Genomic DNA, 71,615 nt, shown 5'->3' on the forward strand with positions numbered 1-71,615 from the left:
ACTTGAAGAAGCATAAGTACTAGTGTTACGAGCGCTTACCTTCTTTTCCCTTGCCATGAGGCAAGTGTGATGCTCGTTGGGGAAGAGGAATGACTTGTTGAAGGCAGTGGCGGCGAGTCCTTCGTTGTCGGAGTCGGACGACGAACAATCCGAGTCCCACTCCTTGCTAAGATGTGCCTCGCCTTTTGCCTTCTTATAGTTCTTCTTCTTCTCCCTCTTGTTCCCTTGTTCCTGGTCACTATCATTGTCGGGACAATTAGCAATAAAATGACCAACCTTACCACATTTGAAGCATGAGCGCTTCCCCTTTGTCTTGGTCTTGCTTGGCTGCCCCTTGCGACCCTTTAGCGCTGTCTTGAAGCGCTTGATGATGAGGGCCATCTCTTCATCATTGAGACCGGCTGCCTCAACTTGCGCCACCTTGCTAGGTAGCGCCTCCTTGCTCCTCGTTGCTTTGAGAGCAATGGGTTGAGGCTCATGGATTGGACCGTTCAACGCGTCGTCGACATATCTCGCCTCCTTGATCATCATTCGCCCGCTTACGAATTTCCCAAGAACTTCTTCGGGCGACATCTTGGTGTACCTAGGATTTTCACGGATATTGTTCACCAAATGTGGATCAAGTACAGTGAAGGACCTTAGTATTAGACGAACGACGTCGTGGTCCGTCCATCGTGTGCTTCCGTAGCTCCTTATCTTGTTGATGAGGGTCTTGAGCCGATTGTATGTTTGGGTTGGCTCCTCTCCCCTGATCATTGCGAATCTTCCAAGCTCGCCCTCCACCAACTCCATTTTAGTGAGCAAGGTGACATCGTTCCCCTCGTGTGAGATCCTGAGGGTGTCCCAGATCTGCTTGGCATTGTCCAAGCCGCTCACCTTATGATACTCGTCCCTGCACAAAGAGGCTAACAACACAGTAGTAGCTTGTGCATTTCTATGAATCTGTTCATTGATAAACATAGGACTATCCGAGCTATCAAATTTCATTCCACTCTCCACAATCTCCCATATGCTCGGATGGAGAGAGAACAGGTGACTACGCATTTTGTGGCTGCAAAATCCGTAGTCCTCTCCATCAAAGTGAGAAGGTTTGCCAAGTGGAATGGAGAGCAAATGAGCATTTGTACTTTGCGGAATACGAGAGTAGTCAAAAGAAAAGTTCAAATTAACCGGTTTCCTTCTCTCGTAGTCGTTGTCGTCGTTGTCCTTTTGGGAAGAAGTGGACTCATCGCTGTCGTCGTAGTAGACGATCTCCTTGATGCGCCTTGTCTTCTTCTTCTTCCCATCCTTTCGTTTGTGGCCCGAGCCCGAGTCGGTAGGCTTGTCATCTTTGGGCTCGTTGACGAAGGGCTCCTTATCATTGATCACAATCCCCTTGCCCTTAGGATCCATCTCTTCGGGCGGTTAGTCCCTTTCTTGAAGAGAATGGCTCCGATACCAATTGAGAGCACCTAGAGGGGGGGTGAATAGGTGATCCTGTGAAACTTGAAACTTAATCCACAGAAACTTGATTAGGCGTTAGCACAATAATGCCAAGTGGCTTAGAGAGGAGTCTCAACAAAACACAATAACCACAAGAGATCAATCACAGAGATGGCATAGTGGTTTATCCCGTGGTTCGGCCAAGACCAACGCTTGCCTACTCCACGTTGTGGCGTCCCAACGGACGAGGGTTGCAATCAACCCCTCTCAAGCGGTCCAAAGACCCACTTGAATACCACGATGTTTTGCTTGCTTTACTATATCCCGTTTGCGAGGAATCTCCACACTTTGGAGTCTCTCGCCCTTACAAAGATGTTCACAAAGAAGCACGGAGAAAGAGAGGGATTAGCAACTCACACAAGACACAAAGATCACAGCAAATACGCACACACAAGACCCAGACTTAAGCTCAAGAGACTAGCACACTAGAACGGAGCTCAAATCACTAGAATGTCGAACAAGTGCGCAAGAATGGAGTGTGAGTGATCAAGATTGCTCAAGGAATGCTTGGTATGCTCATCCATGCGCCTAGGGGTCCCTTTTATAGCCCCAAGGCAGCTAGGAGCCGTTGAGAGCAATCCGGGAAGGCAATTCTTGCCTTCTGTCGCCTGGCGCACCGGACAGTCCGGTGCACCACCGGACACTGTCCGGTGCGGATTTCCTTCCTTATTTGGCGAAGCCGACTATTGGCAGCCTTGGAGCCGTTGGCGCACCGGACACTGTCCGGTGCACACCGGACAGTCCGGTGCCCCCTCCCGACCGTTGGCTCGGCCACGTGTCTAGCGCGGATCGCGCGGCCGACCGTTGGCTCACCGGACACTGTCCGGTGCACACCAGACAGTCCGGTGAATTATAGCCGTACGCCGTTAACTTCTTCCCGAGAGCAGCAAGTTCGCATGAGCCAGCCTGGGGCACCGGACACTGTCCGGTGCACCACCGAACAGTCCGGTGCACCAAGACAGAGCTGACTTTGGCTGAACAAAGCCATCTCTCTTCCAACTTTATTTTTCCTGTTTCTAGCACTTAGACATAATACATTAGTCCATAAAACAATGTACTAAGTCTAGAAACATACCTTTTGACTTGATTTGCACTTTGTCCATCACTTTGCATAGATTAACACTTAAGTACTTGAGTTGGCACTCAATCACCAAAATACTTAGAAATGGCCCAAGGGCACATTTCCCTTTCAGAGGGAACTCACAAGGTGTTCCTCATGGCATTGCCAACAACAACTATAATCATCGTCACATCATCCACAATGATTCATCCAATGGCTAGTCTCGTCCATGATGTCAAGTCTATTTCAAGGAAAGTCACACTGCCAACATATGTTGGTACAATTGATGAAGATTTTGTTCTTGTTTTATGAATGTCCATGTATGCACCAACCAGTTCAACCCAAAAGTTTAAGCTGATAGGAAGAAGTAGGCCATTCACTTATATTACATTCTAACATTCTCCCCCACATTGAGACTCTCTTGGGTCTCTGACGTGGAATCGGAGCGAGCAACAATTATTTAATTTTAATTGTGCTAACCATAATTCAAACTCATGACCTCTGGTTTCGACACCATATTAAGTTGCATACACCAACCAATTCAATCCAAAAGCCTAAGCTGATAGAAAGAGTTAGACAATTCACTTATATTATATTCCAACACTAGATTTATTCTAACGGTACTATTCGATATGTTCACCTTCCTGTGTCTACATAGGAGTCCCGTAATTTGCAATTTGCATTTTTTTGATCCTATGTGGAAAGCTAATATGGAATCTGAGTTCTCTGTCCTTGTTCGTAATAAAACATGGCACCTTGTTCCTCCTGTGAAAAATCGAAATTTGATTGACAAGTGGGTTTACAAGATTAAATGCAAAGCGGATGAGTCTTTTGACAAATACAAAGCATGTCTTGCTGCTAAAGGGTTTAAACAACACTATGGCCTCGACTATGATGACACTTCCAGCCCAGTTGTGAAGTTTGCTACTATCTGCCTGGTATTGTCTATTGTTGTCTTTCGTGACTGGAGTCTTCGTGAATTGTATGTTTAGAACACGTTTCTCCATGGTGTTCTAGAGGAAAATGTTTTCACGAGGCAACCTCCTGGGTCTCAAGATTCATCTCACCCTTCATATCACTGTAAGTTGGATAAGACATTATATGGACTTAAACAGGCTCCTCATGCTTGGTATTCCCGCCTTAGCCTCAAGCTGCAGACTCTTGGTTTTATTCCTTCAAAATCGGATGTATCTTCATTTGTCCACATTCGACACCCAGTTACCATTTACCTATCGGTATATGTCAACAATATTGTAGTGACTAGTTCATCTTCTAAAGCTATTGATGCACTCCTTTCCGATATCAAGGTTGAATTCCCTATGAAAGATCTTGGTGACCTCCACTTCTTCTTAGGGATTTAAGTCGCTTGTGTGGCAGATGGTCTACATCTTTCTCAAACAAAGTATGTTGCAGATCTGCTTTGGAAAGTAGGAATGCTTGCCTGTAAATGAGTGGATACACTGTTTTTTACCTTTGAGGAGTTGTCAACTCATGATGAGGGGGTCCCACTCGACTCCGATGATATCACTAAATACCACAACATTGTAGGAGGTCTCCAATACCTCTCCCTTACTCGTCCAGACCTCTCTTTTGTCATCAATAAAGTCTGATAGTATTTGCACAGGCCAACAAATTATCACTGGACTACTGTAAAATGCATTCTACGGTACATTTAAGGAACTTTGAAGCATGGTCTTCATATACGACAATCTTCTTCAACTCTTTTGAGTTCACTGTTTGATACCGACTGGGTCAGATATTCTGATGCCGCAAGTCTACCGGTGGATTTGCTGTTTTCTTTGGCTCTAATTTGATTTCATGGTGTGCCAAAAAGTAGCTTACAGTGTCTCGCTCCAGTACCTAGGTCGAGTACAAGGCAATAGCAAATGATACTGCCGAACTTATGTGGCTTAAGGCTCTTCTACGAGAATTGTGTGTCACTCCTCCTGGTGCTCGACTCTGGTGTGATAATATAGGTGCTAAATATCTTTCCTCTAGTTTGGTCTTTCACAATCGCATGAAGCACATCGAAGTTGACTACCACTTTATCCGCGATCAAATTATTAAGCGCTTGTAAGCTTGTTGGATGTTCAGTTCATTTATACACATGATCAACTTGTAGATGGATTTAACAAAGCTCTATCCCTATAGCAACCGGTAGCTTTTCGATCCAATCTCAACTTAGATAAGTTGTGATTGACAGATGTGTTTGATATATTACTGGTTGTTACGATACTTGTGCAAGCTTATCATCTTATCCCTTGATAGTTAGTTGAAAATTGATCTCATAGATAAACTATATGTGGGATAAGTTTAGACCTTGTTTGATTATTCTTACACCATATAGATTAAATGAGTTTAAAAAAACTAATAGAGATTTTAACTTGATATAGATTTAAATTCACCCAATCCTATTCAATCTATGGATTGAGATGAAAGCTAACCCTTGGCCATCCCATCCAATAGGGCTATATAAACACGCATCCGTGGTCATCAAGGTTGATACGAACGCTTCACCATCTAGCTTTACCGTGGCACCGAGACTCCTCCAGCAGGTCCTTTAAAGGATCCTATACTTTAAAATTTAGAGGACGTTGTTGTCATCTACTCCCTCCAACTGTGTCCCCTAAATGGTCATTTAAACTTAGAGTACTGAGAGCACCTAGAGGGGGGGTGAATAGGTGATCCTGTAACACTTAAAACTTAGGCCACAAAAACTTGGTTAAGTGTTAGCACAATAACCGCCAAGTGGCTAGAGAGGAATCTTCAACAAAACACAATAACCAACAAGATCAATCACAGAGATGGCACGGTGGTTATCCCGTGGTTCGGCCAAGACTAACGCTTGCCTACTCCACGTTGGGGCGTCCCAATGGACGAGGGTTGCAATCAACCCCTCTCAAGCGGTCCAAAGACCCACTTGAATATCACGATGTTTTGCTTGCTTTTCTCAATCCCGTTTGCGAGGAATCTCCACAACTTGGAGCCTCTCGCCCTTACACTTGAAGTTCACAAAGAAGCACAGAGCAAGGGAGGGATAAGCAACACACTCAAGACAAGAAATCACAACAACACCACGCACACAAGTCGCAACGAGAGCTCACAACACAACTCAATGAGTTCACCACTCAACTAGAGCTCTAATTGCTATCGCAAAGAATCAAAGGCGCGGAATCGATGTCTTGGTGCTTAGGAATGTTGTAGGAATGCTTGGTGTACTCCTCCATGTGCCTAGGGGTCCCTTTTATAGCCCCAAGGCAGCTAGGAGCCGTTGAGAGCAATCTAGGAAGGCTGATCTTGCCTTCTGTCGACTGGCGCACCGGACAGTCCGGTGCACACCGGACACTGTCCGGTGCCCGATTTCCTTCCATAAATGGCGCAGTCGACCGTTGGCAGCCTGAGAGCCGTTGGCGCACCGGACATGTCCGGTGCACACCGGACAGTCCGGTGCCCCCTTCTAGCCGTTGGCTCGGCCACGTGTCTCGTGCAGATCGCGCGGTCGACCGTTGGCCCTGCCGACCGTTGACTCACCGGAGAGTCCGGTGCACACCGGACAGTCCGGTGAATTATAGCCGTACGTCGCCATCGAATTCCCGAGAGCGGCCACTTCGCTCGAGCCAGCCTGGCGCACCGGACACTGTCCGGTGTACCACCGGACACTGTCCGGTGCACCACCGGACAGTCCAGTGCTCCCAGACTCAGCAGAGTCTTGGCTACTCGAGCCAAGACATTTCCAATTGGATTTTTCTTGTTTCCAGCACTTAGACACAATACATTAGTCCATAAACAATGTACTAAGTCTAAGAAACATACCTTTATCCTTGATTTGTACTTTGTCCACCTCTTTTACACTTAGGAACTTGTGTTGGACACTAAATCACCAAAATACTTAGAAATGGCCCAAGGGCACATTTCCCTTTCAATCTCCCCCTTTTTGGTGATTTATGCCAACACAACATAAAGCAAGTAGAACAAGTACACAATCAATTCAAATAAGAACTCAAAATTGTTTTGATTCAATTTTGACATATATGGATCACTCTATGCCACCACTTGGTTTGTTTTTGCAAATCAACCTCAAATTCCTATCTCTAAGTCAAATCCACTTGTAGAGACATAAAGAGAGGTATTCCAAAGAAATTTGATCAAGGATTTCAAAAACTCCCCCTTTTTTCCATAATCAACACTTCTCCCCACAAGAGGCCAACTTTTGACATAAGAGACAATAAAAGAGTTTTGACAAACCAAAAGCTCTAATCTACTATTTTCAGAATTTCTCAAGTGGTAGCTGATCCATCTATTGCTTTGGCCTTTATTTTCTCCCCCTTTGGCATCAAGCACCAAAACGGGATCAATCTTGGCCCCTTTAACCCCATTGCCTCACCAAAATCTTCAAATAAGAACACAAAGGCAATAAGAGCACATGAGATGAACTTGGAATAGGTTACTCTCTCATCGGAGTGCAGTGGAAGTCTTTCATGGTCCAAGTCCACCTTTTCCCTTTCAAACCTCCTTTGAGACTAAAACAAGCAAACTCAAGCATATGGTTAGTCTCAAAGAGTCAAGTTGTAGCACAGCTCCCCCTAAATATGTGCATCACTTGCAAAAAGGACTTGTGAGGTCCAGGGAGTGTTTGTACAACTTGAGCACCACAATAAGCAACAAAATGCAGAATGAACATGATCAAAAGCATAAACATATGTATGATACAATTCAATCCAAGTTCCGCGAATCTAAGACATTTAGCTCACTACGTAGCCTGCAAAAGGTCTTCTCATCTAGAGGCTTGGTAAAGATATCGGCTAGCTGGTTCTCGGTGCTAACATGAAACACTTCGATATCTCCCTTTTGCTGGTGGTCTCTCAAAAAGTGATGCCGGATGTCAATGTGCTTTGTGCAGCTGTGCTCAACAGGATTTTCCGCTATTCGGATAGCACTCTCATTATCACATAGGAGTGGGACTTTGCTCAGATTGTAGCCAAAGTCCCTGAGGGTTTGCCTCATCCAAAGTAGTTGTGCGCAACACTGTCCTGCGGCAACATACTCGGCCTCAGCGGTGGATAGGGCAACGGAAGTTTGTTTCTTAGAATTCCATGACACCAGGGACCTTCCTAAGAATTGGCACGTCCCCGATGTACTCTTCCTATCGACCTTACATCCAGCATAGTCGGAATCTGAGTACCCAATCAAGTCAAAGTTAGACCCCTTCGGATACCAGATCCTGAAACAAGGTGTAGCGACTAAATATCGAAGAATTCGCTTCACAGCCACTAAGTGACACTCCTTAGGATTGGATTGAAATCTAGCACACATGCATACGCTAAGCATAATATCTGGTCTACTAGCACATAAATAAAGCAAAGAACCTATCATGGACCGGTATGCTTTTTGATCAACGGACTTACCTCCTTTGTTGAGGTCGGTGTGTCCGTCAGTTCCCATCGGCGTCTTTGCGGGCTTGGCGTCCTTCATCCCAAACCGCTTTAGCAAGTCTTGCGTGTACTTTGTTTGGGAGATGAAAGTGTCGTCCTTGAGTTGCTTCACTTGGAACCCAAGGAAGTAGTTCAACTCGCCCATCATCGACATCTCGAATTTTTGCGTCATAACCCTACTAAACTCTTCACAAGACTTTTGATTAGTAGAACCAAATATTATGTCATCGACATAAATTTGGCACACAAAAAGATCACCATCGCACGTCTTAGTGAAAAGAGTTGGATCGGCTTTCCCAACCCTGAAAGCATTAGCAATTAAAAAGTCTCTAAGGCATTCATACCATGCTCTTGGGGCTTGCTTAAGTCCATAGAGCGCCTTAGAGAGCTTACACACGTGGTCGGGGTACCGTTCATCCTCGAAGCCAGGGGGTTGCTCCACGTACACCTCCTCCTTGATCGGCCCGTTGAGGAAAGCGCTCTTTACATCCATTTGGTACAACCTGAAAGAATGGTGAGCGGCATATGCTAGCAAGATACGAATTGATTCTAGCCTAGCCACAGGAGCAAAAGTCTCCTCAAAGTCCAAACCTGCGACTTGGGCATAACCTTTTGCCACAAGTCGAGCCTTGTTCCTCGTCACCACCCTGTGGTCGTCCTGTTTGTTGCGGAACACCCACTTGGTTCCCACAACATTTTGCTTGGGACGAGGCACCAGTGTCCAAACTTCATTGCGCTTGAAGTTGTTGAGTTCCTCCTGCATGGCCAACACCCAGTCCGGATCTAGCAAGGCCTCTTCTACCCTGAAAGGCTCAATAGAAGAGACAAAGGAGTAATGCTCACAGAAATTAACTAATCTTGAACGAGTAGTTACTCCCTTGCTAATGTCACCCAATATTTGGTCGACGGGATGATCCCTTTGGATCGTCGCTCGAACTTGGGTTGGAGGTGCCTGAGGTGCTTCTTCCTCTTCAACTTGATCATCCTGTGCTCCCCCTTGATCATGCGCTTCCACTTGAGGTACCTGTTCGTCATCTTGGGTTGGGGGATGCACCATAGTTGAGGAAGACGGTTGATCTTGCTCCAATTGTTCCTGAGGTCGTACATCTCCAATCGCCATGGTGCGTATCGCGGCAGTTGGAACGTCTTCTTCATCTACATCATCAAGATCAACAACTTGCTCTCTTGGAGAGCCATTAGTCTCATCAAATACAACGTCGCTAGAGACTTCAACCAAACCCGATGATTTGTTGAAGACCCTATACGCCTTTGTATTTGAATCATAACCTAATAAAAACCCTTCTACAACTTTGGGAGCAAATTTAGAGGTTCTACCTTTCTTCACAAGAATATAACACTTGCTCCCAAATACACGAAAATAAGACACATTGGGTTTGTTACCAGTCAGCAGCTCATATGAAGTCTTCTTGAGGAGGCGGTGAAGGTAGACCCTGTTGATGGCGTGGCAAGCCGTGTTCACGGCTTCCGACCAAAAGCGCTCGGGGGTCTTGAACTCTCCAAGCATAGTCCTCGCCATATCTATGAGCGTCTTGTTCTTCCTCTCTACCACACCATTTTGCTGAGGTGTGTAGGGAGCGGAGAACTCGTGCTTGATCCCCTCCTCCTCAAGGAATTCCTCCACTTGAAGATTCTTGAATTCGGACCCATTGTCGCTCCTTATCTTCTTCACCTTGAGCTCAAACTCATTTTGAGCTCTCTTGAGGAAGCGCTTGAGGGTCCCTTGGGTTTCAGACTTATCCTGCAAAAAGAACACCCAAGTGAAGCGGGAAAAGTCATCAACAATAACTAGACCATACTTACTTCCTCCTATGCTCATATAGGCGACGGGTCCGAAGAGGTCCATATGCATCAGCTCCAGAGGTCTTGAAGTGGGCATCACATTCTTGCTGTGATGAGCTCCTCCCACCTGTTTACCTGCTTGACAAGCTGCACAAGGTCTATCTTTTTTGAAATGTACATTGGTTAGACCTATCACGTGTTCTCCCTTTAGAAGCTTGTGGAGGTTCTTCATCCCCACATGTGCTAAGCGGCGATGCCACAACCAGCCCATGCAAGTCTTAGCCATTAAGCATGCATCTAGACCGACCTCTTCTTTTGCAAAATCAACTAAATAAAGTTTGTCGTCTAGTACTCCCTTAAAAGCTAGTGAACCATCACATCTTCTAAAGACAGACACATCTACATTTGTAAATAGACAATTATATCCCATATTACATAATTGACTGACAGATAGTAAATTATATCCAAGAGACTCAACTAAAAACACATTAGAGATAGAGTGCTCATTTGATATTGCAATCTTGCCTAAACTTTTCACCTTGCCTTGGTTCCCATCACCGAATATGATTGAATCTTGGGAATCCTTATTCTTGACGTAGGAGGTGAACATCTTCTTCTCCCCCGTCATATGGTTTGTGCATCCGCTGTCGATAATCCAGCTTGAACCCCCGGATGCATAAACCTGCAAGGCAAATTTAGGCTTGGGTCTTAGGTACCCAACTCTTGTTGGGTCCTACAAGGTTAGTCACAATTTCCTTAGGGACCCAAATGCAAGTTTTATCACCCTTGCATTTTGCCCCTAATTTCCTAGCAACTATCTTCCTATCCTTTCTACAAATAGCAAAGGAAGCATTTAAAGCATGATAAATTGTAGAGGGACCATTCATAACTTTTCTAGGAATATGAACAACATTCTTTCTAGGCACATGATGAATATTTTTCCTAGGCATATCTCTACCATGCATATAGGAAGAACTGGAAGTATACATAGCATAAGAATCATATGCATGTGAATCAAAAGCATTGCAACTCCTATGAGATTGTCTTCTATCATTGTACATAAAAGCATGGTTCTTTTTAGTACTACTTGCCATAGGGGCCTTCCCTTTCTCCTTGGTGGAGATGGGAGCCTTATGGCTTGTTAAGTTCTTGGCTTCCCTCTTGAAGCCAAGCCCATCCTTAATTGAGGGGTGTCTACCAATCGTGTAGGCATCCCTAGCAAATTTTAGTTTATCAAAATCACTTTTGCTAGCCTTAAGTTGGGCATTAAGACTAGCCATTTCATCATTTAATTTTGCAATAGAAGCTATGTGTTCACTACAAACATCAATATCAAAATCTTTACATCTATTGCAAATAACAACATTTTCTACACAAGTTGTAGATTTACTAGCTATTTCTAACTTAGCATTTAAATCATCATTAATGCTCCTTAAGCTAGAAATTGTCTCATGGCAAGAAGATAATTCACAAGAAAGCATTTCATTTCTCTTAACTTCTAAGGCATGAGATTTTTGTGTTTCTACAAATTTGTCATGTTCTTCATACAACAAGTCCTCTTGTTTTTCTAAAAGCCTACTCTTATCATTCAAGGCATCAATCAATTCATTAATTTTATCTACCTTGGTTCTATCTAGGCCCTTAAATAAACATGAATAATCTATTTCATCCTCATCACTCGATTCATCCTCACTTGAAGAAGCATAAGTAGAGTCTCGAGTACATACCTTCTTCTCCCTTGCCATAAGGCATGTGTGACGCTCGTTGGGGAAGAGGGATGACTTGTTGAAGGCGGTGGCGGCGAGTCCTTCATTGTCAGAGTCGGACGAGGAGCAATCCGAATCCCACTCCTTGCCAAGATGTGCCTCGCCCTTTGCCTTCTTATAGTTCTTCTTCTTCTCCCTCTTGTTCCCTTGATCCTGGTCACTATCATTGTCGGGACAGTTAGCAATAAAATGACCAAGCTTACCACATTTGAAGCATGAGCGCTTCCCCTTTGTCTTGGTCTTGCTTGGCTGCCCCTTGCGACCCTTTAGCGCCGTCTTGAATCTTTTGATGATGAGGGCCATTTCTTCATCATTAAGTTCGGCCGCCTCAATTTGTGCCACCTTGCTAGGTAGCGCCTCCTTGCTTCTTGTTGCCTTGAGAGCAAGGGGTTGAGGCTCGGTGATTGGACCATTCAATGTGTCGTCCACGTACCTTGCCTCCTTGATCATCATTCGCCCGCTTACGAATTTTCCAAGGACTTCTTCGGGCGACATTTTGGTGTACCTGGGATTCTCACGAATATTATTCACCAAATGAGGTTCAAGAACGGTAAAGGACCTTAGCATCAATCGGACGACGTCGTGGTCCGTCCATCGCGTGCTTCCGTAGCTCCTTATTTTGTTGATAAGGGTCTTGAGCCGGTTGTATGTTTGTGTCGGCTCCTCGCCCCTTATCATCGCGAATCGTCCAAGCTCGCCCTCCACCAACTCCATCTTGGTGAGCAAGGTGACGTCGTTTCCCTCATGTGAAATCTTGAGGGTGTCCCAGATCTGTTTGGCGTTATCCAAGCCGCTCACTTTGTGGTATTCATCCCTGCATAATGAAGCTAGAAGAACAGTTGTAGCTTGTGCATTCTTATGAATTTGCTCATTAATGAACATGGGACTATCCGAACTATCAAAGTGCATTCCACTCTCTACAATCTCCCATATACTAGGATGGAGAGAGAACAAGTGACTATGCATTTTGTGACTCCAAAATCTGTAGTCCTCTCCATCAAAATGAGGAGGTTTACCAAGTGGAATAGACAATAAATGAGCATTTGTACTTTGAGGAATACGAGAGTAATCAAAAGAAAAGTTCGAATTGACTGGTTTCCTTCTCTCGTAGTCGTTGTGGTCGTCGACCTTTTGGGAAGAAGTAGACTCATCGCTGTCGTCGTAGTAGACGATATCCTTGATGCGCCTCGTCTTCTTTTTCTTCCCATCTTTCCGTTTATGGCCCGAGCCCGAGTCGGTAGGCTTGTCATCCTTCGGCTCGTTGACGAAAGATTCCTTCTCTTTATCGTTGATCACGATACCCTTCCCCTTAGGATCCATCTCTTCGGGCGGTTAGTCCCTTTGTGAAGAGAACGGCTCTGATACCAATTGAGAGCACCTAGAGGGGGGGTGAATAGGTGATCCTGTAACACTTAAAACTTAGGCCACAAAAACTTGGTTAAGTGTTAGCACAATAACCGCCAAGTGGCTAGAGAGGAATCTTCAACAAAACACAATAACCAACAAGATCAATCACAGAGATGGCACGATGGTTATCCCGTGGTTCGGCCAAGACTAACGCTTGCCTACTCCACGTTGGGGCGTCCCAATGGATGAGGGTTGCAATCAACCCCTCTCAAGCGGTCTAAAGACCCACTTGAATAACACGGTGTTTTGCTTGCTTTTCTCAATCCCGTTTGCTAGGAATCTCCACAACTTGGAGCCTCTCGCCCTTACACTTGAAGTTCACAAAGAAGCACAAAGCAAGGGAGGGATAAGCAACACACTCAAGACAAGAAATCACAACAACACCACGCACACAAGTCGCAACGAGAGCTCACAACACAACTCAATGAGTTCACCACTCAACTAGAGCTCTAATTGCTATCGCAAAGAATCAAAGGCGCGGAATCGATGTCTTGGTGCTTAGGAATGTTGTAGGAATGCTTGGTGTACTCCTCCATGTGCCTAGGGGAGTAGGGGTCCCTTTTATAGCCCCAAGGCAGCTAGGAGCCGTTGAGAGCAATCTAGGAAGGCTGATCTTGCCTTCTGTCGACTGGCGCACCGGACAGTCCGGTGCACACCGGACACTGTCCGGTGCCCGATTTCCTTCCATAAATGGCGCAGTCGACCGTTGGCAGCCTGAGAGCCGTTGGCGCACCGGACATGTCCGGTGCACACCGGACAGTCCGGTGCCCCCTTCTAGCCGTTGGCTCGGCCACGTGTCCCGCGCAGATCGCGCGGCCGACCGTTGACTCACCGAACAGTCCGGTGCACACCGGACAGTCCGGTGAATTATAGCCGTACGTCGCCATTGAATTCCCGAGAGCGGCCACTTCGCTCGAGCCAGCCTGGCGCACCGAACACTGTCCGGTGTACCACCGGACAGTCCGGTGCTCCCAGACTCAGCAGAGTCTTGGCTACTCGAGCCAAGACATTTCCAATTGGATTTTTCCTGTTTCCAGCACTTAGACACAATACATTAGTCCATAAACAATGTACTAAGTCTGAGAAACATACCTTTATCTTTGATTTGTACTTTGTCCACCTCTTTTACACTTAGGAACTTGTGTTGGACACTAAATCACCAAAATACTTAGAAATGGCCCAAGGGCACATTTCCCTTTCAAGTACGTTGTTGGATCCTCTCCTTTAGCCATTTGAATACTTTAAACACCCAGTTTAACAAAACTAAAATAGGTAGAATACATTTAAGAGTATTATAAATATGTGTATACAAAAATAAAAAAATATGACTAATATAGGTATTTACGCGTAGAGAATATGATTTAAAGGATGTTGTTGGAGAGGAACAAGATATAGAAGATATAATCATTTAAAGGAGACTATAAATAACATATCTTTACTTCTTTACTACTCTATTAAGAAGGGAGTGTCAGCGTCCACAGCTAAGGTGCCCCCGCCTCCCCCGCGCGTGCCCCCGCCTCCCCCCAGTCCGCCCACGCCGCGAGCCCCCGCCTCCCCCCGCGCGTGCCCCCGCCTCCCCCCAGTCTGCCCACGCCGCGAGGCCCCGCGCCACCGTGATTCCCTCCCCACGCTCGCGCCGCGTCCGCAGTGACCGTACCCCTCTCCCCCCTCCGCGACCGCGACCGCCGTCGCCCCCATGCATGACCGTGCCCCGCCGCCCCCGCGCGTCTTCCTCCCTGCATGCCGCACGCGCCCGCCATCGCCCGCGAGCCCCCGCCCTCGAGCTCGCCCGCGCACCAATCTCGCCGCCGGGTATCCCGCCCGCCACCAAACCGCGCCCCCTGCCCTCGCCCTCGCCCTCGACGGCGCTGCCCTTTGTGATGGCGGGATCCGCGGACGCGCCGCCACCAATCCCGCCCCGCCAGATTAGGGTTCACGCAGTGATCCTGCCCCCGCCAACGGCGTCACAGAGCCCGCCTACACCAAACTGTGCCCCCTGCCCTCGCCCTCGCAAAGGGCAGCGACCGGTGGAGGTGGCGCGCGCGGTGGCCGTCCGAGGTGAGCGAGTCGTTGCAACGCACGAGAGGAATCGCGGGGGCCGGAGGAGCAGCGGCCGGTGGAGGTGGCCATCCGAGGTGAGCGCTCCGCTTCCCCACGACCGGGCTCGCTTGCTCGCTGGGAATCGGGTTTCAGATCCGCGGATGGGGGCTCTAGATGCGGTCGCTGTTCGATCCGGGTTGCGCGGATTTCCCGCTGAATTAGTTGGCACCCGGATCAGACACGTGTTTCATCTGCTGTGTGGTTGCAGCCGTGGAGAATTGTTGCGATTGGGTCTCATTGTTGCGATTGGTACATGTGTGATGTCCCTAACTGAGGGGAGTGAGGATCTGCGTAAGTAACTGGTTCCGAATTTATCGACAGTGGGCTCGCTGGCGTCGGCCCGTCCAGGAGGAGCACGACGGCGATGGAGTCCTCCTTGGGGAAGTCGAGGAGGTCGTCGATGTGGTGAGCCGTTGTTCTTGGCCCCCGCCCAGCCACGCAACCCTCTCCCCCCGCGAGATCAGCCCCTAACCCGTTTCAACAGATCTGTCCCTCAGTCACGCACCTCACCGCCAACTCGGTGTCCTCTCCCCTCTGTGTCCGGCATGGCGCAGCTCACCTCCATATAGTGCCTCCGCCCACGTGCTGTCATCCTCTCTAGAAAGCTCCACTCAGTCCACGCCCCAGGGCGCCCTCCTCCCTCGAGGGATTCCTGGGCTTCGCAGCTGCTGCGGGCGCTCAAGTGTCTCGCGCAGTCCCTTGGCAGTGGCGTCGTACACTTTCTCGTGTAGTCCCTCAGCTGCAGGGGCGGCTGCGTGCAGTCCCTTGGTGGCGACGGCATGCCTGGGAGTGTCGTTTCAGATGAGGTATAGCATGGCACAACCGACCAAGCTGGGCACTGCAGTGCATCCATCGATCTGATCCAGTCTTGCCGCGCCCACCTAAATCCTATCTGATTTGCACACCCGCCTCTCTACTCTACAAGACCTGGAAGACGAGCCCAGCGTGACAAGTAGTTCGATGGCGCGGAGCGCCAAGCGCAGCCGCACCACCGAGGTGATCAACCTGTCAAAGTTTGTGTTCAGGTGGTCTCTGTTCTTGTTCATTAGTAGTAGTTACTTCAAATCAAGGTTCTGAACATTGTTTTGCTCTCTGTTCAAAACAACCTTCTGAATAGATTACACATTCAAATGTCTACATTCTAGGACATTTTCTACCGGATAAAATACAGTTAGATTTTCCAGTAACATTAACTAGGACTGTGATTTTTTTGAACTGATCGAATCTTGTCGTGCCCATTTTTTGAACCTCAATCTCCATGGGGTTTTAATACATTTCCGTAGAACCAACGGTTAGAATTGAGAATGTTAGTACCATGTTTTTAAGTTTCATTAAGTAGGACCTTACTCTCCTATCGGTATTCTGTCAAAGAGAAGTACACTTATTGGATTTTAAGATACAAAGAGAAGTATGTGTTAGTCTATGCTAATTTATTTTGCTTATCATAATCTTCTTTTCTACTTAACGAATTCACACATCCTAATAGTTTAATTATTAGCTAAAACTAATTTGGGATCTAACTTCATTTGTTTTCTTGGCAATTTTTCAAACTGGGTGGACATGATGATAAGAAGGTGATGATTCCTACTGTAATAACTTTGCGAGACATGTTTACTCATGCTGAGTTGAGAGAAAGTAGTTGAACTATGCTTGATGTTGCCTTTAATATGCACTCTTTTGATCCCAGAGACTGGGCATACTTGTACTTGTTTGCACATTAGATTATTTCAGATTGCTCTCACGAGGCTCATGTTTCATAGCAACTTTTTTCATTGTGTATGCTAATTTATATGAACATCACTTTCATTCTCATACTAGAATAGTTTCTGAAATCAATGTTATAAAATCAATTTAGTCTGTGTTTCCTGTGTGTGTCCATTGAAAATAACACAATACCTGTGATTCTTACACAACTGTCTCATGATTCTTTTGACAGATTACTGCAGGCAAGCGATTGCCAGATCTGGATTTGTGGAGCCAACACCTATCTGTTAAAATTTCTGGATTTCACAAATCACAAGAGAGTTGTAGAGAGTTCGAGCTGAGCAGAGATCCCGGTACTGCTGGCCAGTGGCCACACAGGTAATATATTCAATCCCTTCCCATTGAAACTACAATATTTTTTACTGCATTAGTTAAGAAAGCATACATGTACAATAGATATGCAATATGCAGCAATAGATATAACAAAATATCTAACAAGTATGGAAACAAACTAAATAAGCATGCCTCAATATAGTAATAGCACAGTTGAGCACCACTTGCTCATAGACATAACACAATGCATATATATGATATAAAATCGATAAAAACATGTAATGGGGCCATCCAATCAGGAGACTTTCAAAAACACTAGGACAGTCAAGTGAGTTGGAGAAAACATTAAATATATATAACAAGTTTCCCAAGCCACATTGGTTGCCTTGCATTAGATGTTATTTTCCAATTTGAAGTCGGTGCATTTTTGTTGACAATTCTTTCTCTTTTTATTTCATTTTTCTATATTATTGTGAATTACTAAACCTTGGTGATAGGCCAGAGCAACTTATTGTGACAGAGATTGCAGTGCCACCTGTTTCTATATGGCCTTCTGTTGTTGTTGGTAATAGTAGAACAGGGTTTGCTTTCTGTTTCTTAAGAGCTATTGTGCTTATCCTCATTTTTGTTTGGTGATTCAGAATAGCAGAATAACCTTGTGATCATGAATTGCAGTGCCACCTGAGCTCGCCCACGCTATGCATGGAAGGAGCGGTCGCAAAGCTCGCCCCAAATCTGCTTTGCCCCCGCCCCAGCTCTCAATCCCGCCATCCTCCAATCCGCCGATACCAGCACCCTTCAACCGGCCAATCAGCCCAAATCGACACCGCTCCATGGATACTGAGAAAGTTTTCCATCGACGGCATGACCTATTTGATAACATGTCAAGCTGGACACCACACCAAACCCCATCCTTCTCTACTCTCACCTAGGAAGACTACAGTCAGGTACGATGATGCAGTGTATGTAGTTGACAAGCCAGTGTATGTATTTGAAACTTCTACTGTGTGCTACTGGTATCCTAGGTTTTTTTATCAGTTGCATTTTTAAACGATGTAAGATTAAGCAACCGATAATTAGAGGTACACGTGAGCATATGTTTTTTACCAAATAATTAGAGGTACACTTTAGCAACCTATTTGATAATACACAGTTAAATGTGAAACTTATACCGTTATTGCAAATTTTTGTTTTTTCAATTTAATCATGTGCTTCTATATCATAAGTTTTTTTCCACTATATAGATTGCTCTTATCAGTTGCTTAATCTTGTGCTTCTGAATCATTGACACTGGCCTGTTATGCTACTCCTAAGTGTAAGTGAAGATGTACAGTCTCTACCCTCTTTAAATACTGCCAAGACATGCGCATTTCTCACTGATTCACTAGCATTTGCAGGAAATGATTGACCAGAAAGAACCATCATGCTTGCTGCTGCAAGTTTGTGGCCTCCAATCCCTCCTTTATGTTCTTGGCTGGTACCATTGCTGGTCGGACAAGATAATTCATTCTTCACACATGGTTCCTTTAGCTGTGAGAGATTTTCTGATTTTATCTGTTCTGTCAAAGGGCGCAGATTATTTGCCTCCAGACTTATTTTTGTAAATTCATACCTGGGCAACCTAAATCTAGTGTCTTATCTTCATTCTTTTTCTGTTCAGTGCTAATAGAAGAAGGAATCAATGGTACTATTGATGCCTGTGACATGTAGGAACGTCTTGGGCCATCCGTTAATCTGCGAACAGTCTTGGAATCTTGGACCTTTTCCCGTTTGACACAGGAGCTGAAACTTAATCCAAGATCAGAGACACCCCATCTGTGAATGGCACTTAGCTTTCCCCCTAATCACGGTAGAGCAAACTGTAATAGCTCTTCAGTTGGTATATATTATGTTTAACTGTATCATGCTTGACTATTACTTTCGATGATGACAGCTCCTGAAAGGTTGCCATGCCACTTCGAAGTATCTAAAAACTAAGTGCCTCCCTGACATGATGTTGAATGGTTAAATAATTCAAGGTGAAATCGAATCTGTAGGTGTTGATTTCCCCCATTTTTCACTCCAATATTGCATATTCCATTAGCCTGTGCAACCGATTGAAACATGTTTTCAAGAAATCCTTTTTATGAGTGCAGGTGCAGTACAATGTGGCATTCGGCAATTCCTTCCCTTCAATGCTACCGAAGTCTATCTGTTTTTGCTTATTAAACCTACTATTGGTTCAGTAATGGATTGCATATACTAAAGTAGTCCTGAAACATCACGCCATTGTCTCTGCACCTCTACATAATTATATTATGCTTAAAGTCTACCACATTTGTTATTTCAACATGAACCACAGGTTGCCCTGAATACTTATTTTTGTTGCATTTTTATTGACCTTACTGCTAGATGTTGGACTTGGGTCCTAATACAGACCAACAGTAACTAGAGTAGTAGTAGATGGACAACCGTTGATTTGATTACTGTATCTGCCTGCCTCCATTGATTCAAAAAAGAAAAAAATCATGCTGATTGCTTGATGTTGTCCTATTCTCCCAGGTTTCACTAAACAACATGTTTATAATTGTAAATCCATGTGTGTACTCTGATATGGATACTGGTCACATTTCACAACACACACTTTTCGTTAAATTGGTACATGATACTGTACCCTGCTTGAATATCCCATTGAATTTTATTTCTGTAATTCTTGCAGTGTGATCTATTTTACATTTTGATTATGTGGGGTAGACATCTCATGTCGCGATTAGATCACGTCCCATATCCCATATGAACAGTTAAAATAGATCAAACATGGGGATTGGATGAGCAAGAAGATGGTACCAGAACTGTCGGACGAAGATGGGTAGGAGGAACACCATAGGGAGTAGCAGGAGAGCTGCAAAAGGTTGGATTTGAGTTATAGCATGGGCCAGTAATGAGCAAGAAGATGGTACCAGAACTGTCGGACGAAGATGGGTAGGAGGAACACCATAGGGAGTAGCAGGAGAGTTGCAAAAGGTTGGATTTGAGTTATAGCATGGGTCAGTAATAATAAAGCTGGTAGGCAGGTAGGTGAAGATGGAGAAACAAGAGAAGGGGTCTTTAACCTCATGTAGTGTTTTTCTTTGCTTGCAAATATAAAAATAGAAAGTAATGACCGGGTTAAAGCAGTGTCAAATCAGAATTTTGATCTTCAGTGGCAAATTTGAATTTGGTTTTTAAGGGCAAGTTTGCAGTTGGCGTGTGTGGAAACAGAGGTAAATATGCAACTTTTCTGGGCTATGATGATGCTGTTTATCATGCCTAAGTGCCTAACAACTTAATATGTATATTGTATACTTGTATATTGACATTTTAGTCTCATATTGTTGTCACTTGATACAGGGATTCACAACATATGCTGAGAGGAGGATTGTTGAGGTTGTGCAAGGGGAGGAGCGGGCAACCTTAAACATGGGGATTGGATGGAGGGGGTTGAACAGGATGATGGAGAGGTTTAAGGATAACATGGAGTTCACCAAGTTGAAGCCGAAGATGGCAGGGATTGACCCTGATGATGTTTACTCTGAAGTGCCCTATGAGAAAGGTTTCCAGTTCCTTTGGAGAATTGAGCGTGAGGTGGGTGGAAGTATGGAACATGGCAACTCTTCTACTCTTCCTTGCAACATTCTTTCAGTAAAATTACTTCAGTATTGGACTAATTTCTAACGTGATGTCTTATGCATGTTGCTTGTATCAGATTGGCAGACCTGCTTTCGACGAGTTTTTAAAGAAGTACATTGCAACCTTCAAGTTCCAATCAATAGATACAGAGACATTTCTTGAATTCCTCAAAACCAATGTACCTGGGATAGAAAACAAAATTGACCTTCACCTGTGGGTTGAGGGGACTGGTATCCCTCCTGATGCCATGGAACCAGATTCAGCTACTTACAAAAAGATCTGCTCCTTAGCTGCAGAATTCAAATCTGGAAAACTTCCAAGTGAAGATGAGGTGGCAAAGTGGAGTGGGCAAGAATGGGAACTTTACATAGAAAATCTACCAGCAGATGTTGAAGCCTCACAGGTATGGGCTCTTATCAAATACCAATGTTATCTCTCATTTATTGGTGTCTGAGAGTTACCCTGGTGCTTATGATGATTCTATTCAGAATATGATGAGTCCCATAGCACGACACTCTTGTTTTTGTAGTTTACGCTGTATAAATGAACCTTGAATCCTGGTCATGTATTTTAGAAGTTTCCTTTGCTATTTATTCTTTCTGAACATCTTATGAACAGTCGTAATAGGCTAGAGCTAAGCATGTCTTTTACAGTTTTCCTCTGTGTTAGAATTATAGGGGAAATCACTGTGACTTTGGTTATCCATACGCGAGATATTTCTCTAGATACAATGGATTTTTATTTGTGGCAAATCCTAATGTTCAATTACTTTTCCAGTTTGATAGATACAATTTCCAAGCTTGGGTTGCAGATATCATCTGTCCTACTTCATATGACTATTGTGATTGATAAAATCTTAGAGAAAGGTACCGTTGAGTACTTAATAGTGCACACGACCATATTGGAGTACTTTACAATTGCAGATAAGGTAATCGGATTGTATCCTGTGTTGTGCAATGTTTATTTTACCTGCCCTCTGCTGTGAACTAAGTATTCAATTTATCACATTGTAACCTATGTCTTTGGTAGACCTCAGCCTCGGATGCTATTTGTCAACTTATCCCCCTTCTTACTCAAGGGGCATTAATCATAGATGGAGATGAACCTACAAACGCTCCAGAACTACCAAAGAAAGCAAAAGCTAAGAAGAAAAGGTCGAAAGAGCCACTTATTGTTCGGATCATGCAGACAAGGGAAGGATTAAAACTAGGAATTAGTTGCCTCAAGTATGGCAGTGCAAAGGTATATCTGCACAAGTTATTATATTTTAACTTCAGGTCAAACACTTTCTCCGCTACTATCCACTGGTGTTTTATTCAGTGTTGCTTTAGTTTTGTAAATTTTTGTGGTGCTTGTATATCTTTGCAAATTGAATTATGCACTACAACGTACCAAGTCCATCTTTACTGCTCAAGAGGTTACTGTCGGTGGCCATGGGATGTTTTCCTCCCTCCATGATCTCTGAAATGTCTCCCGTATTTATAGATTAGCTTTGGAAGATACACGATTGGCCAAGCTTGAGCATGGATGAAAATTCCCAGATGATCGCAAAGATTGTTGTGGTTTGTAATGATGCAATCATTGGCCACTCTGAGCATCAATATGTTGCTACAGGGATGCCCACAAAAGTTGCTCTGGAGGTATAATTTCTTCATGTGATAAAATTTCCTTTCATTTGGGGTGCTGTTATAGTTAAGGTGTTTTTTTACTGTGAAATTATCTTCCATGTAGCTTTGGAGCAGGAAATGTATATCTGCAAAAGGTTAATAGCAATTTATACAACAAAAGAAAATATGATTTGCCCTCATGTTTCAGCACAATGCTTCCATCAGCGCGGCCGTAGAGGCGGAAGCAAGGGGTTGGGCTTCTGTCGGTGTTGGACAGCGCGATGCCAAACGTGCCAGCCACTCTTGCTGCCGTCCGCCTCCCTCTTCCACGATAGGTTCGCCCGCACCGAGCCTAGACGCAGATAGCTCTCGACCGCTGTCGAAGGTGAATCTTATTCTCTTCTGCTCACAGGTTGCGAGGCTTGGGCTGAGAAGTTAATTTAGCTGCTCTTTTGACGTGATGGTACAGTTCAGAGACGGTAATGGAGGAGGCCTCGCCCGAGACGGTGGAGGAGCCACTGCTGGTGAGCGCAACCAGAGGGAAAAAGGTTGAGAGGGCACCAATCTGGCTCATGAGGCAAGCCGAGAGGTACATGAACGCAAGTCCACTTCCATTTTGTGACAGTCTTCTATGTTGGTCTGCTAAGCATTTCTGTAATTAACATTCCAGTGCGTATCTCGAAGGAATGAACTAAATTGTTTAGTAGTATTATATAGTAGTAGTCTCCAAAACCGATTGATAAAGTATTTTAGAAATAGAGGAATTAACCAATATTCTTCATAGCAGTGAACATAAATGCTAAATGTTTGTCGAGTGCTGTGATATGTGTCACTTCATGATCTGTTATATAACGTGCTTTCGAACTGGGCCTTATTGCTTAGGAATATGTCCCATATGGTATTCACTACAAGTTTTAATATTAGATTACAGATATCATACTGTACCCAGAAGTTGCCTTCACATGAGATACAAAGTCTGATTTTATTCTTGACCCAAGAAATGCAAACGCCTTGAGACCAAAGAAGGTTGTCATAAGGTCAAGGAACTAGAAAAGTTATATGTTTTTGTGACAGTATGACCTGAGTTGTCTCTCATAGCTACAATAACTTTTAGGATTAGCATCTCTGATGAGTGATAAAATGTGTCAGTGGTCATTGGTGCTTAACTGAGTTACTGCCTAACATTTTATATATGTATATGCTTTGTGATAGCATTGGACTTTTTTTCCTTATTGGCACAATCGTTTTTGACTTGTTCTGATTTTCTTTTTTTTCTACCGGCTTGCAGTGCCTCAAGATTCTGAAGGTTTCTGTCAACCTGACATGCACCATGGAATGGAGGTTCGCCTTGGTTTGTCCAAGGGACCTATCTGCCCTAGCTTCAGTTGAGGCAGTGAATGTAGTTCTGCGGTTCTGCCGCACGTTGATGCACCTTAGTACAGTACACTCGGGTCAATAAAAGACCACATTAGGATGGTGAAACGATGAAAACTGATGGCTTGCATATGTTCAGAGTGTTATGTTGTAATGAACGCATACTGCGAAGTATCACAGTTGAGCTTTAGGATCTCTGCAGCTGTAGGTGGCTTCTTTCGTACTCGAATTAGAGTTAGCTGTAAATTGCAATTCTTTTGTTATTTTTCTCTAACTTGTACGAGGAAAGCAATCCATAGGAATTTTTAAATATGCAAACAAAATCCATAGGAATATTTGGTGCATGGCTGATTTTTTTCACTAATTATCTAGATCAACTCACTTGTTATTATTGTTGAGTTGATTCTTGATAGCATCACTAAACAATAATATATCCGTGTATAAGTATCCTCCGTTGCAACGCACGGTCATATACCTAGTATAAAAGATAAATATAGATGATGTTGCTCGACATAGTGCCGACCTCCTACGCCCGACGGCGAAGCGGCGAACGCTCCCAAACAGCCGAAGCAAAGGGAGTAGGCGAATCGCAGGGCCACGCCCGGCACGGCACGCTTCCCACCCCCCACCACGGCCCCACTCCCCCACGCACCGCGCGCCCGCCGCTGCGCCCCCACGCCTTTTAGCCGTCGGTCCACAGCACCGCGCCCGCCTTTTCACCCCGCTCGATCGATCGGCACCCGCGCATCGCGTCGGCATTCTCTCCAGCCGCTACTCCCTCCCTGCCTCTCCACGATCTCGCGAACCCTGCTAGATCCTTGACTCGCCATGTCCAACCCCTGGGGCGGCATCGTTGGTGCCGGCGCGTGGGCGCTGGACGCGGAGCGCGCTGAGGAGGAGGAGCGCGACGCAGCCGCGGCCCCCGTCCCCGCCCCCGCCCCCGCCGCGGGCTTCCCCAGCCTCCGCGAGGCCACAGCGGGCGCCGCCGGCAAGTCCAAGAAGAAGAACAAAGGAACAACGCTCTCGCTCTCGGAGTTCGCCGGGTTCGGCCCGGGGCGGCGGCAAGCGCCGGCGCCGCCGGAGCCCAGGGGCCTCACCACGGCGGAGATGATGATGCTGCCCACGGCCCCCAGGGAGCGGTCCGCGGACGAGCTCGACCGGCCCCGCGGCCTGGGCGGCGGCTTCCGCTCCTACGGCTCCGGAGACCGTGGCGGCGGGTTTGACGACGACGGCCGCCGGGGGCCGCCCGGCAGGGGCTCGGATCTCGACATGCCCTCCCGCGCCGACGAGGACCGCGACTGGTCCATGAGCAAGAAGTCGTTCACGCCCTCTCCCGCCGACTCCGGCTCGCGGAGCCGGTACGGTGGCCTCGGGAGTGGCGCGCCCGCGTCCGTCGGCCGCGCTGACGACGATGGCGACTGGTCGCGCGGGAAGAAGCCGCTGCCATCAGGCCCGTCGCGCTACCCGAGCCTCGGCTCCGCGGGCGGCGGCTTCCGCGACTCGCCCGTCTCGACCGACTCCTCCGACCGCTGGTCCCGTGCCGCGCCGAGCAATGACGAGCGTGAGAGGCCTCGCATCGTGCTTGATCCGCCCAAACGTGACGCCTCGGCCACCCCTACCCCTCCTGCTGAGGCAGGACGCAGCCGGCCGAGCCCATTTGGAGCCGCGAGGCCACGGGAGGACGTGCTGGCCGATAAGGGGCTGGACTGGAAAAAGATGGAAACTGAGATTGATCAGAAGAGGACTAGCCGACCCACTAGCTCGCAGTCGAGTAGGACAGAGAGTGCTCAACCATCACGTCCTGGGAGCCCCGGGTCACAGATATCAGCCACCGGTAGTGAAGCCGCACCCACGGCGCGGCCGAAGGTTAATCCTTTTGGTGAAGCAAAGCCAAGGGAGGTGATTCTGCAAGAGAAAGGGAAGGACTGGAGGAAGATTGACCAAGAGCTGGAGCATCGCCAGATTGATAGGTATGCCATGTATTGATCTGAACCGACTCTCACAAAGCATGCACCATTAGTATTCGCCTGTGGATTCAATACCGAAATAAAGACTAGTAATGTTGCATGTTCGAATATTTGGTTTCATTTTGTGGTATTTAGCTAGGACATTTTTCTAGCGCTGCTAGTACCCATCTTGTTGCTTCAAAACACAAGTTATTTTACTATATTATTCATTTTTCTTTCAAAAATTATGTCTGTTTGTCCGTCAAAATCGCTCTACAATGTCCTAGTAGGAGAGTAGGAATGCGTTAAGTTTTTTTGCTTGTACAACTGCTTATTTCTAGTGCGTAAAAATATGGAGCAATGATAGATGATGGAGCAGATTTCCTGGATTGACTGAGAAATGGCATAGTGCTGTGGGCTTCCATAACTGTGATGCGGTTATTATAATAGCTGTATATACTCCTTTTGAAGATATTGTATTGTGACGCTGGCATTTGTTACATATTTCTCCTTGAGCTTCTAATGTTAATTAGACACCCAACCAGTATCGGTTGGGGCTGAATGTTCATTTCTTCTTTTCAGCCAATAAAATATGTAGCAAACCTGCCAGCATATGTTAAGTATTGCTGCTAGCTGAATTTGATCTATTTTGTCTTTTAGTGTCATTTTTGTTTTCATGATGGCTTAATCTGAATGAATATGCGCATATACTAAATACTGCAGCATTAGGGTTTCATTTTGTTTAACACCATTTTACTCGACTGTTCTGTTTTCCCTTTAATAATGCTTTACCAGTCACTTGTTAAGTTGGCAGTACATATATCATCTTTCTATTTTTAGGTTTAGCAATCCCATGAATTTTGCTGGTGAGATAATAAATACTGTAAACTTCATTTTTCAGTCCTATGTTGTAAGGTTACTGTGTTTCCCATATAATGTTCCGATTTTAACACGAACTCATACTGAAATGTGTTTTATCTTCTGTTGAACCTGAGTTAGGCTTTGCTTGGATGTAACCCATCCAGTTGCTATAGCTGATATTTGGTCTTATAATGATAAGACTGGGGCTATGCCCTTTTGCTCTAACACATCCTGTTTGAAAATTGTATCATGTAGTAACAAAAACTTTAGGATAGACAAACACTGAATCACAAATGTTTTACTATGGAAGTTCTCAAGTCTACTTTATTCATTCACTAAAAAGGCATCAGAATGTATTTACCTTGTCATTTCTGCTTTTTATCTTTTGGAGAACACATTGCTCCCCTGGCACTGCCTGTGTCCTGAGTTCCAGACCTTATTAAGATTGGCGTTATGAGGGTCTTGAGTAATTTCTACATTCCTTAAAAAAAAACTAAACATCAACTGCAGTATGCACTAATGAATCATGAGAGCTGTACTAAAGATAATATTTCCCTTCATGGCTTCATTTAGATACTAAGGTCCATTGCTTTTCTTTTGGACAGCTATGCATATTTTCACTTCCGTTGTTTGAATAATCTATCAATTGGTTGCAAAGTCCGATGCTTCGGTGCTGGGAAGAATCAATAACTCAATCTGTGCATAGCCTGTCACAAGGGTGAACTGATTTTGTTATGAGGTTACGTTGTCTAAAAACATGGAATTTGCTCAACTCATATTAAGCAGTCCTTCAAAGAACTCAGCCTAGTTAGTTGTCTATTTTTGGCCGATCCACTTATTTCATTGTTGTAGCATGCTTTGCTGAATTACGAATCTGTTATTTTTTATTTAAATTACATATATGCTTATCTGACAACCATTTACATTTTTTGCTATATCATATGAATAATTTCCAACTGAGCGTGACATGGAAATTGGTATTTCAGACCAAAGACAAATGAAGAGAACGTGTTGAAAGAAGAGATTAACCTACTTAAGGTGGAACTAGACGAAAGTGAAGGCAAGATAAGTGATGAGGATGCAAAAGCCATGTCTGAGAAAATAACTCAAATGGAAGAGCAGCTGGAACTTCTTAGAACTGCGATGGATGACAAGATCAGATTTTTGCAAAGACCTGGTTCTGGAGCAGGCAGGGTTATAGCATCGCCACCTACTAATTTTGTAGATGAACCCCAAATAAAAGAGTCCATGGAAAGGCCACGAGCACACAGCAGCACAGAGCAATATACAAAACCAACTGAAGAAAGATGGGGGTTTCAGGGGAGCAGAGATAGAGGCTCTTTTGGTGGCAACAGAATTTCAGAGAGGTATGCTAATTTCTTGTGCTTGTTTTGTTATGAGTTTTTGGTTCGAACCGAAACAAACTGAAGTTTACTATGGTTCTCGCAAACTTTAGACATGAACATAGATTTAATTGGGTAGTCCTTGATTTTGATTGTTTGTTAATTGTGATTATCATTTAATACCGTAACCTTAGCACACGTTCTTCCCCACGTTATGTCCTTCTAGGATTTTGAGGTGTGAGGTTACCGCTCATTGTAGTATTGTACCCATACATTTTGTTATTTACATCCCTTACTGAACTTGGCCATGGGAATGCTGTTGTTTGTATATAAAGTATGATATCTCCATTTGCAGGTCGTCCGCAGGACAGAGGTGGTGAGACTATAGGGGTCAGATTTTTTTTTGCCATCGTTTCTTCGAAACTGCAGAAGAATAAGTTATGTTCCTCTTGCTACTTGACTCCCATTTTGTTTGGCTTGGAAGAATGGAGAGCATCGTGGGCAATACAGATTACATTGCACGAACCTGTTAATTACCACCTTTATATGGTGTTTTTCTTCCATTTCCTCTTTTTTTGTGTGTGCGTAATTTTTCTTTTGCCCTCCTCTTCCATGTCAAAACAGGTGCTTTGAGCCTTTCATACATAGGCTAGCTATTGCTATTGATTCCTGCATAACTATGCTTTAACATTCTTTGCCAATGTTTTGTTTAAAAAGGCGGTAGATTAGACCGTATCTCTTCATACTATATTGAGGAATCGATTCGTGGGCTCAGATACCGAAGGAAGCCACATGGCCTGGATGCATGACTGCATGGTATTGTGCTACCGTACAATCGTGTACCGTTGGCATGGTTTCCTTGCTACCGTACAATCGTCTATTGATTCGTGTATGCACACTGCAATCGAGAGCTCGGGAAGCCTACGATTGAGCGAAGATGTGAAAGCAAATGTGTTGAGCGCCATATTGAGCGGCCGGACGGTCCGGCCCTGAGGTCAGACGGTCCGCGCATGCGCAGAGCAGTTTAGGGTTCCGAGTTTTGTGCTATGTTTGTTGGCTAGATTTGTGGAATTAACCCGGAATCTAGTCGTGTAAAGGGTCCAGTCCCCCTCCTCTATATAAAGAGAGGTCTACGGCCGATTTGGAATCAACAATCGAATCAATACAACTTCTATTCGCATTTATTTCCAGTACAATTAGGAGTAGTTCTAGTCTAGTTCTAGTTTAGCCTCTTAATCCCCAAATTCTTCGCCTCTCTTCGACTCTACGCCGATTAGAGGAGTCTAGGTCGGCCGGCCCGAGCCTAAGACAACCCCTGGGATCTCTCCTCCCCGACGGGGTCCCTCCCGGGAGCGAGATCCAGGCGCCGCCGGTGATCTTCCGCCGCCCCTGCGCACGCGTGGACCGTCCGGCCCCAGGGCACGGACCGTCCGGCCCCAGGGCAGAGACCGTCCGGCTGTCAGGCAGGAAACCCTAGCCCTCGCGCCAGGTCGCGGACCGTCCGGCCCCAGGCCGCGGACCGTCCGCGCCTGACCAGAGAGCACCGCCGCCGGTTCTTCTTGAGTATTTGGCGCTCCAAAAAAGCGTCAACATACTTTTTGGCGACTCCGCTGGGAACATACATATCTAAGCTCATCAAATCGGCCCTCAATGGCCGGTTCAAGGGATAGCTCTGATATTTCTCCAAGCAACATCATAGAGCCGACTTGGGAAACCTTGCTGGCTGACGAGCAGCTCCAGTTCGAGGAGCACAAGGAGCGGATGATCCAGGACGCGAAAGCAAAGTTCTTGGCCAACTTCAAAGTGGACAGGAACAACAAGGTCGTCCGACATCGGGCGACGGATCCGGCTTCGCTCCAACCCACGCCAGATATCCCCAATGTAAGTAATACCAACGATCTGCAGTCTCTTAGAAATTATGTAGAAGATCAGCGTGAACAAATGCAGAACATCATAGGGGGTATGCAAAGCGATCTTAAGAGACTAGTACGTGCATTTGATAAATCTAGTATCACAAATTTTCCTTCGCACGAGGTTGAGTTAGGAGGTAACACGTGTAACACATCGGCTACAGGTTGTCACGACCAGTCACAACCCCTTTATGGGATGCCGATGGACACATACCCTGAGCAACCGCAAATCGGCAGCAAATCAGCCGATATGCGCATGCCCGGACCGTACGCACGTGAGCGCGGACCGTCCGGACCAACAACAGTCGGGCCGATTTTTAATGAGTTACCTAGATATGCGCCCGAACCACCACACACGACACAGAATCTAAACTACCCAGTCGGACCGTCCGCGTACAACGACGGACGGTCCGCACATAATCACGGACGGTCCGGGCCAATGTCCAGACAGTCCGCGCATGAGTCTTTTGAGGAGGATTATTACCTGAATCCTCGCCCGTCCCAGCAACACTTCCCATCACACTATGCAATGCACCAGCCCATTAATTCAGGATCCAGAGCCCAGGAAAGCTTTCCGGCCCCACCTAGAAGGCCGGAAAGAAACGATCAGACCTATGAGCCATATAGGGCAAATAGAAATGCACCACGTAACTCAAACCAATGGGGGAAAGACAACATGCTAATATCCAGCCAACCCCACTTATGTTTGACTAGAGAGCCGGTGGTCTCGCACCGGCTGCCATTGATATAGTAAGGGAAGAAATAGCCGGGGCGTTCCGAGATAAGCTCGAAGTAAGCATGGTTCCTGGGGGGCAATCATATCGGAAACCTTATGACAACCGATTTGATCACCACCCATACCCACAGGGAACCAGGATACCCGAATTCACAAAAATTTCGGGTGATCAAGGAAAGAACACACGTGAACACATAGGCCAATTTTTAGCACAATTAGGAGAGTTGGCTGACACAGAGGTATTTCGTGTACGTTTATTTTCGTTATCTTTAACAGGAACTGCGTTTGCATGGTACGCCACTTTACCTCCTCATTCCATTTCATCATGGGGGATTTAGAACAAAAATTTCATGATCATTTTTTCTCCGGTGACTATGAGTTGGATTTGGTAGACTTAGTGTCATTACGATAAGAAAAAGATGAATCGGTTAATGATTACATCCGGAGATTCCGAGATACAAGAAACCGATGCTTTCAAATTCATTTAGCAGAAAAACAGCTAGCAGGATTAGCCTTTAATGGTTTACGATATTATTTAAAAGAAAGATTAGAAGGCATCCAATTTTTTACGCTAGCACAGTTACACCAAAGAGCTTTGGCTTGCGAAAGCCGGAGCAAAGAAACTGCTAAAACAATGTGTCACAACGTACATATAGTAGAATGCGACCAAAGTAGCTCGGATGACGAATCAGCGGAAGTGTATGCTGCTGAAATGGTTTGGCCAAAACAGGCCAAATCTTCGGCTTGTCCCTCCTTGCAGCCGGTTCAAAAGAAACGGCAAGAGGAGGTTAAGTTTACGTTTAATGTCGGTAAGTGTGATAAAATATTTGACGAGTTACTCAAAAATGGCAATATTAAAATAAATCACACTGTTCCATCCGCCGACGAGCTAAAACGTCGTGCGTACTGTAAGTGGCATAACTCATTTTCTCATGCCACTAATGATTGTAATGTATTTCGGCGACAGATTCAATCGGCCATTAATGAAGGACGATTGAAATTTCAGGAAATGCAGGTGGATACAGAGCCCTTTCCGATGAACATGATTGACTTCGAGGGCAAGAAAGTCCTAGTTCGGCCAAACACAGCCGATAAAGACAAAGACAAAGAGACAATCATCGACAATGCTAAGGAGGCCGATGGGGATCATAAAGTTTCTTGCAGGAAAGTGGTGGCCGAGAAGACTCCCGATGGAGGGGAGACCCTAAAGGTGACCATCACAGCCTCCAGTACTGGGGGGCAAGCGCAGACAGGGAGACAGATGCAGGAACCCGTGCTGCGTATCCCGGACGGTCCGACACGTAGGCGCGGACGGTCCGGGACCCCACCGGACGGTCCGGAGTGCTCCGGCGGACGGTCCGGCCGTACTCAGGATTCACAACGTCCACGTACTTTCAAACCACGACGACCAGAGATAGGTAGGTGGAAAACAAATACATTCAAGGCAGCTGGTCGGTTGGTTAAAGCCGGCCCAACTTTTGATCAATTATTGTCTAAATACGTAAAAAAGAAGGTCGGCCCCAGTGACCGGCCAGCAAAGCGACCCCGCTCACCCATTCATGAGCAGCGTCAGGTCAGGCCGATTGGACCACCCCACCAATCGGAAGAAATGAAAGGTCATACTGTACAAGTGAGACCTAACGTACCTGCATGGACACCTCCACCTCCATATCCACCTATGCCATATCCATACACATATTTACCTTCGCCATATGTCCCAAATCAAATGTGGGGCATGCCACCATATCCATTTGGGATGCCACAGTACCCCGCCTGGGGGGCACCCCAAACATCTGTTTTTGACAGGTTGACGCCACCAGTACAAGACCGATTGAGCACTGCTCAATCCGGTCACCAGGCACAAACCCAACAGGATTGCCGGACTACTCGGCCTTCTAGGCCGACCAATCCGGCAGGGGGGCATATGCCTGCAGCAACTCAAAAAACAACAAAAAAAGGACATCATCAAAATAGGCACTGCAGATGTTGTCATACAAGAAGATAATAAAGGGCCGATGATTTTCGGCGAATCGGCCAACACAACCGAAAAGGATACGGCTACCATCAAAACAGCCGATCCAAAATACTCCATGCCCCGATGGTGCCCAGCGGGATTGACACGATCCCAAAAGAGAAAATTACAGCGCTTAAGAGCAAAGGAGAGCCAGGAGAAGGAGGCGGAAAAGACATTTAATGACACACATCCACTATACCCGCCACCGCAAAAGAAATGGAGGCCGAAGGCCGTTGAGAAAAAACAAACGGCCACAGAAATAGAAAGTCAATCTGCACCAGGCGCGGACCGTCCGACCCCTGCGCGCGGACCGTCCGCCGTTCACCAGGAAGTCTCTGGACAACCTGCACCAGGCGCGGACCGTCCGCCGTTCACCAGGAAGCCTCCAACGACACGACAACATCAATGGAAGAGGACGACCTGCTGGGAGAAGACCTGGTCGACTACGAGGCTTCTCCAGAACGCCCAGGTATGGATGTAAATATTATTACATTTTCTGCCGATTGTACTATTATCGGCGACGATAAACCTGTTGTTGCCCAGTTTGATTTTGGTCCTAAAGAAGCCGCCTTTACTAAACCAAAAGAATCGGTAAATCATTTAAAGCCGCTCTTCGTGCGCGGCCACATTGATGGGATACCGATTGCTAAGATGTTGGTAGATGGAGGGGCGGCTGTAAATCTAATGCCTTATTCATTATACAGAAAATTAGGTAAACAAGATGACGAACTTGTCAAGACCAACATGACCCTCAGCGGTGTTGGAACTGATAGTTCGATCAAAGCCAGGGGAGTCACGTCCGTTGAATTAACCATCGGAACTAAGACCCTTGCTGCTGCATTCTTCGTCGCTGATGTAGAAGGAAATTACAGTTTAATCCTAGGCAGAGATTGGATTCACGCCAATCAATGTATACCTTCTACATTACATCAAATGCTGATACAATGGGTAGGCGATGACATAGAACAAGTACATATTGATGTATCGGCCTGCATCGCTGTGGCCGATGCCCCTGTACTCTGGACTTATGAGACTGCTACATGTCTCACAGGAGTAGACTTTTCTGATTATCAATTCATAAGTATAGATAAGAAAGGTTTCATTCCTGTAATGCTAGAGCCGATGGAGAATCGACTAAATCCTAAATAAAGTTAAATGATGAATACACACAAAGTTCATGAGTCTTTGGTCACGGACAGTTCGTCCGCCAAGGCCGGATGGTCTGGTCTTTCACAAAAGAGTTCGGACTTTAAGACCGAACATCTACCACAGCGAAAAGACAGTATTACGGATGATCCGGTCCCCGAGACCGGAAAGTCCGCCATCACACAAAGATCATTTGATTCCTCTGTGGGGGACATGATAGAGGAATTCAGAGATCTTGATAAACTAGGACAGGGGTTTACATCGGTCGATCCTTTGGAGGAGATTGACATAGGAGATGGTAAAACTCCAAGGCCGACTTTTGTAAACAAGACCCTGAAGACCGATTCTAGAAATGAGATGATCGGTCTATTGAAGGAATATTCAGATTGCTTTGCTTGGAATTATACTGAGATGCCTGGATTAAGCCGAGAGATTGTAGAGCATCGGCTGCCTATTAAATCTGGTTTCAGACCTTTCAAGCAAAGAGCTAGAACATTTCGTTCGGATCTTCTCCCACGCATCAAGGACGAAATCCACCAGCTGCTAGAAGCTGATTTTATCAGACCTTGCAGATACGCAGAGTGGGTCTCCAATATTGTGCCGGTGGAGAAGAAGGAGGCAGGTAAACTTAGAGTATGCATTGATTTTCGCAATTTAAATAGAGCAACTCCTAAAGACGAATATCCCATGCCCATAGCCGGCACATTAATCAATAATGCATCAGGAAATAGAACTATTAGCTTCCTTGATGGTAATGCCGGATATAATCAGATTTTCATGGCCGAAGAAGACGTGTCTAAAACGGCCTTTATATGTCCAGGCTTCATTGGTTTATTTGAGTGGGTTGTCATGACATTTGGTCTGAAAAATGCTGGTGCTACTTATCAGAGGGCTATGAATTTGATCTTCCATGAATTGTTAGGAAACACTATGGAAGTTTACATTGATGATATTGTAGTCAAATCGGCTGAGTTTAGTTCTCATATAGCTGATTTGCGCAAGGCCTTTGATAAAATGCGTCAGTATGGTTTGAAAATGAACCCACGTAAATGTGCTTTTGGAGTGTCGGCTGGTAAGTTTTTAGGATTTGTCATACATGAACGTGGTATAGAGATAGACCCTGACCGAATCAAGTCTATTCGGAATGTGGGGCCTCCGACCTGTAAAGTCGAGGTACAGAGGTTCCTCGGCAAGGTGAATTATTTACGAAGGTTTATTTCTAACCTAGCCGGGAAGATTGATGTGTTTACCCCTATTCTTCGGCTTAAGAATGATGCCGAATTCTCTTGGGGGACAGAACAGCAAGAAGCATTTGACCTCATCAAAAAATACTTATCTTCGGCTCCTATATTAAAAGCACCACAAGCAGGAGTGCCATTTCGATTATCCATTGCAGCTGAGGATAAGGTCATTGGGGCTGTTCTGACACAAGAAACTGAGGGGAAGGAGCATGTGGTAGCATATCTAAGCCGAAGGTTGGTGGATGCTGAAACAAGGTACACTTTTATTGAAAAGTTATGCTTATGCTTGTTTTACGCATGCACCAAATGTAGATGTTATTTACTATCTAGTCATTGCACTGTTTCTGGTCAAGCCGATGTGATCAAATACATGTTGCATAACCCAATTATGAGTGGTAGAATTGGTAAGTGGGCTTATGCACTAATAGAATATGACTTGGCCTACGAACCATTGAAATCTATGAAAGGCCAAGTCGTAGCGGATTTCATTATAGAACATCGGGTTAATGATATTCATGAGCTAGACATATCATACCTCACTATTACTCCTTGAACTTTATATTTTGATGGATCGGTTTGCAATGAAGGGCAAGGAATTGGCATTGTACTTGTTTCACCAAGTAATGTCTCCTTTGACTTCTCTAGCCGATTGAAAACTTATTGCACTAATAATCAAGCTGAATATGAGTCCCTCCTATTCGGTTTAGAACTTTTAAATGGTATGGGAGTAAGACATGTGATGGTATTTGGTGATTCTCAGCTGGTTGTCCAACAAGTGTTAGAAGAATATCAATGTTTTGATGGTACTCTAAATAGTTACCTTGAGAAATGTTGGAGCATAATCCATTCTTTTGACGAATTCAGTATTCGGCATATCTCTAGAGTTGAGAATCATAGAGCTAATGATTTGGCACAAGATGCATCAGGTTATCGGATAAAGAGAGGGAAGTTTCACAAAGATGAAAATCTGATAACCAGTGCAAAGCCAAATTCCCAGGTCGCGGACCGTCCGGGGTTACCAGAAATGTTCTTTTCATTAATTCGGCTGACAATGAAGCCGATGCAAGTGATCGGAGGACACCTATACTTAATTATTTACGAAATCCCAATATCAGGACAGATAAGAACATTCGGCGAACAGCTTTCAAGTATGTTTTGATGAGTGATGAACTTTACCGCCGAACAGTCAATGACATCCTGCTTAAGTGCTTGGGCCCAGATGACGCTATATTAGCCATGGCCGAAGTACATGAGGGAATTTGTGGTACTCATCAATCAGCTCCAAAGATGAAGTGGTTGTTGCGAAGGTCTGGTTTTTATTGGCCTAGTATGATAGCTGATTGTTTCAAGTACTACAAGGGTTGCCAAGTGTGTCAAAAATTCGGCGACCTACAGTTGGTCCCTGCAGCCGAATTACATCCTATCATCAAACCTTGGCCGTTCAGAGGATGGGGATTAGACTTTATTGGAGAAATTCACCTTCATCATCAAAGGGGCATCGGTTTGTGTTAGTTGCCACTGACTACTTCACCAAATGGACTGAAGCCGTTGCTCTAAAGAACATGACACACAAGGAGGTAATTGAGTTTATAACTGAGCATATCATTCATAGATTCGGCATTCCCCAGACCTTAACTACAGATCAAGGTACTTCTTTTATGTCAAAGGAGGTACGTGAATTTGCTGAATTATACAGAATTAAGATGCTTAATTCATCTCCATATTATGCTCAGACCAATGGTCAGGCCGAGTCTAGCAATAGGACATTGATTAATTTGATAAAAAAGAAAATATCTGATAATCCTAAACATTGGCATAAGATTTTGTCTGAGGCTTTATGGGCTCATAGAATATCTAAACATAGGTGTAGGATCTAGGACACCGGCTAGAGGGGGGGTGAATAGACGGTTTTGACTAAAAACAACAATACTAAATAAATTTAATCAATACAACAAGAGGAATAAATTATCTAGTGTCAATAAGTAAACAATGTATGAAAGACAACTACGGAGATTGAATACTTGAAGGACAATAAGCAAAGCACTAATCAATTGCAAGGCAATAAGTAATGCTAGAAGGAATAGACACCGAAATTTATCCCGTGGTATCGGTGATTTGCCGATCACCCCTAATCCACGTTGAGGTGGACTTCAAGCTCTCACTTGCTCCTCTATCAAGACACGACTTGATCTTTGAGCCAAGTGGACAAGAAATCACTCAATACCTCGATTCCACTAATGTCACCTTTGCCGCTCTGGCGAGGTAGGCGCGAACCCCTCACAATCCACACCACGGCTTCTCCACAATCTTCTTGGAGAGCTCGACAGAGACAATCACCCGAGCCGTCTAGGAGGCGGCAACCTCCAAGAGTAACAAGCCAACGACGCTTGCTCGGTGTACCACCTAGTGCCTCAAGAATCACCAAATGATGCAAATGCACTAGGAACCCTCAATCTCTCACTAGAATGCAATCTCAAGCAAAGAGTGTGAGAGAGTGAGTTGGAGGATCACAAATGAGCTCAATGTGTGCAAGGAATGGCCAAGAGAGGTCTCTCACACGAGCTACCCTTCTATTTATAGTCCCCCATCTAAAACCAACCGTTATGTGCAAAAGGGGGCAGTTCTGCGCACACGCGGACCGTCCGCGCCCTAGGGCCGGACGGTCCGCCGTACAAATAACGGCTATAATGACCGTTTGAAACATGTCAGAGCTGACTCAAAAGGTGGGTCCGGACAGTCCGCCCTTCAAGCCCGGACCGTCCGCGACCTGGCAGAATGAAACACCCGAGTCTCGGATCAAAAGAGGTTAACACACGCGGACCGTCCGGCTATAAATCCCGAACGGTCCGCGACCTGAGACAGTACTGTCCGGACTGGTCCCCCGGACAGTCCGTAGTACAAATCTATAAAAACACACAGTCCCTGTCCAAAAACGAGTTTGACACTTGCGGACCGTCCGCCCCTCACAGGCGGACCGTCCGCCTATAATTCAGGGACTGGTCCGAAGCCACCCTTCTCTGGTCATGACTGCGGACGGTCCGGCCCTAAAGTCCGGACGGTCCGCAGTGCAATAGAACAAAGTGTCCACACAAATGGTCAGACTTCGGACCCCTCTGGAGGATCGCGGACGGTCCGCCCCCAAGGGCCGGACAGTCCGCGCGACCAAGACTTCGCAATTTTCAAACATGCTTTTGAATGAACTTTTAACTCACGAAATGAGAAGCGTCGTTAGTCCTCATGCAAATGCAACTACTTGATGCTCTATGAGGCACTAAGTTTTACACAGATCTGAGTCATTGACCCCTCTTAATAGTACGGCTATCTAGCCTACTAATCCGGTCAGGTATCTTCTCTAAACTCCTCAAGACCGGCAAAAGTGAAACCTATATTATACCTTTCCCTTCATCTGATCCACAACCAATGCATATGATTCTTCAACATTTCCTGTTCTATGTGGTCCAACCCTGCATTCTTATTTCTCCAAGAATCATTAGTCCACAAGCAGTTGTCATTAATTACCAAAACATTACCAAAGGGGCCTAGATGATTCACAATCTCCCCCTTTTTGGTAATTGATGACAACACCACATAGTATATTAAAGAGAAGTTTAGTTTCTCCAAATCTCTCTCATACCTAAGGTATAAGATAGATCTTGGAGATGAGTTTCATAAGACTTATCTTGATTTGAAGTTCTGTCCGAGAGATAGATAAATCCCAATGAAAACTCAATATTTAGGAAAGGCTCCCCCTAAGTGTGTGCAGGATTATTTGAAGCTGAAGATATAACACACATAATATATTGGAGTTTGATGGAGACTTTCCTACAATCATGGTTATCGAGGCATACAGGAGATGATCCGTAGAGTGAGCGCAGCAATTATAATCACACCTCGATTAACCACACACAGAGTAATTTGAACTAAAACATAGTTCATCCCACAGAATATTACAGATAATAGTCCACAGACATACGACATAGAGTTAACAGATCAAATCAGTTCCAAATGCGTAAGACATAAACTAATGCAAGCGTCATGAAAAGGTAAAATGCATATGCATGGTCTTAATGTCCACATAAAACCACCAACTCCCCCTGAAGGAGACGCCAGACAACAACTTCTCATCACTTCTCTCCCCCTTTGGCATCAATTGCCACAAAGGAGAGGTCTCACTGATCACTTGGCGGAGGATGCATGTTGTAGTAGTGAGTGCTGAAGGTGTCAAACAGGGAGGAGAACTGGCCAAAGTCCTGCTGGAGCTGCTGCTGCCTCTGACTAATATCATGCAAGTTGTCATTTGTAGAAAGATTGTCAAATTGACTGGAGAGAGCACCCATGTTATCTTGAAAACTCTGTTGCATATTATTCAGCCTGGACATGATGGGATCAGTGACATTAGTGTGAATTTGATCACGAAACTCAGAAAATTCAGAGTTGAGTGCATCCCAGTTACTGTCAAAGCGAGACTGCATGTCATCGAGACGGTGATCCACATGTGTCATCAGGCCCTCAAAGCGAGTATCAATATGAGTCTCAAGCCCTTGCTGCAGATTGTGAAAATAAGGATCAAAGTATCCTGGAGCAGGCTCCCAATAGTGCTGAGGCTGAGGAGGAGGTGGAGGAGGAGGCATCTGCTGGCCCTCAACATTAGGAGCTGCTCCACCCTCATAGCCAGGGTCTTCCTCATCATCTGGGAAGGGAGTGAGTGGCCTGGTGAGAAACTCTATCTCATTCTTAAAAGGCCTGAATGGAGTGTGAACAATCTCGCATGGGCCCTCAAATCTTGTCTTGGATTTGATGAGAGCCATAATGTAAGGAGCATATGCCAAATTTTGATTCTTGTCCATTTTCAAATCATTAAGCTGCCTCATCATGAAAAGAACAATATTCATGACTTCACCATTCATTATGTGCTGGATGATGTTCCAGAACTTATCCCGTATTTTACTCTTATCACCACTCTTGGGAAGAATGGTGACTCTGGCAATCTTGTTGATGACAGCAGGATGATGTCTGAGTCCTGCTGTCTCTCCAAACCTCCTAGGTATACCAAGCCTGGCTGGCTCATAAAACTGCACAAAATCCTCAAAATTATCTTCAGTATAAAGATCCAGCCCAGCTGAAATGGTGCCATAGTCCAGACTGTTAGCAGTGGCAAAGTCAGCAAAAGAAGCAGAATAACGCTTGAAGCCAGTCATCCAGGTGATAGATTCTTCTTCAATATCAATCTCCGAGGTAGCCAGAAATTGCTTAACAGCCATTTCATTGAAATCTGTGCGTTGCCCCATAAACTGATATAGTCCACATGTTTCAAATTTAGGGATCAGACCCTCCATGACAGATTGACTTAGCAAGAAGGACCAATCAATCACCTGATGCTTATGAAAATTTGTGTCCACCAAGGTGCCCCAAAAGACATCAAACTGCAGTTGAGTGTGGAAAAACTGGATATTTGTATCAGATGGCAGAGTGTACTGGTTCACAGTCCGCCTAGAGCAGTACTCAGCCATAGAGAGCCTGTGCTTTGGAAAGGTCCATCCAGAAATGTCAATGGGATAGTCAGGATGAACATGGGGAAGGTCCTCAGTATCCATAGAATCAGTGCCCCCAGCTGAGGATTGGGCCTCTGAATCAGTGGTCGGTGTATAATCATCATCACCTCCACGAGGACGCTTTGATTTGAAGCGACCTGCAAGTTTCTTGCGGAGACCACCAAAACCACTGCAATAATGTGACAAACATTCATGACTAAATAGTTGATATCAATCACCATTATAAGAGGAATGGAACTGTAATGCTCTGCTAGGGTCCGGACGGTCCGCGCTAGGAGGCCGGACTGTCCGCGCCAGAGGCCCGGACGGTCCGCGCCAACTAGGCGGACGGTCCGCGACCGACCAGTGGCGACCCAAGGAACCCTAGCCGCCACAAATGTTGAAGTGAAGATTGTGCAGAGAATACCCATTCAACTGAGTTCAAAATTTTGCACAGCATTCATAGGGAGTAATACTATCAATTCCACCAATTAGATATGAAAAACCACTGCCTAATTTCAGATCAGAGAAGAAACCCAAATAATCTCAAAACTGAAGAGATTTGATGAAATCCACAAGATTTGAAAATACCGTGATGAAGACATGTTGATGGTATGTTGTCACAAGCTGTCGGACTGTCCGTGCCCAACTTCACTGCTCCGTCCGCGCACACTCGACACAGGAGAGTATTTGGCGAGTGGAGAGCAAGGGAGAAATAGCAAATGAGCACAAATGACAAGTCTGCGGCCTCTGTCCAGTTTTACTGCCCTGTCGCGGACGGTCCGCGCTGGGGCGGCGGACGGTCCGCGCCCTGATGATTTCAGACGGTCTGCGAGGCTGATCGGACTGTCCAGTTCCTGATGCTGCGGACGGTCCGCGGTCCATGGGCGGACGGTCCGCGGCCTGATACTCATTTTTCCAATTGCTGTCCACTTGCTGATTTTGAATTTCGAATTCGAATTGGTGCTCATATATGGACATTTTGACCAATTCAAGAGTTAGTATGCATGCATATACATATGATGTAATTGAGTAATGCAAAATTTTTGAATTAAACTATCTAGAGCAATTCGGAATGAAAAATGCACCAAAAATACCAAATAAATAGCATAAAGAGCATATTTAGACCCAAGTTGCAATACGACACATGTGTGATCAACTTCAAGCCACATTTGAGAGATCGATCACATTCATTTCACTTCTTAGAGAACAAAATCTTGTTTCATCCAAAAGCTTTGTAAAAATGTCTGCTAATTGATCATCCGTGCCAATGGAATAAATAGAGATATCTCCCTTGCCAACATGATCCCTTAAGAAGTGATGTCGTATATCAATATGCTTGGTTCTTGAGTGTTGGACCGGATTGGTAGCCAATTTTACCGCACTCTCATTATCACACATGAGAGGCACATTCTTGAAAATAATTCCATAATCCAATAAGGTTTGTTTCATCCATAATAGTTGAGCACAACAATTTCCGGCCGATATATATTCCGCCTCGGCGGTAGATAGAGCAACCGAATTTTGTTTCTTAGAAGACCATGAAACAAGAGACCTACCAAGAAATTGATAACAACCGGAGGTGCTTTTTCTATCAACTTTGCACCCCGCATAGTCCGAATCCGAATATCCAATTAATTCAAAGTGAGCACCTTTGGGATACCATAGACCAATATTGGGAGTATACTTCAAATATCTTAGAATTCTTTTAGCGGCCTTCAAGTGAATCTCTCTAGGTGAAGCTTGAAATCGAGCACACATGCATACACTAAACATAACATCGGGCCTAGATGCGGTAATATAAAGCAAACTACCAATTATTGAACGATAAAGTTTTTGATCAACCATAGTACCTCCTTCATCTAAGTCTAGATGACCATTTGTTGCCATTGGAGTCTTGATAGGCTTAGCATTTTCTAAACCAAACTTCTTGAGCATGTCCTTCAAATATTTTGATTGACTTATAAAAATTCCATCTTTCAATTGTTTGATTTGAAGGCCAAGAAAGAAGCTCAATTCTCCTATCATAGACATTTCAAATTCTTTTGACATCATTTTTTCGAACTCTTCACAAAATAATTCATTAGTAGATCCAAAAATAATATCATCAACGTAGATTTGACAAACAAATAAGTCTTTTCCAATTCTTTTAGTGAATAGGGTAGTGTCAACCTTCCCAATTTTGAAGTCTTTGGAAAGCAAGAAATCCCTAAGCCTTTCATACCAAGCGCGTGGAGCTTGCTTAAGCCCATAGAGAGCTTTAGCAAGCTTGAACACATGGTTAGGTCTTTTGGGGTCCTCAAAACCGGGAGGTTGTTCAACATACACTAGTTCACTAATCTTACCATTTAGGAAGGCACTCTTTACATCCATTTGGTAGAGCTTGATATTATGTGCACAAGCATAAGCAAGTAGAATCCGGATTGCTTCTAATCTTGCTACGGGAGCAAATGTCTCCCCAAAATCCAATCCTTCAATTTGAGTATATCCTTGTGCAACTAATCTTGCCTTGTTTCTTACTACCACACCATCTTCATTGTGCTTGTTGCGAAACACCCATTTTGTACCAATAACATTGTGGTTCTTTGGTCTCTCAACAAGCTCCCAAACTTCATTTCGAGCGAAGTTATTTAATTCTTCATGCATTGCATTCACCCAATCAACATCAAGTAGAGCTTCATCTACACGGTTAGGTTCCATACAAGATACAAAAGAGAAATGTTCACAAAACGAAGCTATACGAGAGCGAGTTTGAACACCCTTACTAATATCACCCACAATTTGATCAACCGGGTGATCCTTCACAATGGAATGATGAATTCTTGATACCGTTTGATAATTGCTTGTTGAAGCATTAGGAGGAACCGAGGGTCTTGAAGTACCTTGATCATTAGTATCCATGGTTTCATTGAGTTGTTGGCTTTGGTGATCTTCCTCATTTATAGTTGAGGATGAAGGAATGACAACCACACTATCTTCATCATCATATTCCTTTGGTTTTATTTCACCAATGGCTATTGTTTTCATTGCATTTATCAATTGAGTTCCCCCAACATCATCGAGATTATCACTCTCATCTTGAGACCCATTTGTTTCATCGAATTCAACATCATATGCTTCCTCAATAATACCATGAGTTTTGTTGAAGACTCTATAAGCCTTACTATTTGAAGAATATCCAAGAAGAAAACCCTCATCACATTTCTTCTCAAATTTAGAAAGTTGGCTCCCCTTTCTCAAAATACAACATTTGCAACCGAATACCCTAAAATATGAGATATTTGGCTTTCTACCAATGAGCAATTCATATGGAGTTTTCTTCAAGAGCTTGTGACAATATAGTCTATTAGATGAATGACAAGCGGTATTTATTGCCTCGGCCCAATAAGAATCCGATATACTATATTCCGCTAACATAGACCTAGCCATGTCAATAAGAGTTCTATTCTTTCTTTCAACAATACCGTTTTGTTCCGGGGTATATTTGGAAGAGAATTCATGTTTGATACCCTTGTCATCACAATATTGATCAATTCTTGCATTTTTGAATTCCGACCCGTTATCACTTCTAACCTTTTTGATGTCGAAATCAAATTGATTTTGAGCCAATATAGCAAATGACTTGAATGTTTCAAACACATTGGATTTGTCTCGTAGAAAATAAACCCAAGTAAATCTTGAATAGTCATCCACAATCACAAGACAATAAGAATTACCACCAATACTTACAAAAGATGTGGGCCCAAATAAATCCATGTGAAGTAATTCCAAAGGTCGATGAGTGGACATTTGACTTTTATTTGGATGAGTATTTGCCACTTGCTTACCGGCTTGACAAGAGCTACACAATTTGTTCTTTTCAAACTTCACATCTTTTAAGCCTCGAACTAAGTCATGCTTGGTTAACCGATTGAGTTGCTTCATCCCAACATGACCAAGTCTTCTATGCCATAACCAACCTAGTGAAGCTTTTGAAAATAGGCAAGTTGTGAGCTTTGCCTCATTAGATGAGAAATCAACAAGATAAAGATTTTCATGTCTAAAACCTTTAAACTTAAGATTGCTATCATCAACACTAGAGATAATAACATCTTCAACCGTGAAATTGCAACAAAATCCTAAATCGCATAATTGAGCTACGGAAAGTAAATTAAAATTCAAAGACTCAACCAATAGCACATTTGATATAGAATGATCATTTGAGATAGCAATTTTACCCAAACCTTTAACCTTTCCTTTACGATTATCTCCAAATGTGATACTATCATAATTTGAGCAATCTTCCTCACTCATTTGGGTAAACATCTTCATATCCCCGGTCATGTGTTGAGTACATCCACTATCCAACACCCAATGATTCCCTCCCGCCTTGTAGTTTACCTACAAAAGGAAATCAATCTCTTTTAGGTACCCAAACTTGCTTGGGTCCTTGTATGTTAGTGACCAAGGTCTTTGGTACCCAAATAGCTTTCTTTTTGTTTCCAACAATTGAAGTACCAACAAATTTAGCATGAACACCTTTTGCATTATGAGAAAGAACATAACAATGCTCAAAACAAGTGGAGGATACATGTTTGAACTTGGGACAATTTTTCTTAACATGTCCCTTTTTGTGACACTTGTGACACACTTTGTCACATTCTTTCACAAACAATGTCTTTTGCTTTACAAAAGCATTCTTTCCTTTCTTGGGAACATATCCAAGACCTTCACGGTTAAGAGAGCATCGTTGACTTCCCAATATGAAATCCAATTTAGTCTTACCACCATATGCCTTTTCTAGGTCATGAGTTAGAGTATTTATTCTATCTACTAACACTTCATTCTCAACAATAATTTTTGATTCATCAAGAGCAATGTTATCATTGAGAGAAATTTTGCATTTATCACAAATAGAGTTAGTAGGTAGTGGTTCACTTGTAAGACTATCAAGTAAGTCACAAGTGACTCCAACATCCTTAGTGACCACCTCAACTTCATGCACAATAGATGATTTTTGAGCATCCGCAAGCTTCTCACAATTTTCTTTGAGGTCATTGTGAGAGGTCTTGAGCTCCTCAAAAGACACTTGGAGGTTTTTATACAATTCCTTCAAGGTCTTAAATTTTTCTTTTTCTTTGTGCATGTAGTCATCGGCCTCACCTAACATTCTAACAAGATCATCATATGAATAGCCATCATCATCAACATCATCGATATCATCATCATCTTTTATACCATTTAAATCGGTGATGATTTTTACCTTAGCATCTCCCTTTGCCATGAGACAATGGGGGGATGAGAAGAGTGAGGGAGCTTCCTTGATGGCAATTCCGGCATTAAGCTTGGATGAGGTGTCATCATCATCATCATCATCCGAGCTATCATCCGAGTCCCATTCAACTAAGTAGGCTTTGCCATCTTTCTTCTTGTTATAGTATTTCTTTTTCTTCTTGTCACTTTCATCTTTGCCCTTCTTCTTCTTGCTTGGGCAATTCATGGCAATGTGACCGGGTTCCCCACACTCAAAACATTTTCTATCATTGAAAGCATTTCTTCTAGATGTTTGACCTCTTCTAGGTTGACCTCTTTTCATCTTCATGAATTTATTGAATTTCCTTACAAATAAAGCCATGTCACCATCACTCTCACTTTCATTTTCTTCATCATTGCTATCTTCTTTTTCAATTGCCTTTGAGGCCTTGGCTTTGAGAGCAATAGATTCATTTTTCACCTTCTTTGCCAAACTTAAAGCATCGGCTTGTGACTTCTTGAATATATCTTGAGTGAGAATTTCTCCCAATACTTCGGTTGGAGAAGTTGTAGATAGATCACTCCTTACTAGCATTGTCACAATAGTCTCATATTTCTCCGGAAGTGATCTAAGGAACTTGTGTGTGAAATCCACATCCGGTACATTAAAACCAAGTCCTTTGAGTTCATTTACTATCTCATTCAACCGATTGAACATATCGGATACACACTCATCTTCTTTCATAATAAATTGCTCAAACTTCCCTTTGCACACATATAGTTTGGCACTCTTCACAATTGTAGTTCCTTCATGAATCTCCATTAGTTTTATCCAAATCTCATGAGCGGTTGTGAGATTCTTGATACGATTGAACTCATGTATATCAAGAGCATCATAAAAGACATTCATGGCTTGATCATTTGTGAGGATATTCTCATTATCACTAACGGATGGTTCATCTTCCTTCAATACAACAAATCCATCCTTAACAATTGGCCAAATTTTTCCACCCATTGCTCTAAGATGCATTGACATTCTTATTTTCCAATAATCATAATTGTTTCCATCAAAGAGCGGTGGCTTCCCAATGTGCACATTGTTGTTACTAGCCATTTTGTCCCACTCCGGGATGATTAGATCCACAAACAATGGAGTCCTCGGCTCCGATACCACTTGTAGGATCTAGGACACCGGCTAGAGGGGGGGTGAATAGACGGTTTTGACTAAAAACAACAATACTAAATAAATTTAATCAATACAACAAGAGGAATAAATTATCTAGTGTCAATAAGTAAACAATGTATGAAAGACAACTACGGAGATTGAATACTTGAAGGACAATAAGCAAAGCACTAATCAATTGCAAGGCAATAAGTAATGCTAGAAGGAATAGACACCGAAATTTATCCCGTGGTATCGGTGATTTGCCGATCACCCCTAATCCACGTTGAGGTGGACTTCAAGCTCTCACTTGCTCCTCTATCAAGACACGACTTGATCTTTGAGCCAAGTGGACAAGAAATCACTCAATACCTCGATTCCACTAATGTCACCTTTGCCGCTCCGGCGAGGTAGGCGCGAACCCCTCACAATCCACACCGCGGCTTCTCCACAATCTTCTTGGAGAGCTCGACAGAGACAATCACCCGAGCCGTCTAGGAGGCGGCAACCTCCAAGAGTAACAAGCCAACGACGCTTGCTCGGTGTACCACCTAGTGCCTCAAGAATCACCAAATGATGCAAATGCACTAGGAACCCTCAATCTCTCACTAGAATGCAATCTCAAGCAAAGAGTGTGAGAGAGTGAGTTGGAGGATCACAAATGAGCTCAATGTGTGCAAGGAATGGCCAAGAGAGGTCTCTCACACGAGCTACCCTTCTATTTATAGTCCCCCATCTAAAACCAACCGTTATGTGCAAAAGGGGGCAGTTCTGCGCACACGCGGACCGTCCGCGCCCTAGGGCCGGACGGTCCGCCGTACAAATAACGGCTATAATGACCGTTTGAAACATGTCAGAGCTGACTCAAAAGGTGGGTCCGGACAGTCCGCCCTTCAAGCCCGGACCGTCCGCGACCTGGCAGAATGAAACACCCGAGTCTCGGATCAAAAGAGGTTAACACACGCGGACCGTCCAGCTATAAATCCCGGACGGTCCGCGACCTGAGACAGTACTGTCCGGACTGGTCCCCCGGACAGTCCGTAGTACAAATCTATAAAAACACACAGTCCCTGTCCAAAAACGAGTTTGACACTTGCGGACCGTCCGCCCCTCACAGGCGGACCGTCCGCCTATAATTCAGGGACTGGTCCAAAGCCACCCTTCTCTGGTCATGACTGCGGACGGTCCGGCCCTAAAGTCCGGACGGTCCGCAGTGCAATAGAACAAAGTGTCCACACAAATGGTCAGACTTCGGACCCCTCTGGAGGATCGCGGACGGTCCGCCCCCAAGGGCCGGACAGTCCGCGCGACCAAGACTTCGCAATTTTCAAACATGCTTTTGAATGAACTTTTAACTCACGAAATGAGAAGCGCCGTTAGTCCTTCATGCAAATGCAACTACTTGATGCTCTATGAGGCACTAAGTTTTACACAGATCTGAGTCATTGACCCCTCTTAATAGTACGGCTATCTAGCCTACTAATCCGGTCAGGTATCTTCTATAAACTCCTCAAGACCGGCAAAAGTGAAACCTATATTATACCTTTCCCTTCATCTGATCCACAACCAATGCGTATGATTCTTCAACATTTCCTGTTCTATGTGGTCCAACCCTGCATTCTTATTTCTCCAAGAATCGTTAGTCTACAAGTAGTTGTCATTAATTACCAAAACATTACCAAAGGGGCCTAGATGATTCACAATAGGGCTACTAAAGTATCTCCTTTTGAGCTTGTCTATGGGCAGGAAGCAGTGTTGCCTGTGGAAATAAGTTTGAATGCTATCAGGTTCGCCAGACAAAATGATCTAACTGCTACCTATTATTATGATTCAATGATGGATAATATTGATGAGGTGACTGACAAAAGGATGATAGCTTTGGGAGCAATAGAAAAGGACAAAATCATGGTAGCCAGGGCCTACAACAAGAAGGTCAAAGCAAAATCATTTCAAGTAGGGGACTTGGTGTGGAAGACCATTCTGCCTCTAAGGAATAAAGACCGGAAGTTCGGGAAATGGTCACCAAGCTGGGAAGGCCCTTATAAAGTAAAACAGGTGATGTCTGACAACGCCTATTTGCTACAAACATTACAAGGCAAGGACTTACCTAAGGCTTTGAATTGGCGTTTCCTCAAACAGTACCATCCTAGTATGTGGCAGGATGCCTAAGAGAACCGATGTAATCACATCGAGTTAGTTGCTTTTGGTTTGCTCAGCTCCACCAAAAGGCAGGGGGGGCATATGTTGAGCGCCATATTGAGCGGCCGGATGGTCCGGCCCTGGGGCCGGACGGTCCGCGGTCCGGACAGTCCGCGCCTGTGGGCCGGACGGTCCGCGCATGCGCAGAGCAGTTTAGGGTTCCGAGTTTTGTGCTATGTTTGTTGGCTAGATTTGCGGAATTAACCCAGAATCCAGTCGTGTAAAGGGTCCAGCCCCCCTCCTCTATATAAAGAGAGGTATACGGCCGATTTGGAATCAACAATCGAATCAATACAACTTCTATTCGCATTTATTTCCAGTACAATTAGGAGTAGTTCTAGTTTAGCCTCTTAATCCCCAAATTCTTCACCTCTCTTCGACTCTACGCCGATTAGAGGAGTCTAGGTCGGCCGGCCCGAGCCTAAGACAACCCCTGGGATCTCTCCTCCCCGACGGGGTCCCTCCCGGGAGCGAGATCCAGGCGCCGCCGGTGATCTTCCGCCGCCCCTGCGCACGCGCGGACCGTCCGGCCCTAGGGCGCGGACCGTCCGGCCGTCAGGCAGGAAACTCTAGCCCTCGCGCCAGGTCGCGGACCGTCCGGCCCCAGGCCGCGGACCGTCCGCGCCTGACCAGAGAGCACCGCCGCCGGTTCTTCTTGAGTATTTGGCGCTCCAAAAAAGCGTCAACAAAATGGTTCGGTTTCGTGGAAATATATGCTTTTGTTGGAAGATTGTGACGCTATCGTCATTTTTTCTGTGCCGTTGACAAAGTTCATTGGCTTTTCGTTTCTTCAAACGATAGATCACCGGTGTGCCGACTAATTCCCGTGGAAACAGTGTGGCATAACCTTCTTGGCCTTTCATCGCGTTTGGAGAAGTGTCCAACGATTCTTCTTTGCGTCGCAGTTGACCGAGATTTTCATATGGAAATGATCTTTGATGCCCCTCATGTTTGCTCACTCTTGAGAACAGGCGAACAGCTCAGAGGATAGAGCATTGAATCTTGCAGGTCAATGACACATGCTCTACCATTTTATCGAAAGATGTAGCTTAATAGAGTGGTAAACGCTTAGATGAGGAGGCGGATTTTATGCTATTGTTTACTTAAATCGAAGAGAGACGCTGGGCTGGCCTTTTCAATGATTACTGCAAAATAAACTAGAAATAAATAAATTTGTAATAAGTGGGCAATATAATCCACTTTCGAGCAGACTATATATATTTTGAGCCCCTCCATTCGTAATCGAAAACCGGATCAGCAGAGAAACTTAAGTTATTATTTGGTAATTTTGACGCACACACTGCAGAAAAGTAACTTACATGATACACCAAAATAGTCGCGCGCACCAATGAATCAGCAACGACAGCCACTCATCGCCGCCGACGATTTACATGTATGCATGTATGGCGCGCAGCCGCAACTCGTTCTACTTGTTCTTCTTGCGGGTCTCGATGACGAAGAAGAAGGCGAGCGCGACGACGGAGAAGGCCGAGAAGACGCCGGCGGCGATCTTGAGAGAGGCGTGGATGCCGGTGATGCCGGCGACGTCGAAGGCGGCGGTGGGCGCCGTCTGGCCGTAGGCCACCTCGGCGCCCGACGCGTCCGTGGCGAAGGCGCGCAGGTAGTAGGAGCCCGAGGGGACGTCGCGGGCGACGGCGTACTGGAAGCTGCCGGGCGCCGCCGCCGCGTACGCCTGCTCGGTGACCTTGAACTGGCACGCCTTGTCCTTGCTGATGTCGTCCTCGGACTTGCGCCACCCGCGGTCCTTCTGGCTCGCCGGCGCGTAGCACAGCTTCACCTTCACGCCCTTGTACCCGGCGTCGGCGCCGGCCGGCTCCGTGGCGTTCAGGCTCCACGTCACCGTCAGCGAGTCCACGCCGGCGTGCAGGACTGCGAGAAGCATATATTTTATGGCAATCGTGTGTATTTTAATCAGCTAGCTCCTTGATTGTGAATGAACAAATCTAAAGGGGGGTTTCAAACATAGAGAAGAATAGGACTATGAATTAACCGAGCAAGTAATCAAAGTGCTAATCCTTTGGCTATGACTATGAGCCGGGCCGGAACGCGCGCGCACCTTGGCCGGGTTTGGCGGAGGTGGTGACGTCGAGCGCTTTGGGCAGCGAGGAGAGGTGCACCCCCGCGGCGGCCGGCGACGGCAGGGAGGCGGCGAAGAGAAGCGCCGCCAGCACACACAAGGCCTGCACGCTTTGCTGCCGAGCCATCGCTGCGGTACGTACGTACGTGCTCCGGTCCGGCCGCCGGTCGTCCCTTGCTATCACCAAGCGCTATAGCTCGGCGGTGTCCGTCTGGCCCACACTGGCTGTTGGTCGTCGTCGACCGGAGACACGACACGAGGCGAGGGATCTGAGCTCGGGGTTGTGGCTTGTGGGTTGGAGGACTAGTACGGACATGGCCGCGAACATATATAGGCGCGTGGCGGGGGTTGAAGGATGGCGGAGCGGGTAGTTGACTTTGCGGCCGTGTCGGCCTATGAGCGAGGAGTACGACTGCCAATCAAGTGATCAAAAGTCAGAGCTTTACGAAGCCAGGGGCAGCAACTTCATTTGCTCGTAGAGGGGCCCCAAAGGTTCCCGGGCGTTTGGGATGCGGCAACTGCGGCCGACTCCGCCCTGCGAATCTGCGAACCGGCTGGCAGGGGGCGAATGCCGGCGCCGGTGCTGGTGATGCCGAACTGCCGAGGCCTGCCGCGTACGGACGCGTCGTAAGTATCTGTCAGGGGGAATGGGTCGTTGGTAACTAGCGATAGGGAACAGGGTCATGTGACCCTTAGCGCAGATTAAGGGCTACGAGGTGCAGCGTTTGTTTGACTCGCCTCTAGCACAAGAAAGAATTAGCGAGAAGGCGCACGGCTTATCAACCAGCAGAGGCAGAGCACATGTCATGACAGTGATAGGAAGGCTAGCCCGAGCTAGCGATCCCTTGATTTGTTCGTCAGACCAGACATGTGTATATAGCTACGCCAACTGGTGAATAAACAAAAAGAGAGCACCGGATTATTGAGGGGATGATGCCGTCTCTAGGCATTGTTAAATCCCGAGTACCCTTTCATTGCTAGCTGCTGGACTTGGCGTCACTGCTAGCATCTTCTGCTCGTCAGCACCTCGCCTTTGATGTGGCCTTCCCCCCCCCCCCCCCCCCCCCCCCCCCCTTTTTTTAGTGAAACTGGCTCACCGTTGCGTTGAAATCTATCGCTGAGCACAACAAAACAATTCCCCTGGTGTACCGCATGAGTACATTCCTCCTCAATTATAAATTCCCCTCTTCTACAGGTGTTCAAATGAATTAGGACAGTATCGGTACCGTACAGATTAGCCAACGGGCCAACCCTTAGTCTTGGCCCACGAGAAAGACCTAGGTACGGCCTGCTAGACCAGTAATTATAATGTGTCATCTCACTGGCCCGTCACACTCGACGTGCCTAGAAGGCCCATATCGTTTAAATAAAAATAAAATAAAAATGTGTATATGTATGATTTAAACCATAGTTGCTAGCTTTAAAGAGTTATTTAAACACATCTAACCAACATAACACACATACCTTTTGTTTTTTTACATTATACTAACTATAATATAGATATATGCATGACAAAAAGGGACATGTTGGGCTATCCCGTTGTGGCACACCTGTGGCCTAAGTGTGACCCGATGATCAGGCTAGACTAGCCCGGACCCCCATGACCAATGGGGCGAACTGTGCTCGTCTTGGGATAAGTCGTGTCATGCAACGGTCCACCCATTAGGTCTGCTCTATTTGGACATTTATAGCCACAAGGAGTATGTTGTGTGTCAAGGATGCCTGACTCGAGCAGATCGTGCAAATAGATGTATAAAACACTTGGTTTTGTACCATAGACAATATTGTTTACTGAGTGGAGTTTGAAATAGGAGGTCAGATAGGTAGGGAGTGATTTTGTACCGTGTTACAAAGTGGAGTTTGAAATAGGAGGTCAGATAGGTAGGAGTGGAAACAGATGTTTATTCGAATGTCAGATCTTTTTGTCATTTTTCTTCAATCGCGGACAAATAAGACATAGAATTTACTATGTAAATCCATAGTCATGTATTTAACATTAACCTTGTAAAGATTCATAAAAACTAAACCTCAAATTTATCATATATATTCTCAAATAATAGATGTAAAAATTTGAATACGAAACTGATACAGATTCGAATGTTTTTTCACTTTTTAAATTCTAGGGAACAAATAATGGATAAAATTCTATACAAAATTTTATTCTTATGTGTAATAATATGCTTGATAATATAAAAAAGATTAGCATAAATTTTGAAGCATATCTATTTTAAAATATGAAATTTGTTCTAAGAATTCGGATATCTAGTTACACCCCTAGAGATAGGTAGGGAGGATGTGTTCACTACTAGTTTGTACCATTTGTTTACACTTGGCTGATGATTACTAAAGCATTATATAACCAAAGAGAACGACTGTTATGCAAACAGTTTCTAGATATGTAAGCATGCAAGCGAACCATCTGATACGTTAAATTATAATCCAACCATAGATGCAATTGTGGTTTGTTAGGGTTTTTCATAAAGATACTTGGGCTGGTGGTGAAAGGGTTTAAGTCTTCAATATGACATAACGGTTGGATCATAATTTAATAGATCAGATAGTTTGCTCGCGCGTTTGCACTCAAAGACTGCTTGGATAGTGGTCGTTGTCATAATCCAAAGAGTGGAGAACCTAAAAAATACTAGAACTTCAACTAAACATATTAAAGCCCCCAACTAAACTACAGACATAAATAGCAATCATGCACAAACACTCGCTAAGAGCATCTCTAACGAGAAGTCCTATATTTGAGTCCTTCAAATTAAAATTAAAATAGGACCTGATATAAAGTGTTTAGTGCCAAAAAACATTTGCAACTCCAATAGTTGAGCCCTATATCTTAGTATTAGGAAATAAATCATGTTATTTAGGGAATAAAAACCTAGGGATAGTATATAAAATGAGGATAGAGCTCTAGTATATGAGATATTATATTTAGGACCCGAGGAGTGGACCTTATAATCATTTGATAATTTTTTTGTAAAATAGGACCCCTATTAAAGTATGTTTTTGGTGTTAAAGTACTATACTTCAAAATAGATTCCGTTAAGGCTCCTGTTAGAGATGCTCTAAGAAACACCTTGCACAACTAACAACTTGAGGAAAAGTAACACCTTCCACAATCCACAAAGACTAAATAGCAATCATGCACAAACACTCGCTAAGAGCATCTCTAACCAGAAGTCTTATATTTAAGTCCTTCAAATTAAAATAGGACCTGATTTAAAGTGTTTAGTACCACAAAAACGTTTACAGCTCTAATAGTTGAGTTCATAGTATTAGAAAATAAATCATGTTATTTAGTAAATAAAAACTTAAAAATAGTATATAAAATGAGGATAGAGCTCTATTATATGAGATACTATATTTAGGACCCGAGGAATCGACCATATAATCATTTGATATTTTTTTGTAAAATAGAATCCCCATTAAAGTATGCTTTTGTTGTTAGAGTCTTATAATTCAAAATAGAATCCATTATAGGTCCTATTGGAGATGCTCTAAGGAACACCTTGCACAACTAACAACTTAAGGAAAAGGAACACCTTCCACACAACCCACAAAGAAATGTCGATTTAGCTTAACACTACTTGACGACACATTGGACGCCCGGGACCATTTTAGGACCTGTTTGTTTTGAGAGATAAACAAACAACACAGATTATTATTAGATAGATTATATAATCTATATACCTAGATTATTATAATACATAAGCACGTGACGTCAATAGGTACTTATATAATCCATAAGCTGGATTATATAATCCTGGAAGTAAATCAAACAGGGCCTTAATATATGATGTTCACTTTCTCCTCAAACCAGATTTCCATTGACATTCCAAATTCAAACAAGTCAGGATTTAAAGTCAAATGCATCCATTTGACTTCCATTATGCTACAACTTAATCTGCACGACGTTCCAAACAAGACTGAAACAACTCTACAACGGCTTTATACAGATTGATCTACCGCCTACATACACCACTGAAAAGTACAGACTGTCAAATGCAAGACATCAAGTCAGACAAACAAGGTAGAATGCAAGGAGTATCATCATCTTCGCCAAAACCCTTGGGTAAAGAAGGGATGCCTCAGGGCCTCTCGTGCTGTTAAACGGCTTGATGGATCATACTTCAGCAGCCCTTGCAAAAGGTCAATGAAATCTCCTGCAGCTTGATCCACATTTTGCATCACCAGGTTCTGCCCATAAACATAGACTTAAGTTTCACGTGCTACAAACTAAAATGAATGCTTTATCAAGCATTGCAAAAACATACCTGAAGCCTGGACAATTTCATCACAGCTTTCATGCTTTCACGCGAAGTGCAACCCTCAGGCCAATTCAGGCGTCCTTTTCTGATGTATTTGTCAGAGTGCCGACTACAAACAAGGATTAATAAGCACAAGACATCGACCAGATCTCACAGCACTGATGTTCAGATAACCCTGCCCTCTTAAGCATATGATATGAGACAATTGCATGAAACGTACTCTGCCCTCTTGAACATATGGTATGGCAAAGGTCCAAGAACCCTCTCCATCATAGCCAGATGTTCCAAGTTTTCGTGAGTCTGGAATATCGCCTCACCCTGCAGAACCTTGGTAACTCAGATCCTCTGTACTTGTACATGCAAAATCAAACCAAGGCACAATAACATACCGTGCAAAGCTCAACAAGAATACAACCAACACTCCAGATATCACATGGGTAACTCCATCCAAGTCCTGAACACATGATCCACGCAGTCATAAAATGACACCAAATCAGGCTGAACTAGGAAAAGCTTTTCACTGAACACAATAGATACCCAGTATAACTTCTGGAGCCCGATAATGCCTCGTCGACACAACATAACTCTGATCCTGTTGATCATAGGTAGTGCTACCAAAATCAATCACCTTGATAGCACTAGACTTGGGCACCCGCTTGTAATAGGATCCCTCCTTTGGGGATCGGGATGAAACCTAGCAAATGAAAAAAAGAGGATCAGTACCATATTCAATATTCACTAACCTATTACAACAGAAATCAACAAGCACAGGGCAAGGTAAATCTTGGGTAGGTGATGTAAATAAAAGAACAAAATATACTTTGTAATCAGGCACTTTAATGTACTCCGGAGAAACAAGGAGAATGTTCTCAGGCTTTAAATCAGTGTGTATGAGACACAATTCGTGCATAACTGCAACACATTACAGAGAGAGGGTAAATACATAAACATCCCATGATGTTAGATATTCCTTAAGCATGAGTAGTAATATGGATTAATGATAGGCTACAATGCTGCACATATATTGCAAAAAAAAACTAATGTATATGCATTATAGTGCAGGAGCGATAATAGGAAGAACTGTGCACACACATGCTATACATTCCAACAGTTGTTTGGCAATCTCCCGAACTAGGGCAATTGGGAATGAGCGGTAACTGTTTTCCCGCAGAAAATCATATAAGCTTGGTCCAAGCCTCTCAAAGACCTGCTCACCATTGATCCAAATTCACCAATGTTTAAGCACCACATGGTTATCTTTTTGGGTCAGTTCATAATTGCCACAATCTAACAATGTACTTACAATACAGATATGGTTACGATAGTCAAACCAGTTCCGAATTTGAACACAACTGCAAAATAGACCAGCTTATATATACAAGCAATCTTATGAATGTAAAGCATACAGAAGGGTGTTAACCGAACCAGCAAACTCACCTAGATCTACTTTCATCATATTTACCAAGCTGCTCGAGCATGCCAATTTCGATCATTGCAGCATCCCTGTACTTTTTAATGCCCCTAATGATTTTGATAGCCACCATTTCTTTCCTTTCCTTGTCCCAACACTCCAACACCTGACCAAAGGTACCTAATGTATTCCAGACACATTCGTTACAAACATAACCTGCTGCATGTGTTGCACAGCATGCCAAACGCGAGTTTAATCAATTATTTCAGAAGACATGGCCATCCAAACTGACCTTCTCCCATTTTTGCATTGATCTTATCTGCAAACATAGAGAAGAATCTATAAGAACCATGGAAACATATCTATGTGGGCAACGAGAGACGATGAGGGCAGATAATTACAGCGAGATGTGAGGTTATCTCCAACAGCAAAAACATAATGCCCATCCCTGTCATCTTCTCTCAGAGGAGGGGAACCATCATGAGGCTGCTCTTGTTTGACTTGAGAAGAAACACAGCCCGACGAAAGGCCCAAGGCTGCAGCACTGATGGCATTCACAACTTCTTGTCCACAAAGTTCTAACTGAAAAATGGAACAGGAACCAATAAATTATCCATCAAAGCTATTAAGCAACCAAATCACCACAACATCCTGCCACAGCCAGTTTATATAATAGCAATATAGAAAGGGGAAGTCTATTTCCTGACTCAAAACATTACGCAATTCTTATAGTACAGTTAATTTACCTTCAATGACTACACATGCCCGCTCGTGACAATAAGTGAACGATTTAGCTTAATCCTAATTCCTAAATCAACAAGTAATTAACAAAAATAGGACGGACATATTGTTAACTACAAAAGGTATAATAAATATTGAAAAAAAAACTATGCTTGTGCAGATCATAACATGCCAATCCTGAGAATCGTATTGATCCAGTAAGACCGCAGTCTGTCCATCATACGCTGAACAAATCAATCAGCTAACCCTAGCCATCACACGCTGAACAGACCAACCACTTGACCCTAGCAGATCTGCGAGTAATATGATAGATCGACACCAGAGCGATTCAATCTATGGCGACGAGTACTTCTATTCTACAGATCCACCACTTAATCCTATAGCTCGTGGAAAACCGACACCCCAAGCGATAGATCCGCAAGAAAAAAACGGGAACGGCAAGAGAGGTTATACCTGATACATCTCGGCGGGGCCGACGTCCCACCCGTGCCGCGGCCGCACGGCCTTATACATCTCGGCAGGGCCGACGTCCCAGCCGAGACGCTGACGCTTGCGCAGCCTGCTGTCCAGCGGCGCGCGGGGCATCTCGGCGATGCACTCCATCGGCCTCTGAATCGGAGGGAATACTAGGCGAGGCGAAGGCGGAGGCGGCGGCTGGATTGGTCTCGGGCTCTCGTCGTGCAGGCGAGGAACACGATTGATTTCGATACGCTAACCCTAGCGGCCCGCCGCCCTTTATGGCGGGTATTGGGTGGTGGGTGGATCGGACACGGGCACACGCAACACGCCGCTCGTGTATACACCAAAACGAGCTGTGTCGCTGACGCTGTTCGGTGGCGGTAGGTCCGGGGCCCAGAGAAACAACATTGGCCCGTATGTCAGTGTACGTTTATGGAAAGCGTTGGAAGGCGCATCGGTGAGAGGTTGCCGCGTCTCTCGGTGGGCGCCTGGGCGTGAACCGCTCGTTGTGCCTCCGAAGGGGCCAGCCGCCAGCGCACTCGGTATGCTGGGTAGGCTCTTCCTTGTCCCTTCCGTGCATAGTTTACTTCAACTCCAACACGAAACGGTGTACTAGGTAGAACGGTAGGGATATAATCAAATCCGATACGAATAAATATTGCTCGTTTTATATTTACTTTTATTTTTTAGTTTAGATTTGATATGAATATAATCAAGTTGTGTCAGATAAAATTTAAATGACTATCGATATCTTAAATATTCAACTTTAACAATACCAATACGAATAAACATCGGATACGGATTGGATACTAAGTACACGGACTCGCATACGGATCAGATCTTGGTCCTCTTAGATGGAACGAATTCAAATACGGATGAATAATATATGTATCATTTATACCCTAGTACTCGATAAGAAAAAAATCTCAGTGTTAGCCCATTCTAACACACTCACCTTCATTCTCACCACTTCATCTAGCTCGATATCGGCTTCCCTTCGTTTGGTATCTTTGTTGAGGTTGTGCGACTCGCCATCTTCACTCTTGGACCCTCCTGCGTCCTGCCCTCCTGCGGTCTTCCACTCTAGCGCTCTCTTCCCCTCTCGGTTCGAGTTAAGTCTAGTCTATGGTGATGTGCACCTCAATGGCGATGAGGCAGACGGTAGCAAGAGCGAGAAGAAGATGATGGTGTGTACGAAGATGGAGGCATCACTAGTTTGGAAGTCGTCGAACTCGACGAAGCGGTTGCCTTTGGTCGGCAACTGCAGCGGCAGGCCCAACGAGAGTAGCACGAACATTACCACCGCCACCACCACGGGCTCCTAGTCGGCCATATCGAGTCGAGCCCTGGCAGCAATTCGAAGCGAATGCTGGCCGAAGAGGTGGTAGAGATCAACAGCGTGGTGCCTGTAAAAGCAAGGCAACAGTAGATGAAATTCACGCGTCACACAAAATAAGAACTTGATGTGTTCGGTAGTTGACATTTACAAGTCAACATCTAAATTTGGAGAGTATGTTGGATATACTCACCCATTAGGAACCATGTCTATCTGTTTTACATCCCTCAATGCTCTAAATTTAGCTATGTTTTATAACTAGTGTCTTGGATTTGCTATTAGTACAGGTTTCACACATTTTGGCAGAGTGTGGGTGACAGATAAAACATGAAGTGCTTGTTTGGAATAAAGTATTTTTGTAGTTTTTGTACAATACTAGTTAGTTGTCAGCAAAGTAATGTGATTTCTATATATGATGCAGCCAGACCTTTCTTAAATGAGATATTTATCAAACATGGTTATTTTTTATTTTCTAAATGTTAGTATATACATTTATAACATTTCTCCTTAATATAACACAAACACATAAGTGCTCTTGTGGTAGAATCTGCTTGCTTTGAGTTGAGTGATCGTGGGTTTGAATCCCACCACCGATGCATTGTTTTTTGCTCCATACTTTGTAGTTGTAGTAGATAGTACATTATAGTTTGTAGAAATATTATAGTATTTTGTACCACGAGGTGTTTGGATGTTTTTATGAAAAATGAGTTTTCAAGACCATTATACTTTCAAGTATTGAAACTCCACTCCAACCTAAAATTTTCATGACATAGCTACCTTTTATCTAAATATCATGGTTTACAACGTTGTATCCAAACAGTAGCGATGATTTTTATAGTTGAACAAAATTATGAATTATCATGACAATTGCAAAGTGTATTGTTGTAAAACCATGATTTCAAAGAAACATGGTTACCAAGTTCAAAGATAGAATTGTTTGGATGACATGTAGAACCATGACGTTGGAGACTGGAGAGACTACATGTTTATCGCACTATCGCAGTATGTAGTTTACAACTTCTCTTCCATTGAGGCAAAATTGTTTCTTGTTTCATTGGATTTGGACAAAGGGACAGACCACGCGTGATACACGATTGTCACTTGTTGGTTTAGGTACAACAATGATCGCAGGTGCAATCGTGACTCGGAGGCAAAGTTAAACCTCTCACTCGACCCGCTATTCAAAGTTTCCTTTGAGGGCAGATTTGGATGTCTCCTGGAGAGGGATGAAATGACAAAAAACTTTGCACAAAAAACATAACTTTCTTACTCTACTCGTATCAGTATACACAGCGGAATGAAGATCACCTCAAATAGATCGTAGCAGAATATCCGTCTCTGTCTTATAATATCCTACACTTCGCAAACAACATATACCTAGATGAGAGCAGAAGTGCAAATAAGAAAGCAAACGGAGAGATACGCGATTTTTCTCGTGGTTTGGCCAAGCCTGAATGGTTGCATACATCTATGTTGGAGTTAGCCAACCTAGCTAAGTCTATTTTAATCCCTTCCTTTGGGTGCTCAAGTTTGTCTCTAGGTGATAGGCTGAGTCTTTCACTATGTCAATGATGAGTTACAACATAATCGTGGTTGTTTACAACTCTTGATAGCACTCCAGCAGAGTAACACAGTTGCTCAAGATCTTGCTAACTATCTCACAGCAACACACCTCCTCTCTCTCTTTTGGTTTATAACTGCGCCAACACTAGATCTATAGAAAAATACACAAGAGAGGGTAGAGAATTTTTGCACAATAATTCTATACTTGCTTGCTACCTTGGTGTTCTAGTTACAGGCGTGGGAGGCTCCTTTATATAGCCACAAGTAGGGCTGGAAAAATAGCTCGAGGCTCGTGAGCCGGCTCGGGCTCGAGCAGGCTCGGCTCGGCTTGGCGAGGCTCGCGAGCCTAAACGAGCCCGAGCCGAGCCTAATACCGTGGCTCGCTACACTATCGAGCCGAGCCGGCTCGGTGAGGCTCGCGAGCCGGCTCGAGGCTCGGCCCAACCAACTTTCCAGAGGCCCAAGAAGAGCAAACCCTAGACGTCCCGAGTCCACCAGGAGGAAGCCACTTGGCTGAGTGGCTGTGCATTGCGCTACTCGCTCAGTCGCTCGGTCGACGCCTGGTCGCCTCACGCCGCCACAGCGGCGCCACCGCACCATTGTCCACCAGCCCACCAGCGCCGGCGTCCAGCAACGCCCAGCCGCCAACCGCGGCAGCAGCCAGCAGCCAGCTAGGAGCCAGCCACCAGCGGTCCTCCGCTCCGCCGTCCTCTGGTTCTCCCGTTCGACCTCCCTTCTCTCGTCTAGGTTCAGCACCAGCAGGCAACAACATCCAGCAGCTGAGCAGCACGCCAGCACCCACCGCGGCACGTCTCCCGTCCAGCAGGCAGCAGCGACCAGCAACGCGCCAGCGCCCACCGCGGCACCAGGAGGACGCAGGAGCGGAGGAGCTCTGCCCAGGAACAGGTCTGTAGTTGCAGACTACAGCCTACAGCAGTACAACCTACATGTTTGCTCTATTATGCCGAGTAGAAAGAGACAACAAAATTGATATTCTACAGGTTTTCATCCATAGGCACTAGGCAGTGTTACATTGTTTGTAAATGCTTATACTACATCTTGATATTCTGCTTATCAGTCAAAATTCAAACTTAAGCATCATGACTCATGAGGGATTTATTTTTACTGATTGTAGCATGCAGATTTGTAAGTGATGGAGTCAGCTGTAGAAGGGAAGGGGACTGATTCAGAAAGTAATTCATTTGACAAGAGGGATGACATGTTTGAAGATGAACTGACAGTGCTAGGTGGAAAAATTGGTGATGCGGACAATGTCACAATTGATGAATCTAATGATAGCAAAAGTAAAAAGGGGGTCAAAAGAAGACGCAAGAAGGTGAAGACTGCTGAAATGGGCAAAAGGGGAAAATCTAAAGTTTGGGATGTCTTAACTAAGGTGAATGTGTCAGATCCATCTGAGAAGGGGAAGCTGATATCAAAGGCAAAATGCAACTATTGTAAGAAGCTATATTCTTACATACAAGGATCAACAACATCTCATTTTTCAAGGCACATGAAAATTTGTGATGGGTATTTGAAGCATGTGGCACAGAAGTTGGATCAATCTCTTCTAAACTTTGCTCCATCAACGGCAGGTGAATCTGGATCTGGCCTCCCTCCTATCACTTCTCCTAAAGATTATAATCATGAGAAAGTTAAAAAATTAATTGCTAAGATGATAATAGTTCATGAGTATCCATTTAGGATGGTCGAGCATACTTGGTTTAACATTGTCATGAGATATTTGAATCCTTCATATGAGTTCATTGGTAGGAAGACCATAAGAGTTGAATGTTTAAAGGTGTATGAGTCTAAAAAAGATTCTCTGGCAAAGGTCCTTAAATGTGTGGAGTACATTTCCCTAACCACTGATTTATGGACATCAAATCAAACTTTATCATATATGTGTTTGGTTGCACACTACATAGATAGTGATTGGAAAATGCAGTGTCGGGTGCTAAATTTTTTTGAGTTAGACCCCCTCACAAAGGCCCTGTCATAGGACAAGCAGTATATGAATGTGTTGTTGCATGGAAAATAGAGGATAAAATTATTTCTATCACTCTAGATAATGCCGCAAACAATGATGGTGCTATTCGAGGTTTGAGGGCCAGATTTTCAGCTAGACAAGGAAGTGCTTTTATTGCAAAATATTTTCATGTCAGATGTTGTGCACACATAATTAATTTGGTTGTTAAGGACGGAACTGCAGTATTGGAATCTTTGATAAGCAATCTAAGATCTACTGTGAAGTACATTAAAAATCTCCTTCTCGTCTGCATAAGTTTGTTGAGATTTGTAGATCTCTAGCTTTGAAAATAGGAGAAGGGTTGAGTCTTGATGTTTCAACTAGATGGAGTTCAACATACAAGATGTTGCATACTAGTGTAGCTTATAAAGAAGCCATTCAAACATATGCTGTTGCGGATTTGAACTATAAATGGGAACCTACAGCCGAAGAATGGGATTTGTTTGTTGCAATTGAACCAATTCTTGCATCTTTAGCTAAAGTTACCACTGCATTGTCTGCTTCTTCATATCCCACTGCGAATTTATTCTATCCTCACATTGTTGACATCAAAATCGCATTGAGGGCAGCAATGGTTTCCAATAATTTGAATTTGAGGAAAATGGGTAATGCAATGATAGAGAAGTTTAACAAGTATTGGGAAGAAAAGAATAGTGTTATGGTGATTGCTACTATTCTTGATCCAAGGTATAAGATGAGATTTATTGAGTGGTGCTTCGAGAAGCTATTTGATGGAGACCTAGTTGTGTTTGAGTTAGATGATGTTCGCTGCGAGTTAGAAAAGTTATATGAGGATTTTGAGGTGCAGTATAGAGAGACAAATGATGCTCAAAACAGATCTAATGCTTCCTCATCTTTGAGTATTGAAAGATCATGTAGTTTGCCATCTGCTTCAAGTGAATTTCAGTCATTCTTGTCTTCAACTCAATCTAACCCATCAAAGAGCGAGTTGCTAATCTATTTAGAGGAGACTAATGTGAGTCTTAGTAACAAGGAGTTTGATTTGTTGAATTGGTGGAAGGTTAATTCACATAGATTTCCGGTGGTGTCCAGAATGGCAAAAAAATTCCTAACTATATCGACAACATCCGTGTCTTCGGAGTCTACTTTTAGCACAGGGGGTAGAACTCTAGATGATTACCGTAGTTCTCTAAGCCCTTCTATGGTGGAGGCATTGATATGCTCCTCTAGCTGGATTCGAGGTGCACATGATGGAAGCATGACTTATGTGGTATGGTCTTTTATTATTTCTTATACTTGTCCTTTTCATGTAACACTTTAATTGAACTTTGTATTTTATCAGGAACAAGATGGTGAGGATGATGTCGAGAATGTTTGGTTTCCAAAAAGTTTGGTGGGAAGCAACTAGTAAGAGATCATGCGCTATGAATAAATAGTTTAAGCATGTGATATTTTATCTATGATTGGACCTGCAAATATGAAACTGAAATAAGCCCTCAATGTTTGCAGATGAAAACAAATCTGAATATGCAAACTGAAACAAATTTGAATCTGAAATTCTGAAACAAGACCTCAATGTGTTGTGTTTAAAGCTTAGCATTTTCCTTGTGTTGTGTTTGGCTGTTTGCTGCAGGTACTGTCGTCTGTCGCATGGTGCTCTAGAAGTCTAGAGTCTGGAGTCTGGACGTCTGGTCAGGAGAGGACTCAGGACAGTGGATGTGGTCTTTTGAATCAATGACAGTGACACCATTTGTATTTTGCATAATACTTTTTTGCGTAAATGGCAGTATGGCACTGCTGTAGACTGTAGTGCGCCACTAGTGCTGTTCTATGTGGTGTGGTTGTGGACTTGTCACTTGTGGACGTGTGGTCTTTTACTCATTTTAATGTGAGACAATGATACATATTGTGCTTCAAATTTTAGCTAATGACTGTAAATTGTTGTTTTACTCATTTACTCTTTTAGCTAATGACTGCACAGGCTCGCGAGCCGAGCCGAGCCGGCTCGCGAGCCTATATCGAGCCGAGCCTCGTCACCGAGCTGGCAAAGTGTCCGAGCCGAGCCTGGCTCGGCTCGCTATTCCACCGAGCCTCACCGAGCCGAGCCTGGCTCGGCTCAGCTCGTTTCCAGCCCTAGCCACAAGCCTCAAATAACTGTTGGGAAACTTCCTCAAAAAATAGATCTAGGGTGGCACACTGGACCGGTCTGATGCGCCACCGGACCTCCAACTATCGTCAGTCTTCCATGATCTTGGTTGTTGCCTTCCAAACCGGGGGTAATCGGGCTGGTCCGGTGCACCACCGGACCGGGCCACGTTCAAAGGGAATTAGGCTTACTCCTAGTTCCTAAATAATTTTGGTGGTTGAATTGCCCAACACAAATAATTGGACTAACTAGTTTGCTCTAGTGTATAAGTTATACAGGCGCCAAAGGTTCACAACAAGCCAATTAAAAAGACCAATGTTGGGTTCAAACAAAGGAGCAAAGGGACAACCGAAGGCACCCTGGTCTGGCGCACCAGAATGTCCGGTGTGCCACCGGACAGTGTCCGGTGCACCAGGGAAGATCGACTTCAAACTCTTCACCTTCGGGAATTCTCAGAGCCGGCGCGCTATAATTCACCGGACTGTCCCGTGTACACCGGACAGTGTCCGGTGCTCCAAAAGGACGCGGCTCTGGAACTTGGCAGCCTCGGGTATTTGCGACGGCTGCTCCGCTATAATTCACCGGACATGCCCGGTGTACACCGGACTGTCCGGTGTAACTGCGGGGCAACGACTACTTCGCGCCAACGGTCGCCTGCAAGAGCAATTAATGCGCGCCAGAGCGCGCAGTCGTCAGGCACGCCCATACTGGCGCACCGGACACTGAACAGTACATGTCCGGTGCGCCACCGGACATCCAGGCGGGCCCAGAAGTCAGAACTCCAATGGTCGAATTACAACGGCTTTGGTGACGTGGCTGGCGCACCGGACATGTCCGGTGTGCACCGGACTGTCCGTTGCACCATACGACAGACAGCCTCCACCAACGGTCATGTTTGGTGGTTGGGGCTATAAATACCCCAACCACCCCATCATTCATTGCATCCAAGTTTTCCAGCTTCCAACCACTATACAAGAGCTAGCATTTATTGCAAAGCACACCAAAAGAGATCAAATCCTCTCCCAACTCCACACAAAGCTTTAGTGACTAGAGAGAGTGATTTGTAGTGTCCATTTGAGCTCTTGCGCTTGGATCGCTTCTTTTCTTTGACATTCTTTCTTGTGATCAAACACTCACTTGTAATTGAGGCAAGAGACACCAATTGTGTGGTGGTCCTTGCGGGAAGTTTGATTCCCAAGTGATTTGAGAAGAGAAGCTCACTCGGTCCGAGGGACCGTTTGAGAGAGGGAAGGGTTGAAAGAGACCCGGCCTTTGTGACCTCCTCAACGGGGAGTAGGTTTGCAAGAACCGAACCTCGGTAAAACAAATCCGCGTGTCACACTCTTCATTTGCTTGCGATTTGTTTTGCACCCTCTCTCGCGGACTCGTTTTTATTTCTAACGCTAACCCGGCTTGTAGTTGTGTTTATATTTGTAAATTTCAGTTTCGCCCTATTCACCCCCCCCTCTAGGCGACTATCAATTGGTATCAGAGCCCGGTGCTTCATTAGAGCCTAACCGCTCGAAGTAATGTCGGGAGATCACACCAAGAAGGAGATGGAGACCGGCGAAAAACCCACTACAAGCCACGGGAGCACTTCATCGGAAGAATCCCACACCAAGAGGAAGGAGAAGAAGAAGGACTCCTCCAAAGGGAAGGAGAAGAAATCTTCTTCACACCACAAAGAGAAGAAGGAGAAATCCTCTTCCCACAAGCCGCATCGGAGTGGGGACAAGAAAAAGAGGATGAGGAAGGTGGTCTACTACGAGACCGATTCTTCATCGGCATCCACCTCCGGCTCCGACGCGGCGTCCTTCACTTCTAAACGCCAAGAGCGTAAGAAGTATAGTAAGATTCCCCTACGCTACCCACACATTTCTAAACACACACCTTTACTTTCCGTCCCATTAGGCAAACCACCAACTTTTGATGGTGAATATTATGCTAGGTGGAGTGATTTAATGCGATTTCATCTAACCTCGCTCCACAAAAGTATATGGGATGTTGTTGAGTTTGGTGCACAGGTACCATCCGTAGGGGATGAAAACTATGATGAGGATGAAGTAGCCCAAATCGAGCACTTCAACTCCCAAGCCACAACCATACTCCTCGCCTCTCTAAGCAGAGAGGAATATAACAAGGTGCAAGGGTTGAAGAATGCGAAGGAGATTTGGGATCTACTCAAGACCGCGCACGAGGGTGATGAACTCACCAAGATCACCAAGCGGGAAACGATCGAGGGGGAGCTCGGTCGCTTCCGTCTTCGCCAAGGGGAGGAGCCACAAGATATGTACAACCGACTCAAAACCTTGGTGAACCAAGTGCACAACCTCGGGAGCAAGAAATGGGATGATCACGAGGTGGTTAAGGTTATTCTAAGATCTCTTATTTTCCTTAACCCTACTCAAGTTCAATTAATTCGTGGCAACCCAAGATATACACTAATGACTCCCGAGGAAGTTATCAACAATTTTGTGAGCTTTGAATGTATGATCAAGGGCTCAAAAAAGATCAACGAGCTTGATGATCCCTCCACGTCCGAAGCACAACCGGTGGCTTTCAAGGCAACGGAGGAGAAGAAGGAGTCTACACCAAGTAGACAACCAATCGACGCTTCAAAGCTCGACAACGAGGAGATGGCTTTGATCATCAAAAGCTTTCGCCAAATCCTCAAGCAACGGAAGGGGAAGGATTACAAATCCCGTTCCAAGAAGGTTTGCTACAAGTGTGGTAAGCCCGGACACTTTATTGCTAAATGTCCATTATCAAGTGACAGTGACAGGGATAATGACAAGAAGGGCAAGAGGAGAGAAAAGAAGAGGTACCACAAGAAGAGAGGCGGCGATGCCCACGTGTGCCGCGAGTGGGACTCCGACGAGAGCTCCACCGACTCCTCCGATGACGAGGACGCCGCCAACATCGCCGTCACCAAGGGACTCCTCTTCCCCAACGTCGGCCACAAGTGCCTCATGGCAAAGGACAGCAAGAGGAAGAAGGTTAAATCCAAATCATCCACTAAATATGAGTCTTCTAGTGATGATAATGCTAGTGATGAGGAGGATAACTTGCGTACCCTTTTTGCCAACCTTAACATGGAACAAAAGGAAAAATTAAATGAATTAATTGGCGCTATTCATGAAAAGGATGACCTTTTGGATTCCCAAGAGGACTTCCTAATTAAGGAAAATAAGAAACATGTTAAGGTTAAAAATGCTTATGCTCTAGAAATAGAAAAATGTCAAAAACTATCTAGTGAGCTAAACACATGCCATGACACTATTGCCAACCTTAGAAATGAAAATGCTAATTTATTAGCTAAGGTTGATTCTCATGTTTGTAATGTTTCAACTTCCAATTCTAGAGATGATAATGATAATTTACTTGCTAGGATTGAAGAATTGAACATTTCACTTGCTAGCCTTAGAAATGAAAATGAAAAATTGCTTGCTAAGGCTAAAGATTTTGATGTTTGCAATGCTACTATTTCCGACCTTAGAACTAAGAATGATATATTGCATGCTAAGGTTGTAGAATAAAAATCTTGCAAACCCTCTACATCTACCATTGAGCACACTTCTATTTGCACTAGATGTAGAGATATTGATGTTAATGCTATTCATGATCACATGACTTTAATTAAACAACAAAATGATCATATAGCAAAACTAGATGCAAAAATCGCCGAGCATAACTTAGAAAATGAAAAATTTAAATTTGCTAGAAGTATGCTCTATAGTGGGAGACGCCCTGGCATCAAGGATGGCATTGGCTTCCAAAGGGGAGACAATGTCAAACTTAATGCCCCTCCTAAAAGATTGTCTAATTTTGTAAAGGGCAAGGCTCCCATGCCTCAGGATAACGAGGGTTACATTTTATACCCTGCCGGTTATCCTGAGAGCAAGATTAGGAGAACTCACTCTAGGAAGTCTCACTCTGGCCCAAATCATGCTTTTATGTATAAGGGTGAGACATCTAGCTCTAGGCAACCAACCCGTGCTAAGTTGCCTAAGAAGAAGACTCCTAGTGCATCAAATGAACATAGTTTTTCATTTAAAACTTTTGATGCATCTTATGTTTTAACTAACAAATCCGGCAAAGTGGTTGCCAAATATGTTGGGGGCAAGCACAAGGGGTCAAAGACTTGTGTTTGGGTACCCAAAGTTCTTGTGTCTAATGCCAAAGGACCCAAAACCATTTGGGTACCTAAAGTCAAGAACTAAACTTGTTTTGTAGGTTTATGCATCCGGGGGCTCAAGTTGGGTTATCGACAGCGGGTGCACAAACCACATGACAGGGGAGAAGAAAATGTTCTCCTCCTATGAGAAAAACCAAGATCCCCAACGAGCCATCACATTCGGGGATGGAAATCAAGGTTTGGTCAAAGGATTGGGTAAAATTGCTATATCTCCTGACCATTCTATTTCCAATGTTTTTCTTGTAGATTCATTAGATTACAATTTGCTTTCTGTATCTCAATTATGCAAAATGGGCTACAACTGTCTCTTTACTGATGTAGGTGTCACTGTCTTTAGAAGAAGTGATGATTCAATAGCATTTAAGGGTGTGCTAGAGGGTCAGCTATACTTGGTAGATTTTGATAGAGCTGAACTCGACACATGCTTAATTGCTAAGACTAACATGGGCTGGCTCTGGCATCGCCGACTAGCACATGTTGGGATGAAGAATCTTCATAAGCTTCTAAAGGGAGAGCACATTTTAGGATTAACCAATGTTCATTTTGAGAAAGACAGGGTTTGTAGCGCATGCCAGGCAGGAAAGCAAGTTGGTGCCCATCATCCACACAAGAACATCATGACGACCGACAGGCCGCTTGAGCTACTCCACATGGATCTATTTGGCCCGATTGCTTACATAAGCATCGGCGGGAGTAAGTATTGTCTTGTAATAGTGGATGATTATTCTCGCTTCACTTGGGTGTTCTTTTTGCAGGAAAAATCTCATACCCAAGAGACCTTAAAAGGATTCTTGAGACGGGCTCAAAACGAGTTCGGCTTAAGGATCAAGAAAATTAGAAGCGACAATGGGACGGAGTTCAAGAACTCACAAATTGAAGGCTTCCTTGAGGAGGAGGGCATCAAGCATGAGTTCTCTTCTCCCTACACGCCACAACAAAATGGTGTAGTGGAGAGGAAGAATAGAACTCTATTGGACATGGCAAGAACCATGCTTGATGAGTACAAGACTTCAGATCGGTTTTGGGCCGAGGCGGTCAACACCGCTTGCTACGCCATCAACCGGTTATATCTACACCGAATCCTCAAGAAGACATCTTACGAACTCCTAACCGGTAAAAAGCCCAATATTTCATATTTTAGAGTCTTTGGTAGCAAATGTTTTATTCTTGTTAAAAGAGGTAGAAAATCTAAATTTGCTCCTAAGACTGTAGAAGGCTTTTTACTAGGATATGATTCAAACACAAGGGCATACAGAGTCTTTAACAAGTTCACTGGACAAGTTGAAGTTTCTTGTGACGTTGTGTTTGATGAGACTAACGACTCTCAAGTAGATCAAGTTGATCTTGATGAGATAGGTATTGAAGAGGCTCCGTGCATCGCGCTAAGGAACATGTCCATTGGGGATGTGTGTCCTAAGGAATCCGAAGAGCCTCCAAATGCACAAGATCAACCATCTTCCTCCACGCAAGCATCTCCACCGACTCAAAATGAGGATGAAGCTCAAGTTGATGAAGTAGAAGATCAAGCAAATGAGCCACCTCAAGATGACGACAATAATCAAGGGGGAGATGCAAATGATCAAGACAAGGAAGATGAAGAGCAAAGACCGCCACACCCAAGAGTCCGCCAAGCAATCCAACGAGATCACCCCGTCGACACCATCCTCGGCGACATTCATAAGGGGGTAACTACTAGATCTCGTATTGCACATTTTTGTGAACATTACTCTTTTGTTTCCTCTATTGAGCCACACAGGGTAGAGGAAGCACTCCTAGATTCGGATTGGGTGGTGGCGATGCAAGAGGAGCTCAACAACTTCACTAGAAATGAGGTATGGCATTTAGTTCCACGTCCTAATCAAAATGTTGTAGGAACCAAATGGGACTTCCGCAACAAGCAAGATAAGCATGGTGTGGTGACAAGGAACAAAGCTCGACTTGTGGCCAAAGGATACTCTCAAGTCGAAGGTTTGGATTTCGGTGAAACCTATGCACCCGTAGCTAGGCTTGAGTCAATTTGCATATTATTAGCCTATGCTACTTACCATGGCTTTAAGCTTTATCAAATGGATGTGAAAAGTGCCTTCCTCAATGGACCAATCAAGGAAGAGGTCTATGTTGAGCAACCTCCCGGCTTTGAAGATAGTAAGTACCCTAACCATGTTTATAAACTCTCTAAGGCGCTTTATGGGCTCAAGCAAGCCCCAAGAGCATGGTATGAATGCCTTAGGGATTTTCTCATTGCTAATGGCTTCAAAGTCGGAAAGGCCGATCCTACTCTATTCACTAAAACTCTTGAAAATGACTTGTTTGTATGCCAAATTTATGTTGATGATATTATATTTGGGTCTACTAACGAGTCTACATGTGA

General features: G+C 44.5%; 4 protein-coding genes across 4 annotated transcripts; 2 read left to right on the forward strand and 2 right to left on the reverse strand.

Annotated features, from left to right (window-relative positions):
- Positions 1 to 20,378: 20,378 nt before the first annotated feature.
- Positions 20,379 to 22,323, forward strand: LOC103627377 (leucine aminopeptidase). Its single transcript, XM_008647667.2, has 5 exons — positions 20,379 to 20,687; positions 20,809 to 21,180; positions 21,544 to 21,660; positions 21,762 to 21,974; positions 22,218 to 22,323. The coding sequence occupies exons 1-5, from the start codon at positions 20,394 to 20,396 to the stop codon at positions 22,251 to 22,253; spliced, it is 1,032 nt and encodes a 343-aa protein (XP_008645889.2). The 5' UTR covers positions 20,379 to 20,393; the 3' UTR covers positions 22,254 to 22,323.
- A 2,751-nt stretch (positions 22,324 to 25,074) lies between these two features.
- Positions 25,075 to 28,425, forward strand: LOC100191989 (uncharacterized). Its single transcript, NM_001137413.1, has 3 exons — positions 25,075 to 25,683; positions 27,507 to 27,887; positions 28,219 to 28,425. Exons 1-3 carry the CDS (start codon positions 25,430 to 25,432, stop codon positions 28,241 to 28,243), a joined length of 660 nt encoding a protein of 219 aa, NP_001130885.1. The 5' UTR covers positions 25,075 to 25,429; the 3' UTR covers positions 28,244 to 28,425.
- A 21,868-nt stretch (positions 28,426 to 50,293) lies between these two features.
- On the reverse strand, positions 50,294 to 51,411 carry LOC778437 (high affinity nitrate transporter). Its single transcript, NM_001112459.2, has 2 exons — positions 51,112 to 51,411; positions 50,294 to 50,924 (listed from the first exon to the last, which is right to left on the reverse strand). Exons 1-2 carry the CDS (start codon positions 51,257 to 51,259, stop codon positions 50,461 to 50,463), a joined length of 612 nt encoding a protein of 203 aa, NP_001105929.2. The 5' UTR covers positions 51,260 to 51,411; the 3' UTR covers positions 50,294 to 50,460.
- Positions 51,412 to 55,105: 3,694 nt separating this feature from the next.
- LOC100193059 (uncharacterized) lies at positions 55,106 to 58,263 on the reverse strand. The gene is made up of 12 exons (NM_001328633.1): positions 58,009 to 58,263; positions 57,216 to 57,396; positions 57,107 to 57,133; positions 56,841 to 56,994; positions 56,707 to 56,755; positions 56,496 to 56,610; positions 56,224 to 56,315; positions 55,941 to 56,097; positions 55,793 to 55,857; positions 55,624 to 55,721; positions 55,410 to 55,512; positions 55,106 to 55,332 (listed from the first exon to the last, which is right to left on the reverse strand). Exons 1-12 carry the CDS (start codon positions 58,156 to 58,158, stop codon positions 55,186 to 55,188), a joined length of 1,338 nt encoding a protein of 445 aa, NP_001315562.1. The 5' UTR covers positions 58,159 to 58,263; the 3' UTR covers positions 55,106 to 55,185.
- Between the last annotated feature and the right edge of the window lie 13,352 nt (positions 58,264 to 71,615).

This window comes from Zea mays, chromosome 5, assembly GCF_902167145.1.
Source record: "Zea mays cultivar B73 chromosome 5, Zm-B73-REFERENCE-NAM-5.0, whole genome shotgun sequence".
In the NCBI taxonomy this organism is placed as follows: Eukaryota; Viridiplantae; Streptophyta; class Magnoliopsida; order Poales; family Poaceae; genus Zea; species Zea mays.

What these genes read in the sequence shown, in the direction of transcription:
- LOC100191989 (NM_001137413.1), top strand. Translation starts at nt 25,430, where the DNA reads ATGGAAACTGAGATTGATCAGAAGAGGACTAGCCGACCCACTAGCTCG. An exon ending in GAGCATCGCCAGATTGATAG is followed by an intron (nt 25,684 to 27,506) that starts GTATGCCATGTA and finishes TTGGTATTTCAG; the next exon opens with ACCAAAGACAAATGAAGAGA. An exon ending in GGCAACAGAATTTCAGAGAG is followed by an intron (nt 27,888 to 28,218) that starts GTATGCTAATTT and finishes CTCCATTTGCAG; the next exon opens with GTCGTCCGCAGGACAGAGGT.
- LOC778437 (NM_001112459.2), bottom strand. Translation starts at nt 51,259, where the DNA reads ATGGCTCGGCAGCAAAGCGTGCAGGCCTTGTGTGTGCTGGCGGCGCTT. An exon ending in CTCCGCCAAACCCGGCCAAG is followed by an intron (nt 50,925 to 51,111) that starts GTGCGCGCGCGT and finishes TGCTTCTCGCAG; the next exon opens with TCCTGCACGCCGGCGTGGAC.
- LOC103627377 (XM_008647667.2), top strand. Translation starts at nt 20,394, where the DNA reads ATGTATATTGTATACTTGTATATTGACATTTTAGTCTCATATTGTTGT. An exon ending in GTTATCTCTCATTTATTGGT is followed by an intron (nt 21,181 to 21,543) that starts GTCTGAGAGTTA and finishes CTTGGGTTGCAG; the next exon opens with ATATCATCTGTCCTACTTCA. An exon ending in TCAAGTATGGCAGTGCAAAG is followed by an intron (nt 21,975 to 22,217) that starts GTATATCTGCAC and finishes CCGTATTTATAG; the next exon opens with ATTAGCTTTGGAAGATACAC.
- LOC100193059 (NM_001328633.1), bottom strand. Translation starts at nt 58,158, where the DNA reads ATGGAGTGCATCGCCGAGATGCCCCGCGCGCCGCTGGACAGCAGGCTG. An exon ending in TATGATGAAAGTAGATCTAG is followed by an intron (nt 56,756 to 56,840) that starts GTGAGTTTGCTG and finishes TCTATTTTGCAG; the next exon opens with TTGTGTTCAAATTCGGAACT. An exon ending in TTAAAGTGCCTGATTACAAA is followed by an intron (nt 56,098 to 56,223) that starts GTATATTTTGTT and finishes TTCATTTGCTAG; the next exon opens with GTTTCATCCCGATCCCCAAA.